Source organism: Pongo pygmaeus, chromosome 12, assembly GCF_028885625.2.
Source record: "Pongo pygmaeus isolate AG05252 chromosome 12, NHGRI_mPonPyg2-v2.0_pri, whole genome shotgun sequence".
NCBI classification, from domain to species: domain Eukaryota; kingdom Metazoa; phylum Chordata; class Mammalia; order Primates; family Hominidae; genus Pongo; species Pongo pygmaeus.
Window position 1 is genome coordinate 39,079,073 of NC_072385.2, and position 72,089 is coordinate 39,151,161.

General features: G+C 37.1%; 1 protein-coding gene across 1 annotated transcript; it reads left to right on the top strand.

Annotated features, from left to right (window-relative positions):
- Positions 1-22,953: 22,953 nt before the first annotated feature.
- SLC5A7 (solute carrier family 5 member 7) lies at positions 22,954-49,956 on the top strand. The gene is made up of 9 exons (XM_054475785.1): positions 22,954-23,194; positions 24,515-24,743; positions 28,454-28,567; positions 29,324-29,479; positions 34,205-34,353; positions 37,880-38,023; positions 42,029-42,182; positions 44,435-44,652; positions 46,199-49,956. Exons 2-9 carry the CDS (start codon positions 24,566-24,568, stop codon positions 46,826-46,828), a joined length of 1,743 nt encoding a protein of 580 aa, XP_054331760.1. The 5' UTR covers positions 22,954-23,194; positions 24,515-24,565; the 3' UTR covers positions 46,829-49,956.
- The last annotated feature ends 22,133 nt before the right edge of the window (positions 49,957-72,089 follow it).

Genomic DNA, 72,089 nt, shown 5'->3' on the forward strand with positions numbered 1-72,089 from the left:
ACAATGATAGCACTTGGACACAGGGAAGGGAGCAACACACATCAGGGACTGTCAGGGGAAGGGGAGTGGTGGGAGGGAAAGCATCAGGATAAATAACTAATGCATGTGGGGCCTAATACCCAGGTAATGGGTTGATCTGTGCGGCAATCCACCATTACACATGTGTACCTATGTAACAAACCCGCACATCCTGTATATGTATCCCAGAACATAAAATTAAATTAAATTAAATTAAAAACAAACAAACAAACAAACAAACCAAGAAAGACTCCACTAAAATTTAAACTCCACTAATTTTTTTTTTCTAAAACTGTTAGTACTGGTAAAAAAAAAATCAGTAAAGTTGCAGGACACAAAATTGAACATACAGAATTTCTATACACTGACAGCCAAGAATCTCAAAAAAATCAAGGAAGAAATTCCATTTCAATGGCTACAAAAAATATAAAATTCCAGGAATAAATTTAACCAAAGAAGCAGTGTATCTCTACAAGAAAAACTATACAACACTAATATAGGAAATCATAAAGAAAACACAAAAAATGGAAAGATGCCCCATGCTCATGAGTTGAAAGAATTAATATTGTGAAAATATCAAGACTACCAAAAGTTATCTGCAGATGATGCAAATTATATCAAAATATTAATGCCATTCTTTACAGAAATAGAAAAAAATGCTAAAAAATTTACGGAACAACAAAATATCCCAAATAGTCAAAGCAATCCTGAGCAAAAAGAGCAAAACTAAGGCATCACACTACCTGACTTCAAAATACATTACAGAACCAAAGTTATCAAAATAGCATGGTACTGGCATAGAAATGCACACATCAACCAATGGAACAAATCAGAGAACCCAGAAATAAATACATGCTTTTACAGATAAGTTATTTTTAACAATGGTAACAAGAATATACACTAGATAAAGAACAATATCTTCAATAAATAGTGCTAGTAAAACTGAATGATCATATGCGGAAGAATGACTCTGGACTCCTGCCTCTCATCATATACAAAAGTTAAATTAAAATGAAATAAAGACTTAAATCTAAGATCTGAAAGTGCAAAACATTTAGAATAAGACATTAGAGAAATAATTCAGGACATTGGTATGGGCAAAGACTTTATGGGTAAGATCTCAGGCAACAAAAGTAAAAGTAGAAAAATGAGATTTGAGGAAAGGAAAAAGCTTATGCAAAGCAAAGGAAACAGTCAACAAAGTAAAGAGAAACCTTGCCAAGTAAGGAAAAATACTTGCAAATTATGTGACCAAAGATTAATAACCAGAATATATAAGGAACTAAAACAACACAATGGCAAAAAACAAATAATCCAGTTATGAAGTGGGCAAAAGATCTGAATAGATATTTCTCAAAATAAGACAGATACATGGCCAATAGGTACATGAAAAAATGCTCAACATCTCTAATCATCAGGAGAATGCAAAACAAAACCATGATGACATATCATCTCACCCAAGTTAAAATGGCTTTTATCAAAAACACTAAAAATAAAAGACATTGGTGTGGATGTGAGGAAAGAGGGACCTTTGTACACCATTAGTGGGAATTAAATTAATACAGCCACCACAGAAAACAGTATGGAAGTTTCTCAAGAAACTAAAAATAGAGTTACCATATAATTCAGCAATACCATTGCTGGGTATAGATCCAAAGAAAGGAAATCAGTATATTGAAGACATATCTGCACTGCGTTGTTCATTGCAGCACTATTCACAGCGACTAAGATATGAAATCAACCTAGTATTGGAAGTTCTGGTCAGGGTGATCAGGAAAAAGAAAGAAATAAAGGGCATTCAAAAAAGAGAAAGGAAGTCAAACTATCCCTGGTTGCAGATGACATGATCCTATATCTAGAAAACCCCATAGTATCAGCTCAAACTTTTTAAGCTGAGAAGCAACTTCAGCAGTCTCAGGATACAGACTCAATGTGCAAAAATTACTAGGATTCCTATGCAGCAACAACAGCCAAGCCAATAGCCAAATCATGAACAAATGTGCATTCACAGTTGCCGGTTTCCAAGGAGAATGCTTCCCACATTTGCCTATTCAGTCTGATGTTGGCTGTGGTTTTGTCATATATGGATCTTATTATTTTGAGGTATGTTCCTTCAGTACCTACGTTATTGAGAGTTTTTAACATGAAGGGATATTGCATTTTATCAAAAGCCTTTTCTGCGTCTATTGAGATAATCGTGGTTTTTGTCTTTAGTTCTGATGAAACATACAACCCCATAAAAAAGTGGGCAAAGGACTTGAACAGATACTTCTCAAAAGAAGATATACATGTGGACAACAATCATATATATATATATATATATATATATATATATATAAAAGCTCAGCATCACTGATCATTAGAGACATGTAAATCAAAACCACAATGAGATAATATCTCACCCCAGTCAGAATGGCTACTATTAAAAAGTCAGAAAGGCTACTACTAAAAAGTCAGAAAATATTGCTCAAAGTAGTTTATAGATTCAATGCTAACCCCATCAAGCTACCATTGACTTTCTTTACAGAATTGGAAAAAACTACTTTAAATTTCATATAGAACCAAAAAGATCCTGCATAGCCAAGACAATCCTAAACAAAAATAACAAAGCTGGAGGCATCACACCACCTGACTTCAAACTATACTACAAGGCTACAGTAACCAAAACAGCATGGTACTGGTACCAAAACAGAGATATAGACCAATGGAACAGAACGGAGGCCTCAGAAATAACACCACACAACTACAATGATCCAATCTTTAACAAACCTGAACAAAACAAGCAATGGGGAAAAAATTCCCTATTTAACAAATGGTGTTGGGAAAACTGGCTAGCCATATGCAGAAAACTGAAACTTGACCAATTCCTCACACCTTATACAAAAATTAACTCAAGATGGATTAAAGACAAGTGTAAGATCTAAAAACCATAAAAACCCTAGAGGAAAACCTGGGCAATACCATTCAGGACATAGGCATGGGCAAAGACTTCATGACTAAAACACCAAAAGCAGTGGCAACAGAAGCCAAAATTGACAAATGGGATCTAATTAAACTAAAGAGCTTCTGCACAGCAAAAGAAACTATCATGAGATTGACCAGGCAACCTACAGAGTGGGAGAAAATTTTTGCAATCTATCCATCTGGCAAAGGGCTAATATCCAGAATCTACAAAGAACTTAAACAAATTTACAAGAAAAAAAAAAACCCTGTCAAAAAGTAGCCAAAGAATATGAACAGACACTTCTCAAAAGAAGACATTTATTCAGCCAACAAACATATGAAAAAAACCTCATCATCACTGGTCATTAGAGAAATGCAAATCAAAACCACAATGAGATACCATCTCACTCCAGTTAGAATGACGATCATTAAACAGTCAGGAAACAACAGATGCTGTAGAGGATGTGGAGAAATAGAAATGCTTTTACACTGTTGATGGGAGTGTAAATTAGTTCAACCATTGTGGAAGACAGTGTGGTGATTTCCTCAAAGATCTAGAACCAGAAACACGATTTGACCCAGCAATCCAATTACTGGGTATATACCCAAAGGAATATAAATTATTCTACTATAAAAACATATGCATACATATGTTTATTGCACTGTTCACAATAGGAAAGACTTGGAACCAACCCAAATGCCCATCAATGATAGACTGCATAAAGAAAATGTGGCACATATATACTATGGAGAACTATGCAGCCATAAAAAAGGATGAGTTCATGTCCTTTGCAGGGACATGGATGAAGCCTGAAACCCTCATTCTCAGCAAACTAACACAAGAACAGAAAACAAAACGCCACATGTTCTCACTCATAAGTGGGAGTTGTACAATGAGAACACATGGACACAGGGAGGGGAATATCACACACAGGGGCCTGTCAGGAGGTGGAGGGCTCGGGGAGGGATAGCATTAGGAGAAATACCTAATGTAGATGATGGGTTGATGGGTGCAGCAAACCACCATGACACGTGTATAGATATGTAACAAAACTGCTCATTCTGCACGTGTACCCCAGAAGTTAAAGTATAATTTAAAAAATAATAAATATATATTAAATTTGGGGAGATACTATACTAACTCTTTGGGTCTTTTAAAACACATAAATTAAATAATAAAATATTATTAAATGAAAAAAAGTCAAAAAGATAACAGGTGCTAGAGAGGTTGTGGAGAAAAATGAACACTTACACACTGTTGGTGAAGGTGGAAATTAGTTCAGCCATTGTGGAAGACAGAGTAATGATTCCTCAAAGACTTAAAGACTGAAATTCATTTAGGTCTCAAAGACCTAAAGACAGAAATACCATTTGACCTAGCAATCCCATTTCTGGATATATGCCCAAAAGAGTACAAATCATTCTGTTATAATAACACATACATGCATTATGCTCATTGCAGCACTATTCACAATAGCAAAAATATGGAATCAACATAAATGTCCATCAGTGATAGACTGGATAAAGAAAATGTGGTACATATACACCCTGGAATACTAGGCAGCCATAAAAAAGAATGAGATCATGTCCTTTTAGGGACACGGATAGAGCTGGAGGACATTATCCTTAGAAAACTAACACAGGAATGGAAAACCAAATACCACATGTTCTCACTTATAAGTGGGAGCTAAATGATGAGAACACATGGACACATGGAGGGGAACAATACACACTGGGGCCTTTCAGAGGGTAGAAGGTGGGAGGAAGGAGAGAAAGAGTAAAAATAACTCATGGGTACTAAGCTTAATACCTGGGTAAACTTGTGTCATGCGGGTTTGTTGTACAGATTATTTCATCACCCAGGTATTAACAAACCTGCAGTTGAAGAACAGTTTTTATCTATATGGAAGTCCTAAGTAATTATGTAACAAACCTGCACTTGTACCCCTGAATTTAAAAGTTAAATAAATCCAACATATTTTAAATAATAAAAGCAAGGAGAAGGAGGCTGAGGCGGGCGGATCACGACATCAGGAGATTGAGACCATCCTGGCTAACACGGTGAAACCCTGTCTCTACTGAAAATACAAAAAATTAGACGGGCATGGTGGCAGGCGCCTGTAGTCCCAGCTACTCTGGAGGCTGAGGCAGGAGAATCACTTGAACCCAGGAGGCAGAAGTTGCAGTGAGTCAATATCAGCGCCACTGCACTACAGCCTGGGCGACAGAGCGAGACTGTCTCAAAGAAAAAAAAAAAAGCAAGGAGAAAAATATATTCATAGGATCTTTTACATTCATCTACATACTTGTAATTTTTGGTACCCTTTTTTTTTATACTGTGGATTCAAGTTACTATCTGGTATCATCTCTTACTCCAAGATGCATTTCTTCTACTGACCTTTATGAGAATATATTCATATATTATTTCCTTATCTGTTGAAAGTTCAAAAATTCAATTTTACAACTTTTTGTACAGTTGACATTTAAATTAGTTATCACTACAATAAACAAAAATATAGTTATCATTGCATTTAGAATTACCTATATAATGTTCTTTACTACTGCTGTTAGCTTCTTCATGACAATTTGAATTACAGAATGCTGTCCCTTCCTTTCGGCCTGAGGAAATTCATTTAGTGTTTCTTTTAAGGCAAGCTGACAATGAATAAATTGTGTTAGTGTTTATCTTGAAATGGCATTTATTTTGTCTCTATTTTTGAAGAAAAGTTTTGCTCCATATAGAATTCCTAAGTAAAAGATTTTTTTCTCGCTCTGCACTTGGAATATATCATCTTATTCTCTTTTGAAATTCATTGTTTACCATGAGGGTTAACTATGAATCTTATTGTGGTTCCATTGCACAAAATGAATCATTTTTCTTCCCGCTACTCTCGAGATATTTTTTATTACTGTTTTTCAACAGCCTGATAAAAACGTTTCTAGGTGTTAAACTTTTTGTATTTATCCTATTTGGACTTCGTTACACTTCATGCGTGTGTAAATTAAAGTTTTCAATCTAATTTGAAGAAATTTTGGTCATTACATATTATTTTTTTTCTTTCATTTTCCTCCTCCCCTCTCCTTCTTGAAGTCCCTTTATGTGTTGGTATCTTAGTAGGGTCCTACAAGTTTCAGGGGCTGTTTTCATTTTTCTTCATTCTTTCCTATTTTTCAGATTATGTTGCTCCATTGACTTACCTTGAAATTCACTGATTCCTTTTTCTGTCTGCTCAAATTTGCTTTGAACACCTCTGCTGAATTTTTCATTTCAGGTACTATACCTTTCAACTGGAACATTTCCGGAAAGCTCTTTCTTGTATTTTCTCTTTATTGATTTTCTCTTTTTGGTTAGTCACTCATCTTATGTCCATTTCACTATTGAAACATGATTTTCTCAGTTCTTTGAACACGTTTGGAGTACGTGTTTCGAATTCTGTCTGATAAGTCTAACATGTAGGTTCCCTCTGACACAGACTCAATTGATTCCTGTGGTTTCCTACATCTAGGTTATACTAGATGTCTTTGCACATCTCATAAATTTTTGTTGACAACTGGATATTTTAAGATAATGTTATTTGAGCAACTCTGCTGATATCCCCAGTCATGGTGGTTGCTGCTATTTTTCTTTATGGTTGTTTAATGGCTTGGATGAACTAAGAAGGTAGAGTCTGTTTCCCCATAGTATGTGGCTGTAATGTCTCTGCTCCATGTTTTTAATATTATCCTTATTTTTATGTTTAAGCTGGACTTCCTAAATGTCAATTTGTAAAAGAAATTTAGATCTCTGATCATAAATTAAATCATGATAACAAATAATGCCTTGTGTAAAGGGAAACTTTTTCTGACTTCACAAATAATTTTGTGATCATGTCAGCAGCCAAGAGTCAAAGAAAACGTTGGTTGGTTGCTCCATACCACTGTTATAGGTTTTTCCTTTTTTTAAAAGTAAACAATCTTAAACATTGTTCTAAGTCAGCACTGTAGCATTTGTCTTGGCTTACATGACATGAGTGGTTTCTTTGATTTCAGTACACATATACAATTTTTATGTAAACATGGTATTTTATAATGTTTATAATTAAATTACTGATAATTATTAATATTCTGTGCTTCAATTCTGTCCACCAAATCTATGATGGCTTCTTAACATATATCGTATTCTGGCAAACATGTAAAAAGCCAAAAGTCACAGTTTTTTAAATCTCATATTTCAAAATTATGTTTCAAAAGTTATTGCTCTGTGATACACAATCGGTTTTTTTTAATCAGCTCAGGGTATATAGAGCTTATGGATTCACTCTAATTTTATGGGTAGATTCAAAAAGTAATTCAGCATGAGTTAAAGGCAGACATAATATTATGCATATGAATGTATTTTCATGTTTTTGCTATCCTTTTCCATATCTCTTTTCTTAATTGACAAATAACAATTGTACATATTCATGGGATACATGGTATTGCTTCAATATATATAGTGCATAGAATCAGATCAGGGTAATTAGCAAATCTATCATCTCAAACACTTATCATTTCTTTGTGCTAAAAGTGTTCAATATCCCCCTTCTAACTCTTTGAAATGTAACGTAATGTAATACTTTACTACTAACTATAGTCATCCAACAGTGGTAAAGAAGACTATAACTTATTTCTTCTGTCTAGTTATGAAGATATATTATCCCCCACATGACAAGAAGACAACAAGTATATAGCACATGTCAAAATCTGAGACACAACATTTTCACAAGATGCTCCACCATATAAAAGAATTGAGTGATTTTAAAAGTTTGGAAAACAGTACATATCATCCCTGTTTTGGTGATGTGTATGTTGGTTTTTTAAATGATCTGTGAATCCTCAGTATCAAAATAAAACAAAACAAAATCTTATTGGACTTAGCATCCCTCAGCATCCAGATATTTTGGAAAATATTAAATAACATTACTTGGAGTGAATGTTCTATGGTATGTGCTTTGAAAATGATTCTCTAATGGAATTAAAACAGATTTTCTTGCAATCTATTTTATCACAACAATCTGTCTGGGATTATTAAACATTCTCAATAGATTTTCTTATATAATTCTAAGGGTGTCAACTGGAGCTTTAGTATGCCCACTGAATGAGCCTTATCTATATTGCTGCCCAGTTTATACAGTAATAAACCCAGATGCTTTCAAGAATAACTAATGGCAGATAAATTTCCACTGTTTTATGATGAATTGCATATGAGACTATTGTATTCTTTTTGAATTTTGTTTACTTAGGTTTATCTATATCCATAAGTAATTTAACATTCATTTCCAATGGCAAAATATATAAAAAAAAGTGATGAGCTTTTACAATGCATCTATTGACCAGAAAATAAAAGGTATACATTAATTGTAATATACTTCTCATGGATATATAGGGGGAGAGATCAAAAAAGGTCTAAAATTACATTTTGGCATTATTATAATTGGAAGCTCAATAAGTAGTCATCAAAATGGAAGAGATATAAAAGATTGACAACATTGATTTCTGGGATTAACAGTAACCTAAACTTCTGCTTCTATAAAAAACCCACTCTCTCGTATACACTTTCATTTGGCAGCTTTCTCTTGGAAAATATTGTAGTCAATATTTCCTAAAGGAAAACAAACATGAAACTGGGAGTAAATTTTAATTTCTTGCTTGAAAATAAGCTCACAGAAAAGTCTCCTTACCACATAAAATTCTGTAAGAAATTTGATAGAAATGCAAAATGTCAAAACAAAATATAATAGCTATTTTCATGACTCAAACTAAATCTCAAATAGTGTTAAAATGATTTGAAAACAAAAGGTCTGTATGATGCATAATCCTATGTAATTAATGTATTATTTCTTTTTAAATATAGTTTACTAACATTCATCCTTTATACAAAAAGCAACTGAGTATATAGTATTGATGTTAATAATGGAGCAAAGAGAGGAGAAATGTGTGATTTGGCTTCTATTTTCCTGTGAAGCATACATTTCTATGTTGATCAGGTTACCCATGTCTAATATCTCATCTATTCTCAACAAAAAAATACAAAGAAACTTCTAGGACATTGAAATTAGACATTTTAGGGCACTTCCTGCATCTTTAAGTCAGGGTCACCCATTGTTTAGCTACCCAGATCATGCCTTTTTAACATTTCTGATCTGACCAAAATACATTTCAGTTTTATTTCACCTTGTTCCTCACGTGAGAGATAAACTTTATCCTGTTTTTTAGTCCTTCCCTTAGATTTGGCATTTATATTTTATTTTTTTGGATCATTCTTGACTTTTCTAAGAACTTTGGCCAGACATTTATTACTGAGTAATTCCTCACGTGGTGGCTCATGATAATATAACTCAAATTTCAGATCAGACCATTCAAAACGCATCGTGTCTCTTTGGTATGTGTCAAAGCCTAGGGAGTTGGAATATAACTCAGGAAATACGGTAGGTTTTGCTTCTGCTCAGAGCTCCCACAAACATATTGGACAGTCACACCATAATGCTAAAGGTTTCTTGTAGAATGAAGCCTCACTTAGATTTCACCATTTGCAAGGTGACTATGTTATATTCTGGGGGAAGAAAGAGCCAGAACTTGGCATCCTCTTCTTGACCCACGGTGGAAAAGTGAAAATAAGAACATGCAAGTGGTGGAAAGACCATGTGTATGGCAGAAGGTATCAGGATGGTGTCCAAAATACTTCTCAGGTTCTTCCTGTGTTTTAACCAAGTAAACTCGGATCAGACACATCCTCCCACAGATAACTATAAATTCTGGGCAAAAAAAAAAAAAAGTAAATGAAGGTACTGAAGAAAAATCAAACCTAGGCAGGTATGAAGAAAAGTTAATAATTAAAAGGAAAAAATGGCACAGGACAAGTGTTTCATTTATTATGGCTTTAAGATTGAAGGTAGGTTCCATTCTATACTATTCAAGGCAGTAAATACTACAGTAGAAAAACCTACCATCTTTATTTCTGCTTTTAAAAAATCAGAACACAAAGTTCAGACAACCACACCTGCTGGAAAGTGAGACAGAAAATCCTGGAAAAGAGGAAATGGGGAGCCTTACGTTTTGTGTACAAACTCTATCAACATCTGTAGATGATTACTTCTGAACCACACATGCATAAGGCAGACTCCAAAAAGACCATCAAAAGCTAAAAGAACTAAGCTAAGTTTAGAGTTGCCTCCCTCCACAGGGAAGACAGAGATTGCAGTGTGAATTCATCCACATTAATTGTCTGCTTGTGGCATCAGCAAAATGGTATAGTAGACAGCTCCAAAATCCTGTCACTCCAAAAAAAATTTCAAAAGCAAGCAGAAATAGAAAAAACAACCAGAAGTCTATAAAACAAAGTTTTATAGCAAACAGGTGGATGTTGTGTCAAGACAAAGTAACTTTGATTTGTTTGTAACTCCATCTTTTATTTTCTATAGGATTTAAAACACAAATTCATAAAAATGATTACACATCCATGTTACAATGTGTGAAGGTGAAATTTGTGACAATGACAATATATGGGGCAGGGAAAGCACTATATTGGAACAGAGTCTTTGCATGTTATTAAAGCTAAATTTTATCAATTTGAACTAGATCAAACTTGTTCAACCTGTCTTATTTTGTTGTTGTTTTTTGTTTTAGGCGTTTAACAGCCTAAAGCCATGATTTTTACTTTCTGTCTCTAGTGATAAGCAGATAAGAGAAATGAGGAAGGCGCTTTACTGGCCCAACCAGAAACAGAAACTAAGATCCCGTGACTGTATTCTCTCCCTTGGACACCCCTGAGCTAAATAATTAGAAATTTAGAATGTTAATTGTAATTCCCAGTGTAGCTACTAAGAAGAAAACTAAAAATAGGTACATAAAGGGAAATAAGAAAAAATAAACAAAATGAAGGGAGGAATGGAAACAATGAGGAGTAGACAAGACTTAAACAAATGGGAAACAAATAGCAAAACAGCAAAGGTAAGTATTCTTTATTACTGGTTAGTTTAAATATAAAGAGATTAAACCATATAAAATAAAGAGATTGGTAAATTTAAACATGAGCTGACAGTATGCTATTTACAACAGACTCAATTTAGATACAAAGACACAAATAAATCAGAAATGATGGAAGATATATCAACAAATTGTAACCAAAAGAGAGATGGAGAGTCTATAGTATCAGACAAAATAGACTTCAAGTCAGTAACTGCTATAAGAGTCAAAAAAGATTATTATATACTTAAAGACTCAATTCTCCAAGGATATACAGCAGTTGTAAGCCTACATGTGCCAAACAACAAAGCCCCAAAATATATAAAGGAAGCAAACACTGAAAATATTAAAAGGAGAAACAGACAGTTCTAAATAATAATTGGAGACTTCAATAAATCACTTTAGTAATAAATATAGTAGCCAGACTAACTAGGAAACAGGACTCCAACACCACTATTCAACAATTAAACCAAATGGACATATACAGAACTTTCATCCAACAAAAGCAGAATAGACATAGTTCTCAAGTGCACGTGGAACATTACCCAAAATAAGTCTTAAACTTTTAAATATTGAAATCACACAAAGTATATTTTAATCACAATGAAATAAAACTAGAAATCAATAACAAAACAAAACTTTTTAAAAACCCAAATATGTGAAAATTAAACACACTTATAAATAAACGTGTCAAAGAAGAAATCACGAGGTAAATTATAAAATATTTAGAGACAAAGATAAAATCACAGAGTCCCATAACTGATGAGACACTGACGAGTGACATTAGCAAAATTGTGAACTAGCAATCACTAAGTTCATATTTCCCCACAGAAACATCAAAGACAAAAACAGTCACGTTTTTATAAATGTCGTGCAAAGGCCTTACACTTTCACTTAGGGATAATTGCCAGGCTCAGAGAAGGTAAAGCTAAGTGGTGAAGGAGTACACCAGCACAGAGACAATCTGGTGAATATTCCCTACCTCGCTGTTATTTTGTCACTCAAATAAACCTCTGTCAAAGTACTGGCTGATGAGCTAAAGGCATGGAGACTTCAGTGATTACAAGGCAATAAGAAATAATCTTTGCAAAATAATTTGGAAAAGCCTTAGAAATTTGGCTACTACAAATTTTAATAATCAAAATAAGCAGCAAACCTTGGGTGGAGGGGGAAAATTTAATTTCTGGAGTTATCGCATTCTAATCATAAAATGCCTAATTTTCAACCAAAAGTCACAAGGCATGCAAAGAAACAAGATATCATGGTTCATTCAAAGGAGCAAAATAAATAGAAATTGTCCTTGAAGAAGTGAAAACATTGGACTTACTAGATAAAGGCTTTAGAACAATTGTTTTAAATATACACAAAGGGTTTAGGGGCAATATGGACAATAAACTAAAAGAAACTTTATATATATATATACACACACATATATATGACTATATATATACACATATATATGACTATATATACACACATATATATGACTATATACAGTCATATTTCTGTATATATGACAGAATGAGAATATCAATAGATACCAAAATTGTAAAAAGAAACTAAAAAAGAATTATAGATCTATAAATTGCAATAAGTGAAACAAAAAATTTACTACAGGGGTTCAACAACAGTTTAAAACAAGCAGAAGACAAATCAGTAAACTTGAAGATGAGAAACTGAACCTATTAAGTCTAAGGAATAAATATAGAAAAAAAATTAAGAAAATTAAATAGAGCCTAAGGGACATGGGAGACACCATCAAACATTTGAACCAACATGTGTATATGCTAATATCAGACAAAATAGACTTATAATAAGCTGTTAGAAGAGTCAAAGAAGGACCTTACATGACTTTAAGGGTTAATTCACCAAGAAAATATAACAACTATAAATATATATGCACCAAACAGGAAGCCCCAAACTATATGGAGCAAATGTGCATAATTAAGGGGAAATTAGCACTAAAATAATAGTTATATGAACAATCATAATAAAACAATACCTCACTTTCATTAATGGATAGAATAACCAGGAAAAAAAACAACAAAGAGAGGACTTGAATGACACTATAAACCAATCATACCTTACAGATACGTACAGAACACTGCATTCAACAACAGCAGAATACACATTTTTCTCAAGTGTACATGCAACATTTTCTGGCATAGGTCATATGTTAAGCACAAAACAACTATTAATAGATTTTAAAAATTTAAATCATATATAGTATCATTTGCAATCACAATGGAATGAAACTAATAATCAATATTAGAAAAAAACTGCAAAATTCATAAATATGTGAAAATTCAACATCACACTAATAAAATTCCAAAGGGCTACAGAATAAAGGATACTTTAAGATGAATGAAAATTTAAAAAATGCCATAAGCTGTAGGATAACTGCACAATCACTTCTTAAAGAGAAATTTATAGTTGTATATGCCTAAATTTAAAAAAAGGGAAAGTTTAAATTACAAAAGTTAGAAATGAACGGATGAATGCCACTAGCCCTATTGTCCCATCCTGTAGAATTTCAGAAATTAGGTAGCCTTCTTTTATTATGTCCTGTGTCTCTATCAACTCTTTAATGCCAGCTGACAATATATTTCTGCTGCTATAATCTGATCTCTATTTCTAGATTCAGCTAAGACAGCTGATTAAATACATGGATAATCACTCTAAAGAATGGTATTTCAGCTACACCCTTGGTGTTCTCTCCAGAACATACTTTCTTATTTTCACACTACAAACAAGTGGATAAAATTCATGTTTGAATTACGTTTTGCTTAATATTTCCTTCAATTTACTTTTCTTCTCTTGAATTATACTATAACCAGTAAGGAGAATCTTATCAGAATAAGTCCTGACCCTTATGCCTTCATTTAATTTTAATTAGCCCATTAAAGGCTCTCTATCCAAATACAGCCACATCAAATGTTGGATCTTTAATATATGAATTTGGGGGAGACAAAATTCAGACCATAATAGAAGGAGATAAAGCCACACACACATACACACACACACAACACAAATATTAAAGAAAAGAAGAAAGTAATGGAGGAAATAAGGTATAAAAAAGTTATAAAATCTACAGGAAACAAATAGCAAAATGTCCAAAATAAATCTTTTCTTATTAATGGTTACTTTAAAGATAATTGGATTAGACTATCCAAAAAATTGCAGAGATTGCAAGAATAAATTTTTTTTTAAATTTTTTTCTCTGTCTTCTGTGTACAAGAGACTCCCTTTAGACCCAAGGGAAATGAATAAAGCAGATATTTCATGCAAAGAGTACAACAAGAAAATGAGATGATGAGTGGATAAACAAACTGTAATATACACATACAATGAACTGTCATTTTGCAGTAAAATGAACTACTGACACATGCTACAGTATAGATGAACTTCCAAAATATTTTGCCATGTGAAAGAAGCCAGGCACAAAGTATCACAGTTTGTTTGAGTCCACTTGTATGAAATAGTCAAAGTAAATAAATCTATAGAGACGGAGTGCAGATTGGTTTTGCCAGGGGCTGAAAGGAGTCAGGAAGTGATGACAAACTGCTCAATGAGTAAGAGTTTTTACTTTGGAGTGTTTTTGAAGCAGATACAGGTGATGGTTGCACAACACTGTGAATGCATTAAATACCCCCTGAATTGTTCACTTTAAAATGTTGAAATTATGTTATGTAAACTTTACCTCAATAAATTACTTTTAAAAATGAGACAAAACCAGTATTTAGATGAAAATAAAATGGTAAATAAAGCAAAAGTGGTTAGAAGAATATGCTGGGATCCAAAATTTATGATTCATATTATCCAGTATATGAGCTAAATCACTCTACATGGAAGTAACAGAAAAAATGTGACCAAATCCTATTAGAAAAGATAATAACAGGGACAAACCCTAGATGGCACAGATGTTGCCATAAGCAGACTTGGCATTTATTTTAACTATGCTTGACTACGTAAGGAAAATATGTCATACTGAATGAGATGATAGGAAATTCGGCAAAAATAACAATTCCAAAGCAACAAGTAGAAATTTCAGAACAAAAAATATACCTGACTTCAAACTATACTACAAGCTTACAGTAACCAAAACAGCATGGTACTGGTACCAACGCAGATATACAGGCCAATGGAACAGAATGGAGGCCTCAGAAATAACACCACACATCTACTGCTATCTGATCCTTGACAAATCTGACACACACAAGCAATGGGGAAAAGATTCCTTATTTAATAAATGGGAAAACTGGCTAGCCATATGCAGAAAACTCAAACTGGACCCCTTCCTTACACCTTATACAAAAATTAGCTCAAGATAGATCAAAGACTTAAATGTAAGACCTAGCACCATAAAAATCCTGGGAAAAAACCTGGGCAATATCATTCAGTACATAAGCATGGGCAAAAACTTCATGTCTAAAACACCAAAAGCAATGGCAAAAAAAAAAGCCAAAATTGACAAATGGGATCTAACTAAACTAAAGAGCTTCTACACAGCAAAAGAAACTATCATCAGAGAGAACAGGCAACCTACAGAGCGGGAGAAAATTTTTGCAATCTATCCACCTGACAAAGGGCTAATATCCAGAATCTACAAAGAACTTACACAAATTTACAAGAAAAAAGCAAACAACCCCATCAAATAATGGGCAAAGGATATGAACAAACACTTCTCAAAAGAAGACGTTTATGCAGCCAACAAGCATATGAAAAAAACCTCATCATCACTGGTCATTAGAGAAATGCAAATCGAAACCACAATGAGATACCATCTCACACCAGTTAGAATGGTGATCATTAAAAAGTCAGGAAACAACAGACGCTGGAGAGGTTGTGAAAAAATTGGAAGGCTTTTACACTGTTGGTGGGAGTGTAAATTAGTTCAACCATTGTAGAAGACAGTGTGGAGATTCCTCAAGGATCTAGAACTAGAAATACCATTTGGCCCAGCAATCCCATTACTAGGCATATACCCAAAAGATTATAAATCATTCAACAATAAGGACACATGCACACGTATGTTTACTGTGACACTATTCACAATAGCAAAGACTTGGAACCAACCCAAATGTCCATCAATGATAGACTGGATTAAGAAAATGTGGCACATATACACCATAGAATACTATGCAACCATAAAAAAGGATGAGTTCATGTTCTTTGTAGGGACATGAATGAAGCTGGAAACCATCATTCTCAGCAAACTATCACAAGATCAGAGAACCAAGCGCCGCATATTCTCACTCATAAATGGGAGATGAATGTTGGGAACACATGGACACAGGGAGGGGAACATCACACGCCAGGGCCTGTGGGGGCTGGAGGGCTGGGGGAGGGATAGCATTGGGAGAAATACCAAATGTAGGTGACGGGTTGATAGATGCAGCAAACCACCATGACACATATATACCTATGTGACAAAACTGCACATTCTGCACATGTAACCCAGAACTTAAAGTATAATAATTTTAAAAAATTATTTAAATTTAAAAAATTATTTAAAATTTTTTAAAAACAAAAAAATTTTTAAATTTTTAAAAATTATTTTAAAAAATAATTTTAAAAAACCATAAATTTTGAAAAGAATTGGAGGAGGTAACAGCATAACGGAGATCACAAAAAAGTGTCAATGAATTTAAAGATATATCAATAAAAATTATCCAATCAGAAAAACATTTTTAAAAGATTAAATAAAATAACATTAAGATTCTGTAGACAATTTCATAGAGTCTTATATGTATATGCTCAAAGACATAGAAGTGGAGGAGAAAGAGAATGAGACAGAAAATATTTGGAAAAATAATGATGTAATATTTCCTTCTACCATACACAAATATTAATTTGAGATCGATCATAGAACAAAATGTTAACCCTAAAATTATATGTTTTTAAAAGAAAGCATTAAAAAACATTTTTTGACTTGAGATAAGCAAAGGTTTACAGAGAGGACACTGAAACTAAAGAAAATAATTAGAATTATTCAAAATTTAAAAATTCTGAGTCTCATTAAGAAAATGGACAGGCAAGCCACAGACTAGAAGAAAATATTCACAAAACATACGTAGGATGCAGATATCCCTGATGTATAAATGATGTTTGCAATTCAATAATAGAGACAAGCAACTCATCACAAATGGGAAAAATTTTTGAATATATTCCTCACAAAAGAAGGCCTAGAATTAATCATTAAACACATAAAACGTGCTTAACATTATTAGGCATAAGGAAAATGCAAATTAAGTTCACAATGACATATCTCTACATAACCACCAGAATGATGAAAATTAAAAGAAAATACATAAAAATATTTTAAAACAAGACTGATAACACCGAGTGCTGTCAAGGATATGAAGATATAAAAATCTGTGTTCACAGAAATACTTGTTCAGAGCAGCTTTATATATAATCATGAAAAACTGGACACACCCCAGGTGCGTATCAATTAGAACACAGATAATTAACTGTGGTGTAATCCTGCAATAGAATATGACAGGAAAAAATAAATAATTTTCCACTCGACACTATAAATGAGTCTCAAAAATATGCGAAGTACAGATATGCATTGTATGATTCACTTTATATAAAGTTCTAAAATAGACAAAATTAATCTATAGTGGAAGAAAAATCATAACATTCTTTGTCTCTTAGGTGCAATGGCAGGGACTCAGAAAATATATAAAAGAATTTCTGGGGCAAAAATAATGCTTTATATCTTGATCAGGGGGGTTTGATTTACAGTGACACTTGCATTTATCAAAACTTATTTAATATATCAAAACTCATTTCATACCCTCAAGAGTCCTGTACTTCATTCTATATAAATTTTACCTCAACAACTATATATATATATAAAATTATTAATGTCTGGTTAATAATACACTTGCTGAAGTATTTAGGGGAATTGTACCTGTGCCATTTACTTTGAAATGCATCAAATAAATGAGATGAATTGATGAATGGTTAAAAAGATAGACAGACTGATAAAGAAATGTTAATGGTAGAATTTAGGTGGTGACTATTAACTTTGATATATGTTTTAACCTTGATATTTGTTTGAATATTTTCATAATAAAATACTGAAATAATAACCAGAAGGAAAAATATGTTATCCTGATATGAAGAACTATAGGAATGTTGCACAGAGTGACTCTAATACTACCAATGGAGAGAAATTATTGACTCTGAAATACACTTTATCACCATCATACATTTTTATAACGATGAAGGTATACAACTGTATAATTCCTATATAACTGCTTGTTTTAAAAGTATGAAGCTTTAGTCACCATATGTCATTTATCATAAGGACACAAGAAAATAACTTGGCATTTGTTGGGCAATTGCATTTCAATTAAATTGACGTGTACTCAAGTGATTAATTCTAGTGTTATTGTTATAGTGAGGACATAGAGGTCTCTTCTAACATGATCAGATTGGTGTAATAGAATTTTTACCAAAAATGTCAGTCTTCCCCCTACCAGCTCGAATCCCTACGCTATTTTTTCTCCACCATTCTTATGACTGCATTTTTAAATTATAGTAATTGCAAAAATAAATATAGATATAAATTTTTAAATAAAGACTATGTACAATTTTGGGATAGTGTAATATCAAATTGAGTGTAAAAGCACTATTTACCCAAGGTTAAAAATCATTCATTTGGAAGGCATGAGAACTCCGTCTTATATCTGCCACTAACTGGTTGTGTGACCTTATACACATCAATGCAATTTAAACCCATGATGACATACATGTACTTAATAACTAAAATGGTCATGTTGCCTTTTCCAAATCTCAGTTTTCTACTTTAGATTTCAAGTAAATGATTTCTCAGATATTTACTTATTTTGAGTCTCTTCTTTTCCTTCTGTAAAACAAATACAGTTTAAGTTTTTGTCTAGTAGTATTCCAGGCACAGTACTAAGTGCTCTGTAGGTAAAGGTAAATGGAATAGGGTAGTCCCCTTTACAGAGTTCACAGACTAATCGAGAAACAGAATACAATGATTAGGTAAAGAAAGGTCAGATGCATTTGTCCACAGCACCAGCAATGTATTAATAACTGACTGCCACCAGAGGCCAGAACATCAGCAGGCTTCAATAATGAATCAAAGCAACAGTAACAGAAACTACAGCAGCAGCAATTGCTTACCATATATTGAGTACCAAAGGGAAAATATGCATTGCACTCAACGTTTCAAAATACAGTCATTCCTCCATACCTAGGATCACCCTCCAATTCCAAAGTCTTGCAGATGGTCATTCTTTGTTACAAAATGGCGTAGTATTTGCATATAACCTATGTACATCCTTACGTATACTTTAAATCACCTCTAGAATACTTATAATTCTTAATACAATGTAAATGCTATATAAATAGTTCTTACACTATATTATTTGGAAACTGATGAGGAAAAAAAAGTCTGTATGAGTTTAGTACAGACATGTTTTTGTTCCAAATATTTTCAATCCCCAATTGGTTGAATCCATGGATGCAGAACCCATGGGTGCAAAGGGCTCACTGTATGCCATTTCAATGAATCCTCACACTCCTATGAGATTGAAATGACCTTTTTTAATTTCCACTTTAAAACACAGTGAAGATAACTTAATTTGACAAAGATTCCATAATTAGTAAACCTGAGCTAAAGTTGTCTGTTTTGACTTTCAAAGTTATTTCCACTCTGAAACTCAACATAGTCTTCCAGTCCCACCTTGTCATCAAGATCATTGGGGAGGGGTTGAAAGAAAACTAGGTTCTCGAACCCTTGCCCAAGATTTACAAAGTCAGAATTCATGCTGTGGGGACTTAGTATCTGCAATTTTTAAAGAACTCTACAATTCTGATAGTCACTCTGGTTTGGAAATGACTGGCCAATTTTAATTTAAGCTAAATGTAATCCATTAAAAAGTATGAAAGATTTGAGTTAACATTGTATGGGGAAACTGGAGCATTAGGAAGGATAATAACTTCAGCAAAATGGGCCCCCACAGTCTCAATATGCATTTGGATCATATTTGAAACATGTTCAAAATGTATAGACCACGCGATGACATTCTCGAATTACCAAAGCTGTTATTAAAAAAAAAAAATGTAATGCTGACCCTGCTGTTCCGTGAAGTGTACTTTGAATGGCAAGGTCAGAGACTGTTAACCTATTAAAGACAGGGATCTTTTCATTTCAATCAATTGAGTGTATACCTAGCACAAAGCAGCAGGTGTTTTGTTGTTGTTGTTCTTTGAGACAGAGTCTTGCTCTGTCAGCCAGGCTGGAGTGCAGCGGCACGATCTCGGCTCACTGCAACCTCTGCCTCCCGGGCTCAAGCAATTCTCCTGCCTCAGCCTCCTGAGTAGCTGGGATTACAGACATGTGCCACCACGCCAGGCTAATTTTTGTATTTTTAGTAGAGATGGGGTTTCACCATATTGGCCAGGCTGGTCTCGAACTCCTGACCTCAGGTAAACCACCCGCCTCGGCCTCCCAAAGTGCTGGGATTACAGGCGTGAGCCACCATGCCCGGCCAGGTGTTTTTATATATTTATTGAATAAATGACTCTCCCCGCTGCTCCAAGAAGAATTCCTCCATCTGATTAAGACCTTTTGTTTGAACTTTCCCTAGAATCTGTGTGTACAGATACGCTACCTCCTTCTCAGCACTTACAATAGTATATAGAAGTGCAGCTTTTGCTTGTTTGTTCCTTCTTTCTTTTCATGGATAAGTTACTTGAGGGCAAGGTTTGTATAATTTTCTACATGTATTCTCAGTACTGAGGACACTGTCCAGAATGTAAAAGGCACTTAGAAAATGTGTTTTTAAAAAATAAATGATTTATATATGCAAAACCTGCTTTTTCTCCCCAAAAGCAGGAATTGATCTCCCACTGACATGTAGTTCCCTAAGTCCACGCATGATCACATATTCTCAGGAGAGTGGAGGAAGAGGTACATATTAAAGTACCAATATTAAAGACAAAAGAGAAATGGGTGTCTGGGAAATTACACCTTGGTACAGAAATTCACATGCAGCTTCCTCCTTAGATCAGACACGGAGTGCAAAGGACTCAGCAAATGAGGAAATGTCTCCCCAGAACTAGACTCAATACATCAGCAGTTGTCATTTTCAACTGGTGTTTCTTGTCATGGAGGACAGCTGCTCTGCCAGGCCAGAATTTGTTTGGCCACTGTCAAGGTCATTGTCCATTCTCAGATCTGGCACTGAGTCCAGAGTCTGGCAAGCCTGGCTTGTCAAAGTGGATTAGGTGGGCTCTGGGAGGTGTGCTTTGGCTGCACTCCCAATTCTCATACCGAAAGGCTGGTGATGTTCTCTGAGGACGGCTGCCTCTTCAGTCTCTCTTTGGATCTGAGTCAAGCTCCCTGACCTTAGGCCTGTGCACTATTTCAGACACTGCAATTGCCCATGCCTGCCCTGCTACAGCAATAAGCTGTGTGTCATCATCATCATTCGTATATTCTGGCAGGAAATACATCAGTTAACCTGAGGCTAAGGCCCAGAATCAGAAAATGAGTTATAGAAGACAAAAACAATGAATGAATGGATGGATGAATGAATGAATGAATCTCTTTTAAAACACATGGGTAATTATATGAAATCCCATCTCTGTTTCACTCTGTCAGTTCCTTAAAACTGCTTAAATTAATAAAATTTGTATGTAAAAACAGGGTTATATTAAAAGGCAACCTAAGTATTTTCCAGAAAATCAATGAACTAGTCATATAACCCGGGGGAAATAACTATCTTTGCAGGCCTTTTGGCCCGTCTTAATTTCTGTTTGAACTCCCTAGGCTTTCTCAACTCAAAAGAGGTAGTTGGATGCAGTTATTGTTTATACAGGTAAGAAAGAAAAGAGATAGTAATATAAATTTGAAAGTTAATTTCAAAATCCAGTGTAAGAAAAGGGGAGATGGTCTGATTGGCCTAGAGAGGTGAACAGTAGTTCAGAGGTACTCTTATTTATTCTATCCCTTATTAGACTTGTGTATTTCACTGTTAAATACACTCTCATGGTGGAATGCGGAAAGAAGTGAGAAAGTGGCCAGAGTGCTTGTGGCTTTGTGGCTTGTGGCTCTTCTATCTTATTCTCTCCCACCCTTCTCTCTTCCTCCATTCACATTCACACAGGTATCTGCATCTATCCATATATACGTAGATGTAGAAATACATCTATAGATACATATTTATATATGTATTATATAAATAATCTATAAAAATAGGTAGGTATATGGGTATATTGTAAACTAACACAGCAAATTTTTGTAAGCTGGAATAGGATATTCAGCAGGCCAGCTGCCCAAAGGGCTCTACCAGGAAAGCCATCTTGTCTGGCTTCTGTGATAACCTCATTGTTAAACTGAACCACGCCTAGTGTCCTTCATGGTAGCCCTACTTTTAAGTGGCAGGGGTATGAATGTAAAAAGGACTTTCTAAACCTTCCTGAAATGTCTCCTTCAGGGAGCCCATCACCAGGGACGCCAGGAACAGCTTCCAACAGGGCCCAGGAGAGGCCGCGGGAGAGGACCCCTTCCCTCTCAGAGAGACTCCTCAGAAAACAATTCCAGACTCTGACCTGGGAAGAAAAGAACAGGACACTTCTCTCCACCAGGCTTCCAGCTGCTGCTTCTGAAAATATAATCCTCTGAGACCCTCCCCACTCTCAGCTTCCAACCAGAGGGATGAGAAGTTAGATTGGGAATGACCCTAAGGGATCTCTGCCCAGTTTTCTGGAGGAGGAGATGGGAGTGGCAGGTACTTGCCTAGGGATGGGGATAATACGGCTGGCAGCGCGGACCAGAGCCCAGCCTGCCCCCCAGCTCCATGGGCCCCGTTTCCTTCGCATCCCGCACACCCACCCTCCTCGCGAGGGCAGCGTCCCCAGCACACGCCCCAGCACCACTCTCCTCTGACGTCCGCCTCCCGAGCTCTGACGATCGCCCCCGCCGGCCGCCCTTATAAAGGGGACTTTTCCCAATACTCGATCGATTGCCACCTCGCCCTGCGCCGCGCGCCCTCCGCCGGCGCCAACACCTGTCAACTCTGCGCGCTCCCAGGTTCTTGGAGACGCCGAGTGAGGAGCCGCCCTGACCGACCGGCCCCCGTCCGCACTGCACCCCCGACCCACCCCGCACCCTCCCTTTCTGCACCCTCGCACCCACACCCCTCGCGGTTCCAGGGGGCGGCGGCCCCGGGCGGAGCGCTTTCGCGTGCAGCTACCACTCCAGGTAGGAGCGCAGCGGGCATTCCTGCGCCTAGAGGCCCGCACCCTCGGAAACGCCTTGGGCACCGAGCCCGGGCGGTTTTAGAGGGGAGGGACGCGGCGTTTTTCCCTCTCGGTGGGATGCAAGGGCGGGTTTGCTGTCTGGTACCGTTGCTGTCAGGGTGCAAGAGGCTGCAAAGTCTGGGCGCAGGAGATGGGTAGAGGGGGCCGAGGAAGGGCCGCAGGGGGCCGGGAGAGCATCGGGCTGCTGCGGAGAGGAACTTGCCTGCTTGGTTGTTCACAAAGGCAGAGAAGACCCAGCCCGCGGGCGCTTCTTTTGCCTCCTTTAAATTCCAGAGAGGCTGATTCTTTCCCCCAGTCTCTTCACCCACCTGCATGCACAAATATCAGAGTTTCCCCCAGAAACTTGTGCTTGAGAGTTTGGGTTCATGGAACAGCCGTGGTCACAAAGGTAAAAAAATAAAAATAAAAGGGAACAAGAATTTCAAAAGGTGAATGCTTTCGAACTTGACATCTGTCTTCTAAGAGTCTTGATTTTAATATCTTTGACGCTTCTGTTGTGCTTTTAGGCAATTGTGTTTAAAACAACAGCAACAACAACAACAAAACCTTTTCCTGTATGTACCATTAATGGGGGTGATGAATTGAATGAAGGATATTGGGCGAAGAAGATCAAGAGAATGGACACTTTAAACAACAAAAAACATACTTAGTTGTTATAGTAACTTGAACTACAGAAACTTGTTGAAAATGTGGAGTTTGATGTGTTTTTGAATTGGATTTTTCTAAAGATTTTTTCAGATTTTTTTTATCAGATTACCACTGAAGCCATTCTCTGAAGTTGTTTGAAAGGACAGATAAAAGAATGAATAAATTAATGGATATTTTAAAATTTTCAGAATGGTCATTTATGAAACACTTAACACTTCTAGAATAAATAATTCTAGAAGAGTAACTTAATTCAAAACGCAAATACAGCCCTACTGTTTGTAAATGATTTGACAGTTACTGACTTAAGATATACACGACAGGTTAATTTTAAGTTTAAAGCATGTATGAAACACACAAGGATTATGATTCCATTTGTTAAACTACATTTCTATTTTTTTCTGTTTCTGGCAAACTCAATGTTAAATTGTTAAACAGAAGTAGGATAATGTAGTGGACACTTATTGGTAACTGCCTGTTTCACGTGTGGTTTCAGGGTTGTACTCTTTCTGTGAGTGGCACAGGATCTCGTATGAGCCAGCTGGTTTATTCCTGGCTGCCTACATGTGCATAGTGTGCTTGACTGATTTATAATGCATCCCTGTATTTTCTTCAGAAGTCTTAATGAAGTAGCCAGCTGCAGAAGAATCTGGATCATTAGATAAAAATGGCTTTCCATGTGGAAGGACTGATAGCTATCATCGTGTTCTACCTTCTAATTTTGCTGGTTGGAATATGGGCTGCCTGGAGAACCAAAAACAGTGGCAGCGCAGAAGAGCGCAGTGAAGCCATCATAGTTGGTGGCCGAGATATTGGTTTATTGGTTGGTGGATTTACCATGACAGGTACGTTCAGACGCCGCCGCCGGCTCCATGCCGTCCTCCCTTCCTTGGCATCTGTGAGTGTGCAGCGTGTGGCTTCAGAGTGACAAAGCAAATGTTGGTCTTTGTCCTTTGGGGATTCTTCATGTTCACTAGTTATATATATTTTAAAATAATTTTCTATTCATTTAAAACCTAAAAATAAATTGGTTTCAACTCAGTAGTACTTGAACAAAAATGATTTTATAATAAATCACTGGACTGAACAGCCATGAAACAAATCTTGGCTCTCTGGGCTGTTGAGCAGATGGAAACAGAGTAAAAACAAAGAGGTGGGGGAATGGGAAGCTGTCCTAGTATTACAAGCTATGTATCTGCTAATTAATGTGATAGGCAGCATCTCAATGTGTTCAGTAATACATGAATAAAGTTGTGACTTTGAGATTTAAATAAGTGCCAATGAATACCATCTAGTGATAGTTTTTAATCTGCATAAATAAATTTTGGGGTGATAATATTCCCAATTGAGTGATTCCCTGTTTTGAAACCTAATTCTTTCATTTAATAACTAATTCCTCACAGGAAGACAATCACATGTTATGACTCCACAGCACTAATAAAGAGATTTCATGAACCTTGTTATAAAAGGGAAAAGCTAGGGCGTGTCCTCATAGGAATCCCCAGGCCACCATCTGTAGTCATCTCTCATTCAAACCTTCTTTATGTTAGCAGGAGCTGATATTCTATCTTACTTTGCACTACGGTGGTTCTGTTTAAAGGGTGATTTGTTTCTTTTTTATATTCTTCTTGGTCGTTGAAAATAATTCTGAAAAACATCAACTTAAAATTATATGTTTAATATTTAATACAGTTGCACTAACAACACATATTTCATTATAGAGTCTTAGTAGAGTTTTTAAACATTTGCAACATAGCAAGAACTCTGAGTGTTCATTGGAAAAATATCCCATGGGAAATTATATCAAGTGATGCCCAATTTCAATCCCGAAGGGCAATTTTAAAATGATTCACCGTGTATATCAGATAGTTTACCAAACCAGTCTGGGGAGAGGTCATTCATGTTCTGAACCCCTTGAGTTTGGCAATCTGAAACTTACAGTGTTCTATGTGAGCCATCAGTTTTACCTTTCAGACATTGACATTTTATCTTTGTTTAACTCTTCACCCACTGTACGTGGATTCATTTGGTCTTTATAGCAGCATTATGATGAGCATCTGGGGTTAAGTGGAGATCCCGGGTTACAAGGTTAGCAAGGACTAGGGCTGGAGCCAGAACCAAACACAGGTCTCCGGTGGTCATGCTGGTGACCACCCCATGCTGTGCCACATGCAGCCCTGTAACTAGTTTCACTTTATTTCTTTCAAAAGGTGCACAGTTTGTAAACACTGTAGAAAGAATAAGAAAGTTGCTGTATACCAAAATATGTTGTTTATTGAAAATAATTATAGCTCTCTATTATTCTCATTTAATATTCTGTTTAATGTGGTCATAAAAGTAATATTTTATATTTTGTTTTTACCATTTAGAATGTTTTTTTTCAACTTAACAAGCTATTAAAAGGAACGGAAAATATTTGAATGATGCTATTTTTTATAAAGGGCCATGATCTTCCTCAGTTTGTAAAACTTTTTTTTCTTTCTCAGAACTCAAAATAACCTTGGTCAATATCATAATTCATTTAAAATCTGAACCATACTACCTAACCTTGCCAGATTGATTGACTTGGATATATTCTATAAAGAATAGAGATTAAAAAAATGTTGATTCTTTTAAAAATGTATATAGTTTAAGAGGTTGTGTTCTCACTCATGGATCTGACACAAAATATACAAACAAGGAGAGTAAATGCTGTTATAGAAGAGACTAAATTCATTTATAAAGGGGACTTTTAAATCTTAGTAAGTAGCCAAGCCCTCACTTCTATATCACAATAGTTGCAATGCTTCAGGCACCAATTTTCTTTTTGGACAAGGGACAGTAGACTTACACAATGACAAATGATCACTCATGATCTTTGTGCTTGTAAGACCATCAGACCATTTACTTTATGCAGTGAAACATTGACGTGTTAGCAGTTCCAGTTGCCTAGTAGAAAGATAAAGTCTCAAGTTTTCTGCCTGTAAGAATTCATTTCTTCAGGTCATGGTTACACACATAGTGAAAAAAAAATCATTTTTAAAATTTCAGCAGGGCTTAGAATAAGAAAACAAATGTCATTTGTTATTTGTGTTAACACTGGGTATAAAAGCTACTGCAAAGGTGGGAGTGATTGCTAAATATGTATTTGTTTCCAGGATTTTGTATATAAACTTTTCATTTAAATGTACTTAAAATTCCTATGTAGGAAAATCTTTTTATGTCAACCCTAAGATTCCCTCTTCTTTGCTTTGTATTAGATTAAAAGCCAGATAAATTTTGGCATAAACACAATAGAAACACATCCTAGGTAGTTTTGTATAGATATTATTTCATTTACTTCTAACTGTGAGATTTTGGAAAATTCATCAGAGTTAAATTTTATTCCTAATGGGATGATGCAATCTAGAATTCAGCCTCATATCTGATAAATTTTTATTACCGACCTGTGACCATCATAACTTTACACAAATTCTGTATAAGGATTGTTTATAACATTTTGACTGTACTGTAACCTCAAAAAGGTGTAAACTGCAAAGATTTAGTGTTCTCTTCAACATTAGTTTTTCAGCAAGGATTCAATATTATACTGTTTCCTCAGAGAAAACGGTGCTAGTATTACATTGTCTATTCAGAGAAAAATATTAATCTGTAGATCATTCTTGGCTCAAACATGTTAAGTCAAAACTTATTTTCTTTGGTTCTTTGACCTCCTTCCCTCAGCTATTGTGCTACATAAATTTTATTTATCTGAATAAGACATTTTTCATTACTTCTTGTCAAATAGTAAATATCTTACTAAAAATCCATATTAAAATATAGAATTGCAAGTATGTATGCAGTTCACATTTTACCTTCTTCTGAGTGCTAGGTAGTCTAGGCCTTAAGGTAACATTTAAACTCACTTTGGACACCTTGTAGTAGAAGTGTCATCTCGATCCTCTCTTCACTCCTAATAATTTAAGGTAGTAAGTACAACTTAGTGGTGATGGAGATAAGATTTGCAAGCTCTGATATCCCCAGAGTGTTCAAGAAAAGACTGTATTAGTGAAAAGCACATTTCCACAAACTCACCCCACACATGCGCGTACACACGCACGCCACTCCGTGAGGACAGTATAAAAACATTAATACAATTAAAATGGAAGGGCCTTGAAATAAAGAAATTTTACCCCATGACCTCAGACTATATTACATATAATATCATGAAAATGTTGCTGACTCCATGCATTTAGAAAACATCTAGGGCAGCACCATCCAATAGAAATATAATATGAACCACAAACATAACGTTAAATTTTCTACAAACCTCTAAAAACAAAAAGAAATAGGTAAATTAATGTTAATAATATAATTTATATAACTCAATTCATTCAACATGTTTTCATTTCAACATGTGATTAATGAAAGAAAAAACATTTGAAATCTGGTGTTTATTTTATATTCCTAAAACAACTCAATCTAGGCTAGTCACATTTCAGGTGCTCAGTAACTTCTAGTAGCCACTGGTTTGGCAGGCAGATGTGGGTATGACAGGTAAGACAGCATCACTCCCTCACTTTTCATTCTGTTTCAGCTACCTGGGTCGGAGGAGGGTATATCAATGGCACAGCTGAAGCAGTTTATGTACCAGGTTATGGCCTAGCTTGGGCTCAGGCACCAATTGGATATTCTCTTAGTCTGATTTTAGGTAAGTGAAAGTGCACATCTCAGTGACTCACTCGGTAAAGTATACAGAACAAGAGTATAAATAACAAGTGGAATAACAAGTCAAACACTCTGAATAACCATTGTAAAAAAAATGTTCCCAGAGATCTTTAAGGAGTCATTACCAGAAACTGGTAAGTAGCAGAACACTAATGCTTAGATTATTTGATCTCTTGGTTAGGAATATATTTTAAAAATCCTTTGGACCTGTGGCTATCAGCACAGTGAATTTGTTGACATAATCATGTTTTATTTCTTTCAAAATAAGTATGGATATATCATTAAAAATGAATCAACTTGAAATGTACCTGTATTTCTTTTAGCAAGTCAAATGAATAAGAGGTCAAAAGTATTATATAACAGAAGGTACCTCATTTTTTGGGCACTCAAAAGGCTTTTATTGAATCTGTGCTTATTCAAAACCTCTAAATGCTATATTGAGTGATAGAAATGCATTGAGGCATTTAAGTGAGCAATGTGCTGGTTCATGTTTTTCAATTCACATGCCTCAATATGATCCCACTTGTCCTTTGGACACATACAATGGTAAGTGTACTAAATAAATTACATTAGATTGCTAAACCTAATATTTATAGTAGGTTGGTACTGTGTGCAGACTTGTTCCTCAATCCATACAGGTGTTCTGGAAAATGCATTTTCCTTGATAAATGGCAGCATAGTAAAAGACTATTATATTACATTTTTTTTATTTTCTCCTAAACAGTTGCTTCATTTTTAGGTGGCCTGTTCTTTGCAAAACCTATGCGTTCAAAGGGGTATGTGACCATGTTAGACCCGTTTCAGCAAATCTATGGAAAACGCATGGGCGGACTCCTGTTTATCCCTGCACTGATGGGAGAAATGTTCTGGGCTGCAGCAATTTTCTCTGCTTTGGGTAAGGAGCAGCTAAATTGTTCTAGCTGCATCTTTGTAGTTAACTAAACATCAGATACACAACCTTACTTTCTTCAGCCTTGGCTTCTGAGGACATTTTTATTAAAACCATATACTGAACCATATTTATATGCATAAAAGCTTAATGGAAATTCTACGTTTACTTGCAATATGGTGGCAGAGGTTAAATAAAACCTCAACTACACTTTCCATACTTGAATTGCCTCATTAGACCAATAACTATGAATTATAATGACCAATTTGCTTTTATGAGTCATATATGATTTTGAACAAAGAATAATGAATTAAGCATAGCTAAAAAGTGCAGTTTACTTAACATAAATGTTTAAAACAAGGATTCATGAACCAGGGCTTAGTGAGAATACTAATATATATTTTTGGTGTTGAATAAATTTAAATAAATGATTTATATCTTAATTTCTTCCAATAAGTGTTCTTCCTGCAAACTGAGAACTTTTTACCTCCCATTGTTTTCCCTCTAATAACTGCCATGTTAATTGGCATAAACACAAATATAAAACTATCTAAACTCCTGAGACAACAGTGTTGCATGTTATTCTAAAAGCACTAATATTTTTAGAGATGTTGACTTTTTAAATAAAATGTCTAATTAAAAACATATATAAAACAGAGTCAGTTCCAGCAGTAAATAACATTCCTAGAGAAGTGAGATATCACCAACCCTCTGCTGACAGAATAGGTAAATAATGTAAGTCACACAGCAAAACTACAAACTTGAAATAGTTCCATAAATTGATATTATAAAGTTCAATGTTATGGTTTAGTAGTGGAAAAATTGAAGTACGGTAGAATGTAACAAGAATTTCCCCTTCAGTTTAAATGTCTTCTCAATAACTTACATGAGAAAGCTTGCCCATGCCTTAGCGTCTCCTCAGCTCCAATCTACCCTTAGAGACACAGGCTTAGATGTGTACCACATGGGACCAGTTGAGAATGTTGGACCTGACTGAGGCTGTTGAGGCAGCTGGGAGACAGAAGCTCCCCATAAAGGTGTGCACTGCCCCGCCTTCAGCACATCCAATTTCATCCCGCAGGTTAGTCAGGATTTTTTTGATTCCCAACTATAAAACAGAGTGACTGTTGCAGAAACAAGAGTATTTGATCGTTATAAAATACAGCAAGAACTAGGTGGGGGCTGGGCGCGGTGGCTCAAGCCTGTAATCCCAGCACTTTGGGAGGCCAAGACGGGCGGATCACGAGGTCATGAGATCGAGACCATCCTGGCCAACATAGTTAAACCCCGTCTCTACTAAAAATACAAAAAATTAGCCAGGCGTGGTGGCGGGCGCCTGTAGTCCCAGCAGCTAATCAGGAAGCTGAGGCAGGAGAATGGCGTGAACCCGGGAGGCGGAGCTTGCAGTGAGCTGAGATCGCGCCACTGCACTCCAGCCTGGGCTACAGAGCGAGACTCTGTCTCAAAAAAAAAAAAAAAAAAAAAAAAAAAAGAAACAACTAGGTGGAAAATGCTGCACTTCTCTGGTGCTGGATAATAATACTCCACACCCACTGCTGCTCTTATGTTCTAATGATATTACGTGTAAAACTACACCTCCCTTTCCACCTGACTCTCATTAGCTGAGTTGCACTGGGGGCTTGTTTGGCATTGTGTTCAACACCAAAAAATGTTAATTTTAAGAACAAATTACCTGCTGAGGTATCAAAAAAGGAGTGGGCTGAGTATATAACAAAATACAAAATGTTCACTCATTGAATAAAGATCAACTTATGTAACAGAGCCCTGAAGAAAGAATATAATTAATAAGCAAATGCTTCTAAAGTATTTTGGAAATATAAAATATAGTAACGAAACTGTGAACTTTGTTATAATTAGTTTTGTATATATGTGTGTCTGTGTTTGTGCCTGTATTACAATATACAGTCAGCTTAAGGATGTAGATGCATTCTGAGAGATGCATCAGCAGGCAATTTTGATGTTGTGTGAACACAGAGTGTCCTTACACAAACCGAGTTGGTAGCGCCTACTACACACACAGGCTATATAGTATAGTCTATTGCTCTTAGACTACAAACCTGTGCAACATGTTACTGCACTGAATACTATAGGCAATTGTAATACAATAGCTATAATGTCACTAAGCAATAGGACTTTTTCAGCTTCATTATGATTTTATGAGAATGTATGTATTTGTGGTTCATCATTGATGGTAACATTATTACCTAATCCATGACTACATATGTAAAATATGTTATTGTCTGTATCTTTCTAAACACTCACATGTATCAAACAACATATATAAAAACATTGCTGCTATTGCTTGAACTCTTTGGGAGAGAGAGAGAGAGAGTGCGTGTGTGTGTGTGTGTGTGTGTGTGAAGTTACTTACTGGGTACTATGTACATTCTTTGGGTAATGAAAGCACTAAAAGTCTAAACTTCACCACTATGCAGTATACCCAGGTAACATCATTGTACCTGTAATCTTTAAATTTACACAAATAAAAAGTAATAGTTGGACTTAATTAAAATTTAGGTTTATTACAAATAATTTGGTATATTCAAGAATATATAAGATCTATTACCACCTTACTGTGAATGTGTATAGTTCACCATTGAAACATAGGAGAATCTTAAACTATCTTCTTGGTAGAAATTGACATCTTACAACTTTTTGAAGAAATGTGTATTTATACTTCTAACAGCTCAAGTTCAGTGGATTTTCATAGCTTTGCAGTATACTTATTTTATAGCTTCATGAGTTGACTAATATTTCCTAGTATACCTCAAAGTATCACTTTGTTTTACTTACAATTGATTTAATTTTTCAGAAAATCTTTTAGAGAAAATTTTATCTCAATTTTAATAGTGGTATTGGAGAGGCGATTGACGTCTCTAATATCTCTGAGTTACAGTTAAGTGACAGCATCTACTAGGACCCCAAATCTTTGAGATTTTAGTCAGCTAATCTTTATTTTATAATTGAACTTTTCATAATTCATGGTATATAGCTTAGAAGTGTTATTAAAGTGGAGAACTACACACACAAAAAAGAACCACAAAGAGTTGCAAGTAAAGTTTCAATTAGAAGTAAATGATCTCAGGAAAAACTAACTTTTCAAATATCTATAAAACAATATCTCAGTCAGTTATCTAAAGTCACTCATCTATAATTATCTCTCATCCTTGTCTTCATTCTCCACCTTCTTACTAGATTTTTCTTTTTAATGGATCTTTACTCCGGAAAATAATTTTATTTTATCACCATAGCAAAAGCACTGAAAACTATTTCTTACTGGTATTTTGGATAAACACATCTTATATTGAGATAATGTAGTTTCATCTCCAGTGGGTTGCATATACTACTAGCATGCCAATTGAGGAATGGGGGTAGGGTGTAAGACAACTCAGTTGGCTGCAACTGATGATACATAAATTCACCAATCCATTACATGTATGCATTTAATAATGTGACATGTAAACTGTATAGTTTTGAGAACAATAGGGAAAAGGCTACTAAAGCAACAAGTGAATTATGAACTGTCAGTCCAAGAACCACAGCGGCCCAAACTGGTCATACTTCAATATGTTCAGTGGAAATATAGGGACCAATAAACACAATAAATAATGTTATAAAGAGAAACATAAATTTGATTTCCAAGAGAAGTTTAAAATGTTGATGATGAAAATTATTTAAAAATATGATATTCAAATCTTAGGCTCTTCAGTATACTGGTATCCTAGGAGCAGGACTGGTATGTTCTACCAATTAAATAAAAGAAGAGTGATCTGTCGCAAATTAAAGAGGGAGAGATTGATTAATAACATTTATCAATTTGATAATTTGTTCCTACAAATTTTTCTCAATTCTTTGCTGCCTTAACCATTTGTTAGCTATCAAAGGCCAGTAGGGGGCAGAGTAAATGCAAAGTGGCAAATGAATGTTAATTGTAAAATGTGGAAATGGGTGATCATGTTTCTCAGAAAGCCTTGTGTTTTTCATAGATGTGACTAATGTATTTCATATACAGTTATGTGCCATGTAATGACGTTTTGGTCAATGATGGACTGCATATATGACAGTGGTCCCATAAGATTATAATAGCATATTTTTACTGTTACTTTCTCTGTTTAGATATGATGTTTAGATATTCAAATAGTTACCATCATGTTACACTTGCCTACAGCGTTCAGTACAGTAACAATCTGCACGAGTTTGTAGCCCAGGAGCAATAGGCCATACCATGTAGCCTAGGTGTGTAGCAGGTTACACCATCAAGATTTGTGAGTGAGTACATACTGTGAAGTTGCACAACAGTGAAATCACCTAACAACACATTTCTCAGAGCACATCCCTATTGTTAAGCAACACATGGCTGTATTTGATTGAGTCAGAGTTCCAGATAGTGAAATTATTTTGAGTTCTTGTAATGTAATTAAATTTCTCAGTAATTCAGGGTCTTCCATAACCATACCATGGATCTGTGTGTCCTCCAAATAAATAAGTTAGCAAACCAGTAATTTCAGAAAGCAAAAGTATGTATCTCACTGAATTTATTAAGATATACAAATTTCAATATAAAAATTAACTTTAGGTGTTATCATCCACTGCATTTCATATGACAGAGAGAAAAATGTTGTTTATCACTGAACTTTCACTATGTCCTTATACAAGGTGCCCAGAACCTGTCTGGGCACCTTGACCACAGCACTCTCTTGTTTGTTTCAGGAGCCACCATCAGCGTGATCATCGATGTGGATGTGCACATTTCTGTCATCATCTCTGCGCTCATTGCCACTCTGTACACACTGGTGGGAGGGCTCTATTCTGTGGCCTACACTGATGTCGTTCAGCTCTTTTGCATTTTTGTGGGGCTGGTAAGTGGGAGCACCCAAGATTCTCCTCTTTTTTTTCTGTAAAAGGTAATGTATTTTATACCAACTCATTAAAAATGAGTAGAAATGTCACATATTATATGAAATTTCAAATTTCTCCATAAATTAATTAGATGAAAAACTCATCATTTTGATAAAATTTGACAGAAAGGTGTGCTCTCCATTGGATTGTTAGAAAGGTCTAGGTCTTCCTTTCCTTAATGCCTAGATTTGATGGAAACTTATGCATGATCTCCTTTTAGTATTTAAGGCAAACCATTTTCCTCGGCAGAGATAACAAAATTCAAACCTTAGTGGCAACCTGTATAAGTCTCCCTTTATGTTAGTTGGTGAATCCTAAGAATGCTCATAAGACATAGAAATGATCCCATTGGAAAACTGTGGATTTCAAATATTAATCATCACTATTTGTAGTCTAAAAATAAAAAAATTCTTAATTATATAAGGCACCAGAAAGATTTATTATCTGTTGTTTTTATTATAATTATGAGACAGTATTATTAGTATTATTAGCACTATATTAAAAGCACTTTTGTGTGTCTGAACATATTTTAGTCAATGTTGAAGAAATGTAAAGAGTATAGTTATGCATATAGTATTCAATACCTAAGATGTATCAAAAGAAGAAGAAAAACTCGAGTGTCCATGCTGGGCTAGGGTTATCATAGGTTCACGTACATTATCTCATCATACACATATATTATCCCAGTTGTAGATTCTGTAGGGGCAATGCCCTCCTGCAAAGGCCACGGACAGAGCAACCTAACACTAGAGATCATGATTCATTTTCCCAAGGATGGTTAAATACTCTTGATTCTCCTCATCTTTATTTATTTATCTTACAATGTAAAGCATTTCATTACATTTTACTTTTGACACTAGACACTTAGAAATTAAAAATGAAGAAGTAATCTCATGCCCTTCTCTCCTTTTTATAAACTTTCCAGTATCTCTAATAATATCTTAGAGGAAAAATTTTAAAAAACAGACTACAATTAGATGTGCAGTTTAACTATAAATTTACATATGCTAGCAAAGATTATAGTATTTTCTCTTTTTCTCCTTAGACATTTTATTTGCATTTCATGGGATTTCATCCATTCATATTGTAACTGAATATGAGAATATTTAGTTTGCTCAAGGACTCCCACTATTTTGTATTTAAATTACCAAAATTAAGTGGACCATGCTGAAATTCTGATTTTTCCTTAGCATCAACATAAACTTCCAGAAATAAAATAGGGAACATAGAAATAAATCCTTCTTCAGAATGTCAGGAGCCAGGTTGGTTTGGCAATGACCGCTCTCATAACTGATGCACTAGGTATTCCAAGAAACACAACCCCAGGGAATGAACCTATTATTGATGATGTATGTGATTTCTCATTGCTTTGTATGAAACTAGAACTTAAAACCCACGGGTGCATAAATCAAGTATACAAGTGTAGAGATGACAGTGCAAATATGTTAGAATATTTTTTATGCCACAAAATTTAGCCAAATTGATAAGGAATGAAGTTCTGTTGGTTACTAGATAAGGCCCTATTAAATTGGCTGAATAAAAGAATAAATAATGTTGTTTTCCAAACTTTAATTGCTGTATGAGCATACATAATTAATCAACTTACCCCTTAGACCATCTTCTTTTTTCAAATTCTCTAATGTTATTGATTTTATCATCACCCCTAGAGCTCCAAAACTGTAAACTTGAGGTTTTTCTTTTCATTTTCCCTCTCTCTGACCTCTCTCTCCTTCTTGTAAGGGTTGTTGACTTGCTCTTCATAATCCTTTTTAGTACCAATAATTTTTCATTCCCAATGTCACTGCTTTACTTCGGGCCTTCATCTAGGTGGAATTGAAATCACCTACCACTTTCCCTGACTCTTCCTTTTCGCTAAACTCACTATTCATATCTATGTTATTAAATTTCAGAATAAATTCCTCTGAAAACTTTTTAAGACGTAACAGAATTTTTTCTAGCTTCCAGTTGCCTGCAAAAACAAAATACAATTCCTTTAGCTTGCAATTTGAGTTTTCTCCACACATCCATCTTTATCTCTCCCATTTCCCCAAGCTACTCCGTGTCAGCAAAGCCTGTCACCAACAGATGTGGGTGCGAGTGTACACACACAGACACACCCCATATATTCTTCTACTCTTTGACTTGCTCCATCTAAACATCTCTTCCTTCTTTATTCTTCCACCTGTTAGTATTGGGCCCATCTTTGAAGGCTTATATGTCACCCATATATTTCTTAATCACATATTTTCTTGTTACTTTAATGAATGGATATCTTTTCCTTAAGGAATGGATATCTTTCCCTAATTCACAGAAAACATAAAAGTGTGTGTGTGTGTCTACACACACTTTTATATGGATATACATTTCAAATATAATTTTTAAAAAATTTCTATTTTATTTTGTTTATTATTATTATTTGTAGAGACCAGGTCTCACTGTATTTCCCAGGCTGGTCTTGAATTCCTGGACTCAAGCAATCCTCTAACATTGTCTACCCAAAGTGCTAGGATTATAGGCATGAGCCACTGTGCCTGGCAATTTTTTTTTCTTTTGAGACAGGATCTGGCTGTGTCACCCAGGCTGGAGTGCAGTCGCTCAATTACCACTTACTGCTGCCTCTGCCTCTCAGGTTCAAGCAATCCTCCCGTCTCAGCCTCCTGAGTAGCTGGGACTACAGGTGTATGTCACCACATCCGGCTGATTTTGCCCAAGTTGCCCAGTCTGGTCCAGAACTCCTGAGCTCAAGAAATCCACCCAGTTAGGCCTCCCAAAGTGCTGGGATTACAGGCCTGAGCCATAGTGCTCGGCACCCATTTATTTATTTATTTTTTAAATACAATTCTTTTTTTTTTTTTTTTTTTTTGAGATGGAGTCTTGCTCTGTTGCCCAGGCTGGAGTGCAATGTCCAATCTCGGCTCACTGCAACCTCTGCCTCCAAGGTTCAAGCAATTCTCCTGCCTCAGCCTCCCAAGCAGCTGAGAAATACAATTCATTATTAGAACTCAAGTTTGTGTTACCCAACATTTAACAGAAGAGGAAAACAAAAACAATCTACATCCCTCCCCTCCTCCCCCCACCCACACACAAGGGGATATATATCTCAATAGCTACCTATCTATTTACGTATGTGTGTGTGTGTAGATGGACAGAGATAGATAGATGATAGATAGGTAGGCAGATAGATACATAGATAGATTGACAGATATTTCAAATATAATATTTTCTTCCTGGAGATTTTATGTTGCTGCTGCTGTAGTTTGTATGACATGGTATAATCAAGCATAGAAATAGTCAATGTGTTATTTTAATTTATCTAAATCAGTATTTTATGGTGCCCAACAAAAAACAGAGAAGATGATTTCTGGTCCTTCTCTGTCTGAACTAGAGGAATTACTGAGCTGTGCAGTGTGTGAGGTGTATAAATCTTGCATATATCAGACAGTTGAAAACCATCGCCTAGGGCTCCAGTGTCACTTTTTGTTGCAGTGGATCAGCGTCCCCTTTGCATTGTCACATCCTGCAGTTGCAGACATCGGGTTCACTGCTGTGCATACCAAATACCAAAAGCCGTGGCTGGGAACTGTTGACTCATCTGAAGTCTACTCTTGGCTTGATAGTTTTCTGTTGTTGGTAAGTAATGCTCTTACCTGAGGAATGTGATCTAATTGTTCCTAAAATCAAATTTATTTTCACGATTTTCATATTCATAGTAAAAAATGTGCTTGTGGGCTCATGGCCATTTCTGAATTGAGGACTCTCTATTGGGAGGGTGGAGCCAGGGCCGGACTATCGTGGCTGGCAGTGTCAGGGTGGAGAACAAATGAGGCCCTAAGGGGACAGCATGAGGTGTCCTGTGTGGTGTGTCCTCATTTCCGTTGTGATGTAAGTCAAGGAATAACATGCTCTACCCCCAGGACTTTCCCCAACCTGAAGGCAAAACCTTGTAAAAGCTTTATTTTGTGTTTTGAATTAAGGCATGAAACCTAACTTATGAAATAAGTCTCTCATTCACTCTTGAATTACAGAGTAAGTGAATTAGTAGTGCTAGAGGCCCTAAGTGAGGCGGGTTGGAAAGGCACGTGTCACTCAGGAAAGATGCCAAGAGAGAGGCCCTCAGGAGCCAGAGGAAGCTTGAAAACAGGCAGAACTTCGGGGCAAAGGTGCAGGCACTTTGAGGAAGACACAGAAGAGATAATGGCCGATCCCATTGAGGCAAGAGGGAACAACCAGAAGAACTGACCAGATTTTACGACTGTGCTAATTAGAGGAGTTAGGCCTGAAAATAACACACTGTATTTGATTTCAATGTAAGAAATCGATTATGGCGGAGTGTGGTGGCTCACCCCGGTAATCTCCGCTCTTTGGGAGTCTGAGGTGGAAACCTCACTTTGAGGCCAGGAGTTTGAGAACAGCCTGGACAACATAGCAGGACCCTATTTCTACCAAAAAAAAAAATCTTCTCAAAAAAAGAAATGATTACTTTTTCTATTAAGCTTAAAGGGAAATTGGTTATTTTTGTTTTCTCTGTAGCAGGTTGGCAATATTGTATGACTTTGTGATCATGGCACATGGCTGAATTTTAGCATTACCTCAACACTCAAAGTGAATGTGTCTTTTCCAGTAAAAAATTTTCTAGTAAAGGGCGGGAAAATATGGCAAAAATATTTTTCCAGTACTGGACTGGAGGGCTTCTTTGCCTAAGGATTGTTGAGAAATCTGTTGGCTTTTTCCTGGAATGGCTTAAACTCATGAACTGGAGGAATAAGAGTAAATATGTATCTGTAACTATACCTGCAGAGTAGATGTGCTTATGGTTACATCATAGAGAGGATGAGACTTAGAACAATTAAGCAATTTGTCAATAATCACATCATTGTCTGAGTTAGAGATTGATATAGAATATTAAGACCTCAAAGTCCTTTCCCCTACACCACACTTTAGTCTTCAGACTATTCATCTTTAAAATAAGACATATAAAAGTGATGGCTAAATTTCTTCCAGCTCTAAAAAATCATATGACTTAGTCATATCATGATTCAAATTATAAGACAAGTTAAAATGAAATAGTACATGTTGAATAAATGAATGAACTATAGAAATCAGCCTTGAAATGTTGCATCAATGGTCTTGATCTTCCAGTTGTCTCTCCTACATCCCCTACATGAAGATGACTTGTCAAGTCCTGCTAATGATACTGTCAGTGTATCTCCCGGTCACACTTGGAACCTGCCCACTGTCCCCATGTTTGCTCTCTATTAGGTAGACTGTATTCCTTACCTGGTCTACTATGATAACCCCCACTCATCTCCCTGATGGCAGCCTGCCCACCTCTTACTCCCCCATGACCACTTTCCATATTAGTACCTACTTTAGTCAGTTTGGGCTGTTGTTACAATTTACCATAGACTGGGTGATGTATAAACAGCAGAATATAATTTTTATAATTCTGGAGGCTGGAAATCTGAGACCAGGATACCAGCATGATTAGGTTCTAAAAATGGCAGTATTCCGGGTTGCAGACTGTACACGTCTCGTTGTGCCCTCACATGGTGGAAAGAGGGTGAGAGAGGTCTCTGACCTCTTCTTAAAAGGGCCCTAATCCCATAATGAGGGCTCCACCTTCATGACCTGATTATTTGCCAAAGGCCCCACCTCTGAATATTATCATGTTGGGATTAGAGTTTCAACATAAGAATTTTAGGACAAATATTCAGTCCATTATATCATGAGAGCTTCTGTTTGTAGATGAAGTCAGACTTTACCCTACTTAAAAACTTCTGATGACCTAAATGTCCAAGGTGATGAGTATGTAATTTATGATGTATCAATCCATTCAAGTCGTTGACACGCAAGATGTTAATGATATATTGATAAAACAGGTCACAAAATGCAAGGAAAATGTTTTGGAAGAATATAGACTTGAGGAATGGGGTTATGAATTTTAGAATTTTTTCCTTTAATTACTTTTGAACATATATGACTTTTATAAGAAGGAGATTGTTATGGTATCTATGTAACAGACACTCTGCTTAGCCCAGGTGAGACCATGATAAGACAGATGTCCCCAGAACCCAGAGCCCAATGACAGAGACAGGCAGTTAATGAAACCTCAATACATTGTGCTATGGCAAGCTCATTTATCAATTCGTTCATTCGTTCATGTGACCAATATTTATTGAATATTGACTTTATGCCAGGAAGAGAAGTAGCAGTAATCTAACCAAAAGTATGTTTCCAGCTTCTCCTCCAACCACTGCCTCACTCACTGACCTCTCGTCATACCAAATACCCAGTGGTCTCAGCTGCCTGGTCACTGTCATTATTTGCTTTTTTCCTATTAGTTTCTCTCTCAGGTACTCTCTTCTCCCTCCATCTCCACCTGTGGAAATGCTCTCAAAGCCTATGGACAATCTGCACTTCATTTCTGAAGGTTTTCCTGTTAACATGCAGCTACCCTTTCTCTCTTCTTACCCCCTCTTTCTCATCGCAAATAATTAATGGTTTATCATTTTAATTCCCATGCAGACCTCTTTATATCATGCAACAAATTGCATTATAGTTTAAACATTTTTGATTGTATATGCTCAGTAAGAAATTTAAGCACATTCCAATATAGGTATGTATATCTATCATTTGCTTATATATTCTGTACTAATGTATGATGTAAATCATTTAATAAAAGCAACCATACAATATTTAGGTAGAAAGTAAAATGAACATACATAGAAGTTCTAGTATTTTATTTGATACCAGCTGTATTGCATTGAGCACTCTGCAATGCTCACAGTGGAAAACACCACATACATTGACTCTCCCAGTAGAAAGTAAGTTCCAGGGAAAGAACCATGCCTATGCATGTTTGTGCTCTTGCAGCCATTACATTGCCTGACACATGATTGGAGTGTATAAATATTTTGGGTTTGCATTGATTCAGGTTAAATATCATACTTTCAAAATCTTAATTATTTTTTGAGAATATTTTATGATGGCTAGAACCACCAGATGATAACAAATTGAAGGCCTCTAGAGTAGTTTAAATGCAGTTCAAAATAGGTAAATTAATGAAAAGAAATAATTGCTGTATGTAATTATAGACAAAAAGAACTTCAGGAAATTCTGCATAATTGAAAGTTGATGATACATTGTCTTAGTTCAGTTGGGTAACAAAGCATCATAAACAGAATGGCTTATAAACAACACAGATTTATTTTTCACAGTTTTCCACATGGCTGGGAAGATCATGGTGCCGGCAGATTCACTGCCTGGTGAGGATTCGCATCCTCATAGAAGGCACCTTCTTGCTGCCTCCTCATATGGTGGAAGGAAAAAAACTCCTTTGACTTCCTTTTATAAGGAATCCACCCTCATGGGCTAATCATCTCCCAAAGTTGCCAACTTGATACCTAATACCATCACCTTGGGGATCAAAATTTCAATGCATGAATTTAGGGGGAACATAAACACCAGATCATAGCAAACATAATGATACTAATTGATATTTGTGGCTACATGCCACTTTTTTAATACTTCTAAGTTGTACTTATGATTCTAAATGTGATTGCAATAATACTCTTTAAAAAAATAAAATAGTTGTTTGCCTCTAGTTCACTCTCCATCCTTGTGTTTCCCACACAGATGCTGGGTGGAATCCCATGGCAAGCGTACTTCCAGAGGGTTCTCTCTTCATCCTCAGCCACTTATGCTCAAGTGCTGTCCTTCCTGGCAGCTTTCGGGTGCCTGGTGATGGCTGTCCCAGCCATACTCATTGGGGCCATTGGAGCATCAACAGGTAAGTCTCTTGCAGCTTCACCACATGTGCCAGTTAGTTTACCAATCCCCACCCAGACACCCTTCTGTCCCACTTCCCTCTTACCTCCACATAGTGAATTCTTTCTCATCACATTCATGTCTATATATTTGTTACAGCATTCAGTAAATTGTATTTTTTTTTTTTTTAGTATAGACGGGGTTTCATCATGTTGATCAGGCTGGTCTCAAACTCCTGACCTCAGGTGATCCACCTGCCTCGGTCTCCCAAAGTGCTGGGATTATAGGTGTGAGCTACTGTGCCCAGTCTCCAATTTTTTTGATTGCTCACTCCACTATGAAATATTGATGAGCACATCCTCCTCCCAGTTTTGGTATATTTATCCATCTTTTATATGCACTCCTGTCAGCAGTGGATCTCAACCAAGGTGCATGCTGACATCAGCTGGGGAATGGTGGGGGGATCTTTGAAAAATACGGATATCTGGCCTACTTCACAGGAATTTTATTTTAATAACTGAAGATAGAGATGGGCACTAGTGTTCTTTTAAAACCCCTAGGTGAGTTGAGAGCCAGAGAGTCACAGTCAGAGAAGCTTACTGTCATCCTCATGACCTCCCTAAAGATCACTTTGAACTTGAGATTTCTGCTTTACATCTTTAGTAGTTTTTAATTAGGAGTTTTCTTTCTTGAAGAAAGCGATGAATAAGTGTTTAGGTCAAGACAAACTAAGAAACAAAGTCACTTAGAGAATAACTTATTAAAAAATGGTTTTGAAAAAAGAGCATTATGAAATGTTTATCTCCCTGTTAGACTCTATGTAGAACATGTTCAGAAGCTCATCTTTAATTTAATTAAATGTATTAATTACTCCTGACCATTATGTTCCTGTGCTGTAACTTTTAAGAGCACTCAATGAAAATACATCATGTTAATCCAAATTCGAAAGCATCTTCTGGGTAGAGGTAATAAAATGATTAAAGTTCACCTTTTGCCCTGTTGTATTTTGTAAAGGTGGTCCAGGGTGATGTTCCTATAGCAACTTTGACTTTCAATTAGTAGAGTCTTTTATTGGATTGTTTAACTTTTAGGAGAGCAGTCCTGGTTCATAGTGTACACTCTCCATTCCAGTTGTTCTTCCAGGAGACAAACACTTCAAAAGATGTAAAGATGACTGACAAAGGTGGTATGTAGTGTTTGTCTTTGAAAAAAAAGGATGGTATTTCTTTCACAAGCAGAAAACATATATGGACATGTGTGTGTTTGTGTGTGTGTGTGTCTCTGTGTGTGTGTGTGTGTTTGTCTCTGTGTGTGTGTGTGTGTGTGTTTATTGTAAGAACACAGGCTAACAGAAACAGCATTAAGTCTATTTTTTCTTGGATTAGATACACACTCTTGCTTGTTATTTCTGTTATCATAACATCTCAGTTAAGGCCACAAAGTTGCCTGCATGTAAGCAGGCTTTGATGACAATTGTAATAGAAAATCAGAGAAGAAAAAATGGTGGGATCCAAAGAGAACAATTCCTATTTGGTCCAATGATCATGATATTAAAAAAGTTCAGCAAATAAAAAGCCAACTATGCTAATGAACATTTAAGGATTCCATAGTTCTTCAACACATGCTACAACTAACCAGTACAGAAGCTATGTATTCAAAGATAAATCTGTGTTTCAAGTCTTCTTACCCTACCCACAACCAAAACTTCCTGAAAATTTCAGCCACATGACTGTACTTTTTATTCAATAAGAAGGGACTGTTCTTAATCTAGTGAAATTCTATGCAATGTGGAAATAGGAGAAAAGTAATGCTGAGGCAGCTTCAAAACCAAGTTTATGTACAAAGAGATGATGGTTGAGAATAGCCCTACTATTGTCTTTCTTCATTTACACATGAATAACTGAGCCTTAAAGAAGAAACAGTGAGTGTCCCACCACATTTCCAAGTGGTCGAAGGAATACTCTAGAATTCTGTTTATGAGAGTTTGTTTTCTATGATTCTAGGCAATGTGACACTGTCATTGCAGAAAGGAAATATATATCTTACCACCAGTGTCTGTTCAGGCATTGTGAATAACACTAATTATAACCAATACCTTTTAGAAGCCAGGAGATATAAGACATTTCCACTTGACCAGCACACGGACTTCACACCAGACTAATGTATATGATTCTGAGTTTATTTCAAAACAACCTAGTAAGTAGGATGACCCCAGATGGATAAAGAACATTTGGTTCTTTGGTGGTTGTAATGGTTGTTGATTCTGTTCAACAGACTGGAACCAGACTGCATATGGGCTTCCAGATCCCAAGACTACAGAAGAGGCAGACATGATTTTACCAATTGTTCTGCAGTATCTCTGCCCTGTGTATATTTCTTTCTTTGGTCTTGGTGCCGTTTCTGCTGCTGTTATGTCATCAGCAGATTCTTCCATCTTGTCAGCAAGTTCCATGTTTGCACGGAACATCTACCAGCTTTCCTTCAGACAAAATGTAAGAACAGTTTCTTTCAACCTGTCACTTACTAGCATTGCTCTTGCTGCTGCTGATGTTGTATTTGTTGTATATACAGTATTATATATTTATTAATATTCTACATTAAATCTGACTGTACTTTAAGCGTATGAGATTAAATAACAAATTATACCTATGCTGAATGGATGCTATCAATACATGTTCTTATTCATGTCAATACTAAAGGGAACAAATCAATATAATTATTTCCCAAGAGGTACAGTCACAGGGCTATCATTTAACCTTTTTGTCTTTCTGATGAAAGAGTAATGAAACCTAAACTATCCAGCAAGACTTTTAGTATAATTAAATTCTCTATGACACTGGAGAATCTTGGTGGAAGCAGGGCATAGTAAGTTGTTCGACACGTATTTTTGTAACTTCTGAACTGTTTAATACTTGCACTCCCAAGTCCCTTTTGCAGGAAGATATCCTCTCAATTTGATTTTCTTTATTGAATCAAAGTGGCTGCAAAACAGCATGCTTCTTGCTTGATTAAAGCTTTGCCTCTCTCTAGGTTTTAGTTAACAAAACAATCCCAGTGTTTTTGCTTTTGATTTGTTTTGTTTTGATTTTATTTGATTCTTTTTAATTAACCAAAGGAACTCCTTGGACAAGGCATTTCTGTTTTGTTTTTAATTTTACTTTAAGTTGTGGGATACTTGTGCAGAATGTGCAGGTTTGTTACATAAGTATGCGTGTGCCATGGTGGTTGGCTGCACCTATTGACCCGTCCTCTAAGTTCCTTCCTTGCACCGCCCCCACCCCCCAACAGGTCCCGGTATGTGTTGTTCCCTCCCTGTGTCCATGTGTTCTCATTGTTCAACTCCCACTTATGAGTGAGAACATGCGGTGTTTGGTTTTCTGTTCCTGTGCTGGTTTGCTGAGGATGATGGCTTCCACCTTCATCCATGTCTCTGCAAAGGAATGATCTTATTCCTTTTTATGGCCACATAGTATTCCATGGTGTACATGTGCCACATTTTCTTTATCCAGTCTATCACTGATGGGCATTTGGGTTGGTTCCATGACTTTGCTATTGTAAATAGTGCTGCAATAAACATACTTGTGCATGTGTCTTTTCAAGAGCACCAGAAGGTGGTTAGCTTTAAAGATGGTAGCACTTCTACAAAGAGATAAACTAGGGATGGCCTATGCTCTGTCAATGCCACATAAGAACTGTTCCCTAATATGTAAAGTGAGGAAATCCTCCCTTGCTTTATTATACCTCCCTGACACCATGTTAGCTCATCCTGCCTTTCCCCCTATGCATTCAGGAAAAGGCTCAGGTGGCCTGTGTGTCATGCATCTGGTATATAGAAACCCCTCCCAAAGGTCCACCCAGGAAGTCACCCTGATTGTTTGCTTTGGGTGCTGTAGCTGTAGTTGGTTTTTCCCATAGATTGAGCCATTTGAACCAGGAGAATTCTTTAGAGCAGTTTTGAAGCAAAAAATGTGTCTCATTCTTTGCCTAAATGAGCCAAGACACTGTGCAAAAAGCTGACACTGTGGCAATTTCTTACAGGCTTCGGACAAAGAAATCGTTTGGGTTATGCGAATCACAGTGTTTGTGTTTGGAGCATCTGCAACAGCCATGGCCTTGCTGACGAAGACTGTGTATGGGCTCTGGTACCTCAGTTCTGACCTTGTTTACATCGTTATCTTCCCCCAGCTGCTTTGTGTACTCTTTGTTAAGGGAACCAACACCTATGGGGCCGTGGCAGGTTATGTTTCTGGCCTCTTCCTGAGAATAACTGGAGGGGAGCCATATCTGTATCTTCAGCCCTTGATCTTCTACCCTGGCTATTACCCTGATGATAATGGTATATATAATCAGAAATTTCCATTTAAAACACTTGCCATGGTTATGTCATTCTTAACCAACATTTGCATCTCCTATCTAGCCAAATATCTATTTGAAAGTGGAACCTTGCCACCTAAATTAGATGTATTTGATGCTGTTGTTGCAAGACACAGTGAAGAAAACATGGATAAGACAATTCTTGTCAAAAATGAAAATATTAAATTAGATGAACTTGCACTTGTGAAGCCACGACAGAGCATGACCCTCAGCTCAACTTTCACCAATAAAGAGGCCTTCCTTGATGTTGATTCCAGTCCAGAAGGGTCTGGGACTGAAGATAACTTACAGTGACCCCATCTAAATAAAATACTGCTTTTGCAAACAGAACACTATAATAGGGTAGTTCTGGAGAGATGATATGCAGCATACAAAAATATATTAAAAATATAAACAATGTTCAGGAGGGTAAAAATTCATATAAAGTGCAATTGCACAAATACAAGCCAAGCTAGAAGGAAGCACCTATGAAAGCAACAACTTTGTTTCTCATCTATAGTAGTATTGATTTTGATGCTAGATAGTTTTGCTAGGTATAAAAAATAAATAAAGTTCCACTTAGAGAACAAAGGGCCAAATAGAGGTTTTATATTTGTTATGATAAAAGGAAGTAGATGTGAAAGAGCTTAAGAAAAAGGAAATTGGATAGTTTTGATACAAACTTTGTTTGCTAATGCACTGATGAGTCTAGTTTCATTATAGCACTGAAGCTATGAGAATAGCTTCAGTCACTCCCTTGAATGGTGCAATGAATTAACCAGCTGATTTTTTTCATAGTGTGATGATTAACCCCTTCTTCCATGTTCTGAACTATAACATTTGCTGAATATGCAATTTATTATTCTTTTATTAATGGCATGTAATATTCTGAGCACGGGCAAAGAAAACACAAAAAATTATGTATTGGCATTTATTCATGTGCAAGGTGATAGGAAAACAGAATCCATCTTTATAGAAGAGCACTGGGCTAATTTGTATGTTTCCATAGCTACTATATGCATAAACAAGAGTACCTGAAGGATTATTAAGCAACCTTAAAGCAATAAGTTCATTAAACAGAAAGTAATAGGAAGAACAGTACATTTTTATCTTTATCTCAAGTATATAAAGTTTTGCCCCATGATAAAATAAATAATATCTAAATTAATACATAAGTTAGTATTGGAAGTGAAATTGGGCCTTATGTAAGGAGAGGTAGCTACACAGCATCTTTTATGGTTAATGAGAGGCACACTGCTAAATTTACATATATTTCATTGAATACTTATTATGGGAAGCCCCCACAACACCTCCTGATAGTAGTAAAATGAGAAAAAAACAAACTCTACTAATTTTTAGTTATTCATTAATAGGAAAGATTTAGTGTTACAGGATCTCCTCTTTGGCACTTTTTCACATAAGCCAGTCTTAGAGACTAGACAAATAACTACTACAAAAAGTACATAGTGAATTTTAAAATGTAGAAGAAAGCAGAAAATAAAATACGGCCTAAAGTGAAGAAGCCATCAATTTTAACATTTGATGTCTAGGTAACATTCATGAGATTGGTCATTAAATACTATTTTGCTCCTTTTCTGGTATTACACATACACACTCCTACACGCGTGTGTGTCTGTGTGTATGTGTAATGATTTGTGTCCATTTCAAGTGTTTTCACACCAGTCACACATTATAGAAATAACTGGAGCCATGTCTACAAAAGCAAAGTGAAGTGATGAGCTGAAAAGCAATCAGGGAATCTGATCCCATAAAGAAAGTCAGTCTGAATTGTTGAAACTAAATTACTTCTTTTTCAAAAACACTTCTTTTCTGCAACTCATGAACAAAATGAAGTTAACTTAGTGTCTAGCATTAAGAATAAAAGTTGTATCTTGACTCTAGAATTCCTTTTGTAAGATTTAATTGTAATTGTCTCAAAGCATCAAATAATACATCTTTATCATTAAACATGAATTTAATGTTTAGGATAATTTTTAAAAGAGGAAATTAAATAATTTTACATGTCTCATATTTTCAGTGCTTTATCAAAATTTGATGGTGAATATTACATTGCATTCAAAATCTTCACTGAATATCATATATATCTAAATGAAAAGAGAATTACTTTTATTCATCTATTTTCTCAGAATCTATTCAGTACCCTATGGAGTACATGGAAGGAGTATATTTTTGGAGCCAGTAAGTATGGGAGTCCACGATTCTCAGGTATTGACTGAAAAAAGAAAGGGGCAAGAAATTCATTGAAGAAAAACTGCAGATACTAAAACATTTGACACATAAAAGTAATTAATTGCTGGAGACTACAATTCCTGGCAAACACCATTATCCCAGATGCACCATGCTCCCAGCATGCTACCTGAATGGTGGTTTTTATCCATCCTGTCACCCTGAGCATCTGTCTCAACCTGCTGAGGCACAGACTTCCACCATGTGCATCAGGAAACACCTCACTCATACTGCCATATAATGCAACAGGGAGGCATAGTCTCTCTACAGGTCTCTTTACATTGTACCATTCTGTTGGGCAACAGTTGTCCCAACAACCACACTTAAATCCAGTGCGGAAAAGAAGGTTAACAGTAAAAATTTCTTCCATGTAATTCAATGTCTCACAATAGACGGAAACGGGGAAAATGTTTGCCCTGTTCAAAGTACTAAAACTAGATAACTTAAATAATTTAAGCCAAGAAATAATATTATATTGTATTTAACCCATTATTCCTCACCCACCCTCAAAGTAGGTATATAAAAGACTAGTTTGTTATTAATCCACAAATGTGCTAAATGTTAGCAAGATGATTTTTAAGTACAAAAAAGTTTAAGTTTGCAAGGAAGGAAACAACGGTCACAAGGTCTTTACTTATGCACATTTGTGCATAAATTTCCACCCAATTTCCAAGACAGTTGTATCACAAAGCTGTGAAATGTGCAAGAGTATATTTTGTACCCATCATGTGCTCTGTTTTGACATAATGAGTAATGCAGACATTTACGTGTTCTTCCAGCTTCAATCAGTAGACCTGATTTTCAAAACCTGCCCTCAAATGAAAATAAAATAAATGAAACATTTAGACAATGGCTATATTAACCTTGGAAGGCAATACCTGTGGATAAAACATTAGAAGAAAACATATATTTTATTTTCATACTTTTGATATGATTGTAACATATTTATTGAGTAATTTAAATGCTTTGTTTTCCCACACATATTCAAATCAGCAAGCTTGTAGCTGGACTGCAATATCAACAACAAGTTGTTTCAAACACTCAGCATCAAAATACAACTTCATTGCTACACTCACAAGTAATGAATTTTATGTGAATATGAAATGAATATAAACTTAAAATAAGTGAATCTAATAAAATGGCTATTCCTCTTTTTACTTGGAAATAATAAATTAACATTATACTTTAAACATAAATTATGATTTCTTTTTCTGTTTTAGCCTTCATGTAAATTTACACTGGTATGATGTATAATTTATTGTAAGTTTGCTACTTCACAGACAGATGCATTTAATGGTTCTAGAACATATATTTTTATCTGTCAAATTATTATATAAAATTATGCTTAAAATAAGTATATTTGCAACTGTGTAAGTGCTTTAAGTGTAATGGCAATGTATTAAATTGTGCTGGTCAATTTAGGGTATCATTGTCTAAATTTGGCTTTTGGGGGCCCTCTCTTAAACTAAATGTATATGGTGCTTCAAGACAATTATGCAATGAAATCAAAATAAACCATCTCATTACTGGAGGACAGGCAAATGCCAAGTGGAAACGCTGCACCTCACGTAAGTCTTGGAGCAATATATGTCATAGCTCAAAAACAAATGTAAATTGTTTTTCTTGGAAAAGACATTCTACCATTGTACACAGGTCTTTTATAAATCAAAGAAATCAATAGAATAATATCCATTAAGAGTCTCATGCTTACTGACTGAGTCAGCCAGGCGATTCCAATTATATTCATTCCAATCACATAAAGAAGATCTGCATTTTCCAAACCAAACAGCTGACCAACAGTTGTTGTATGAAGTCAATCTCTAAGTGACAAGTGGCTGTCATTGTGCTCCAACTATGTGCTCTGTATCTCTCCTCTTACTCTCCTAAGATGTCTTTAGACATGTAGTTATATACATTCTCAGAAGAACTTTGGCCTTTCATGCCTTAATTATAATAAGCATTAGTGCCTTTGGATGTATATGGGGCAGAAGGGCCTATAATGAGTGTAGGGACGAATGAAGGAAAGAATAAGTAGGTATGCCAGGGCAACGTCACATCTTGTTGTCGTCTTGTGGACACACTTCTGGAGATTATACATTTTTGCTTTATCACAAATCTATAGTGTGGGGGGAATTATTAACAGCCAGAAAAGAGACTGTATCAGAATATAATATTAGGGCCCATGGACATTATCTTCATTTTAACCATTGTATCTAGAGAGCTTAAATTTGATCATTAACATTCTCCTAGAACAGACATTCTTGAGAGAGATCCAGGAAGCTATGGGATAATGATAATTATTGTTTCTACAATTTTTATACTGTCACCTCAAGAAAAGTTCCAAAACAGTAAAAAACAGTCATTGTATCTTATTTAAATTCTCTAAAGTCAGAGAATATGTGGTGATTCTGCTTTTATTTTTGGTTGGAAAACTACAGTTATCTATTTAAAAGAGGTACTGCATTATGTATTTTGGAGCCAAACTGCTGTGTTGATTTATCAGTTTGTCATACAGAGGCAGTTAAAAGCATAAACCAGGTAAGACTAAAAGCCCAGTGATAGAATTTAGAGCAGTAGGTATTACTGAAAGAAGTAATTGAAAACAGCTTCTGATAGTGCAGTGCCACACGTGGAGCTGAAGATAATACAGTAGAAGGATGGTGCCAGGAATCAAACTCTTTTGGGGCCTGAAAATGGACAGAGCTGGGAGAATTATTGAAACTCTCTAGATCTCTTTTATCTTTGTAAGGTTTCTTATTTAGATAGCCTTTAAGATCTTTTATATCTCTAGATTTTTCATTACGCCCTTATTAGGAAACTTTTTCGGAGAATTGTAGCATAGCATGGTAGACAGTAGTTGAGAGTGGAACTATAGAACAAGGCACACATGGCTTTGAATAGCAGCTCAGCATCAGATTGAGGGCCACAAGAGTTGCATGGTCTTAGCCAAGTCACTTAACCTCTGTGGGCCTCAGTTTCCCAGATGTAGATGGTATTTACTTGCTATTAGTACATTATATGATGCATACAAGCTTTTCTGAAACTGTCTTTCCAACTGGGAAAACTGTGACAAAATTTATCTAGCTTTTGGGAAATCATTTTGACTTTGAATCTTGTATTCAACTAGTTATCAGCATGGATTCTATGATAAGGACGAAGAAAAAGGGATAGGTTTTAAAATATATTGACCTATAGGTCATATTTGCTTTATTTGGCTCTTCAATGACCTCATTCAACACAAATTGTATGCTGTGCTGCATGCACCCAAATTGTGCTCCATACATTACCATTGGTTTAACTAGGCGTGGCTAAGTCCATGGTACAGTTTACCTCAGCATTTATATTGGAATTTTTGGGCAATACCACTTATCAAGAGTACTTTGTGCCCAGAGTAAAGAACAGAAAGAGAAAAGCCCATGGCAGTTTTGCAGGCTTGGGAAAGTCTGAAAAATTTCTTTAGCTTAGTTGCCATGTGTTTTTCTGATCATTTCATTAGAAGATACCACATGATTGAAATAATTTTTAAAGAAGTAATAACTATGATAGAATATTCGAAATTATTTTTTTAATGTGTAAATCATCCAAAATTGGCCTTCAAAGTTCATAAATATGTATGTTGAGGGTGAATTGGGGGTGGGAAATACGTGCTAATGGGTTCCAGTAAAAATTAACATGAAATTTGAAAACATCAAGGTCAAGAAAGTATTGCAAGGCCACATTACTCTATGTAGGTTAAAATGTCCCAGGCATAGATGATAGCCATGGGCACAAAATGTAAGCTAGGACTTAAGTGCAAGGAACAATTTGGGTTGAACCCATGCAGAGCAATTGCTGTCTCAAACCCATTTGTTTGTGTTCACAGTGTTTGAACATACACAATGAATGCCACATATTCTGGTTTCTGTTCATCAACATTAAGTCCAAATTTATCCTTAAGAAAAAAACTAACCTACATAGTGTTCTATTTTATAATAACTTCCTTTTTACATTTTCATTTGTATAGCAAAATTTCCATTAAATAACAACATACATAGTAAATATTTCCCACATTTCATTTTCCAGAGAGAACTACAAAGTCCCAGAAAAATAAATTTTTAAAACTGCAGATTTTAAAACATAATATAAAATAAAAAGACCTGATTATGACTTTGTACACATTTGGTGCAGTCTCCTATATCACAGTTATTTAGATGGGCTAAAAAAAATCCTCAAAAGTAATTTTAGTTCACTCCATATCCTAATTAATAAAAGACTTTTTAAACAAACTCTGAAGTAGAAGCAAGTTTTCAGCATTCATATTGGTGGCCTGTTAGAGTCTACTTTGGAGATTCTTCTTTCTTATTTTCATCACCTGCTGACCCTACGTGTTAGGAGATGTTGCCTTCAGTCCTGGCTTTCCTCCTAACTGTTTGGTCTTGAATGACTTAATTGACCTTTCATCATCTCAAATCATGTTCTATAAATGATATAAATTTCTATAAAGGCTCTTTAAGGCCTCTTTCTGACTTGAAATTTAATCCTGTGTTGGTCTACACCTCCCCTCCATGTCAGATCAGACATAATTTATTACTTACACTAAAGCTATTCGAATTACCGCAAGATCTCATGTCCTATCCTCTTCCTCATTGCCACTGCCAGCTGGTTAGTGATACCATGTTACCATCTTCTCTAGTGAATTATGCATTTTCTCCTTCTAGGAAATAGAAAGTGGAGACACAATATTTTTATCAAGGAAAATAACATGCATTTGCCCCCTCCAAGTCCTATTTTCTTACCATCAGAAATGCTCTATTTGTGAATTCAGCCCATCTTGTGATGTTAACAACAGACAATCGAGTCTCGCTATAAATATACCCTTCACTTTATCCAGGTAGTTGGTAAAAGCTTAAGGTATTGAACAACTCCAAGTTACCCAGTAGGCAGCCCCTTGGAATCACTGGCCTGTCCGAGTAGCCTCTGAAATATCTGCCTCCTACTCTATGTTGAGCCTTCTAAGACCCATAAACCGCCCCCCAAAACTGGGTTACTTTTTATATGAGTTTCATCCACTTATTTGTGTGTTATTTAACAAATGTTTATTGAACACAGTCTACTCAGGAGGCTTGGACAGAAGAACTGTGTGAGCCCAGCGAGCTATGGTCATGCCACTGCACTCTAGCCTGGGCAACAAAGACCCAAGAAAACCCCCCAAAAAACAAAATGGACTTGAGAGATTAACGAAAGTTGATTCTCCAGTAGATTCAGAAGGTTGATTCCAAGGATTTAAACCTATTATATTGTGAGCCCACTCACAGGCATGAGAGAGCTGGGGGGAGCTGACTTGGGGAGAAGTTATTAATTTGCTTTTTTATATACTCAGTTGAGCTTTTTACACAGTTTCTAGGAGGGGGAATATAGTATGCATTAGAAAATGTATTTCACATGCTTGGAGCTATTCTAGATTAAGTTTTTATTCAGGAATGAGTCTTTAATCTAGATCATTGGTTCTCAGTCCTGGATATACACTAGAAACAACTGAGAAGCTTTTGAAAAGTATTGGGTCCATCTTAGACCAATTGACTCGGAATCTCTGGAATTAGGGACTAGCATCAGTACTTTTCAAAAAGTTTCTCAAATTATTCTAATATGTAGCCGAGGTTAAGAAAAATTGATTTAGAATCTGTATCTCTGGGATATAAAGAACTCATAATCACTAATCGGATGCCTAGACAGGAAATGAAAGCATAGCTTCCCCTTTCTTTACTTGTCTGACAGATGACTTCTGAGCATTGCAGATTTCATCTAACAAGAAGAATAAACATTGAACAATGAAGCCTAAGGGTTGAAAGTGTTGTGAAAGGGAGTGTATGGGGCATGTATGAGTGCCTAAAAAGGGGAACAAATCTAATCTGTGCATTTGGGCAAGTACATCCTCAGTTGTTTAATACGTGAAATGATGAAGTGCCATTCATATAATAAGTAAACATTAAATCTCTGCTCAGATTGTTTCCAAATACCATTTCCCATTAAAGAAAATCAGGACTCCCTATAGGGAATGGCTGATTCCAGTCTGTGGCAAGGAATGTTAGGAGGAGCCTGGAATATCTTTGCATAATAGACAACAAAGAAACTACCAATGACCACTGAGATCACGTAAAAAGGCAACTGAGCCAGAGAGTGGGCCATCGGCCCTATGAGAGTCTCTCTCATCCCCCTACCACTGCTCTTTTCCCTAAGCAACCAGGGAAGTGCAACTGTACCCTACCCATGGGCCACACTCGCAGGGCAGCCAAGGAAAAGCTTTCCTCCCCCACCTAGCAGCACCAGGTGTAGAACACACACCTGAGACGCACAGGTGGCACTTACAGTGATGCAGCAGAAGATCCAGCTGCACCAATTAAGTATAGCCAAACAGAACAGTGCTGCAACAACTAAAAACTGAATTGCCATTGGATCCACAGCTCATAGAAGTAGGCCAGGACCTAAACTCTAAACCCAAACAAGGTGACTACATGCTAAAATATAAATTTATTTAAAAATAAAACTCAGAGACTGCAAACATACTATTCAAATTATCCAGAATATCATAAAAAATATCAGTCATACCAAAAGCCAGGAAAATCACAACTTGAACGAGAAAAGGTAAATCAACAAAGACCAATAGGCTGACGAGTAAGATGTAGAAATTGTATGACAAGGGTTTTAAAGCAGTCATCCTAAAATGGTTCCCACAAGCAAACCCAAATGTTCTGGAAACAAACAAAAAGCGTGAGAACATGAAATGCCTGCAAAGAAATAAAAGGTACTAAAACAACCAAATGGGCAACATAGAACTAAAATAAAAATAATGAAAACAAAAACTCACTGGTTGAGCTCAATAGCAGAATGAATATGACAGAGAAAAGAATCAGCAAACTTGAAGACAGAACAATAGAAATTACTGAAACTGCATAACAGAGAAAAATGGACAGAAAAAGGATTAAACAGAGTATCAGAGACACATTTGACGATAACAACAGATCTGGCGCTTATATCACTGGAGCATAGAAGGAGAGAAGAATAAGAGTGAGTTGAAAATGTATTCACATAAATATTACATTGGTGCAAAAGTAATTGCAGTTTTTCACATTACTTTTAACCTAATAATAACTGAAATTTTCCTAAATGTGACAAAAGATATAAACCTAAAGTTTCAAAAGTCGAACAAATTCCCAACAGGATAAACTATTCCCTACCTACATGGGAACTCCAATCCAAATAGCAGTTGATTTCTCACCTGGAGGCATGGAGGCCAGAAGAAAATGACACTACATGTTTCAAGTGCTGGAAAAAAAAATAGGTGTCAACCTTGAACTATATATCTGGAGAATATTCTTTACTAATGATGAGGAAATAAAAACATTCTCAAATGAAGCATTGTTCATTTGATTGTTTAAAGCAAAAATTGTAAGTCATCTAATAAAGTGCCCATCACGTGTAGAGGGAATACTTAAGAAAATTACATATTTAAAACGTGGAGGGTAAGGGGTTCTAAATAGAGGTAAGTTTTCTACCTATTTCACTCTATGTCATAAAATGTCAACACCTGTGTACTGATGAAATGCATATGTATATTGTTTGTTGTTTTGCTTTTTGGGTTTTTTTTTTTTTTTTTGAGACAAGGTTTCACTCGGTTGCCCATGCTGGGGTGCAGTGGTTTCATTACTTTTCATTGTAGCCTCAACCTCCAGGGCTCAAGCAATTCTCCTACCTCAGCCTCCTGAGTATCTGTGACCACAGGTTTGTGCCACCATGCCTGGATAACTTTTTTTTTTTTTTGTAGAGACAAATCGCTGTGTTGCCCAGTCAGGTCTCAAACTCCCGGGCTCAAGCCATCCTCCTGCCTTGGCCTCCCAAAGCTCTGGAATCACACTCATGAGGTATATGTATATTATAACACCTAGAACACCACTTAGAAAACTGTAGAAATTGGTGTACTCAAGAACACCATAAGCAAGTCAAAAAATAACTCTAAAAATGTTCAAGTGACCCACAAGTGAACACAGGCACCGAAACAGTTAAAACAGTCTTGACGAAGAATACCCTGGAGGGAAACGCTGGTGAGAAACTTCTGATGAATCTGTTCTGTATCTTGACTGTTACTGGTGGTTACAGAAATTTATATATGTGATCTAATTGCATAGAACTCTGGGGAAACAGCTTCCCTGGAAAAAGTTCTTATAAGAGACCTAGTGTTCTAAGATGCCACACAGCATGATAATTAGCTCTGTAACCACGTTGCCAGTTATTTGATCTGATCTTAAAGTATAATAAAGCTTATCTCATTCCCCTGAGAATGTCAAATGACCACAGCCCAGCAAGGGCTCTAACGTACACTCGAGCGCATCAGGGAGACTGGAGTGTTACCTTCCTACACACTTATATTTTGGGAGATATAAAGTTCCAGAAATCTGAGGCACCTCTAGGTCATAAAAGCCAAGGCACACCAGTATATCTGAATTTTAGAGAGATTTTATTTAAATACTAAAGGGTTGAAATTAGGACCTATACCCATTACGTTTCCAAGGAGACTCAAGAGGTGAGGAGCGCAGCTTCCTCCTTCTCCTCTATAAACAAAGCAAGATCATTTTTTTTTCTCATCCATCATCCATGGAGCATCCAGCACACAGGAACACTGTGTTCCAGAAACCACCTCCATGCCTTTCTTCAAGTGAAACAGCCATTGACTGCCACTGATACAGCTGCTTATTGCAATAATTGTGTCTCGTGCCTTCTGATAGTTGAGTATCTCCACCTGGACTCTACTGTTTTGGTGTCCTATCATCCTTACTGCTTACTAGTGGGCTCTTGCAACCACCCTCCTTGTCAAACAAAGGAAATCATCACTGAATTTCTTAATGGTGCTGGTAACTCTCTCACCAGCACACTCTTTATAGTTGTGATCCTCTGAACCTTCCATGAAACACCATATAGTGCTCTTCCAGCACGATTTGGCATGTCCACTCCATCAAGCCTGCTTCTCTGAGTGTTTTGGCCCCTTCCTTCATTGTCTGACATGACAATTCTGGTGTCTTCAACTTCACTGAGCTGGGCCAAAACATTTTCATGTTTCTAGGAGCTGTCCTAGCAGTGAGTGTACATCATCTTCAGGAGTCTTTGCCAAGGTGTAACACCTTGTATCCCAGGAGAGTGCCTCCATCACTGGAGAGGCTGCTGCCACACTGCACCATAAGGATGGAGTGGACAAGATCCCAGCCACTTCCATCATCAGCCTCTTCAGTGCTGACATGGTGTGGGGCTACTAATTTTCCAAAATTTTCCACTCTACTTCCCAAGAGTTTCATCAGACGAATAGCCACACTGCCACTTGGACACTTTGAGCTCCCATTATCCAAGTCATCCCAGGCAGGAAGAGGAGTCACCATCCTAACTGGGGTTTCTGACCCTGGTCATCAGAAGGAGGTGGGTTTGCTGTTACTCAGTGGGAACAGAGATAAATACATTTGGAACCAAAGTGATTTCTTTAATGTCTTTGATACTTGCTTGCTTACTTGTGAAAACACATAGGCAGATGCAACACACCAGCCTGAAAAGGACGTGGCAGCCCATCCTTAGACCCCCTCAGGGATGAGAGTCTGGGTACCTCACAAAGTTTTCCACCAAAGCCAGCAGAGTTGCTAGCTGAGGATGAAGGGAATTTATAATGGACAGCAGAGAAGGAAAACAATGAGTATTAGTTTTGACCCCAATACTGGGTTCAGTGATGGGGACTTTCCTCTTCTAAGTCTACCCCCAGGAAGAGGTCCACTGGGACCCTGAAGGAGGTCACTTAAAGCTATGACCGTTTAGACTCCTAAGTAATTCTTGCCTAGTCTCTCTTTCCAAGTGTCCTCCAGTTCACATTGGAGCATACCAGTCGAGGATACACACCACCTTGAGTCAGCTTACTCAAATATTAAACAGTTCCTACTATTCAACATAGTTCCTGCATATTGACTTTATTGAATAAAATCTGCATTTCCCATAAACTTTAAATAAAAATTTTATTTACATACAGAGTGCAAATTATACCTTCCTTTTCCATAATTCTGGTTAAAAAAAATAATGGAAGTTCCGGCAATTGCATTTTTACTATTTACCCAAAGAGACAATTATATTCCAGTCCACATATTCCTTTCAAATTATCTGACCAGGATTTCTCTGCAAACCTGTCTTGCCTATTTTCCCTTAGGTTGAAAGGATTCCGTAATCTCAAGTCTGCCTCAACTCTGTATCTTTATCCAGTACCCTGGATCAGTAGGATGAAAGTGGCAAACCTACAAAAAAGCCCACTTCCATTTGTGTCAAAACCTACTTTCCCAATACTTGGGCATGTCAATTCTGCTAATGTTCTAGAGTACAACTTTCTCACATTTTCTAAAACAATATTTTAGAAATGGTTACAAAATCCAAACAATTAACAAAATAAATTAGAATGATGAAAACAAATGAGAGGAATGCTTTTAACTTTCCAGGTAAAAGGCATTGCTTATCCAAGACTGACTACTGTCCTCACCCATACAGTTATAGAATTCCATATTCTGTACATGAATCCTCCGTCCTCGCCAAGGGAACAGCCTCAATAAGCACATGAAATCATCCATCATTTATTTGGAGGTTACTTATCTTGTCTGGCCCCTCGCTCTTAGTAAAAGGCTGTTGATTTCAGACAGATTGTACAGAAACCTTCAAATAATTCAGGGGAAGTGTCCTAATTTGTGATCCTTATAAACGCATCAAAAATGTAATAAGAAGATGGAGGCAATGCATAGGATTCCCTGCCTTTGTCTTTATAGTTGTTTACCAGAGATGTTTCAGCCAATTGGAACTAAGAAGAAATGAATATAGTTGCTTACTAGAGATGTTTCAGCCAATTAGAAGTAAGAAGAAATGAAACTGAACATGTTTTCTCCACTGGTTCTTGATCATACAGAGACAAATGTGAACAGAAGTCAGCCCCTGTACCTTTGCTCGTATTAACGCAGTCATTAGAAAACGTTGAGATGTGTAGAGATTCAAGGACCTCAGATAGCTTTCCTCAATGAGATATTAGTAAGTTCATAGGCTGGCAGCATACGTCCAGGTACTTTCCAACAAACACACGCTATACTTGGTTAACCAAGCAAAAAAGCCCCTAAGGCTGGCAGGAGTATTTCTGGGATTGTAAGAGAATCATTTATTAAGTTTTATGAATCTGAAAAACAACTTTATTAGGTACTGGTGGAAATCAAAGATCAAGCAATAGTAATACTTCCAACCGCATTTGTTGTGAAAGAGTTCTTATTTTTTGGGAAACATTCTGATTTTATTTAATAAAACATATTACAAAAAACATTCCAAACAAAATGACTAATTTTACCATTTACTCCCTGCATTGCCTCAAGCACTTTATCAATTAAGGTTTTATAATGTATTTCCTTCTTCAGTGACTTTTAATATATATACATTTATGCTTGTTTAAATATTATTCATTCGGAAACAATGACAGGTACAATTTCACCAACAGATTAGTTTACATCATTAGAAAAAAAAAAGAGCTGCTTAATTGAGGAAAATAATTTTATTAAAATATAGTTTTAAAATAAGACTATGTAATTTAGCTTTTCTCTCGCTCTCTCTCTTTTTTTTTTTTTTTTAAATTAGAGACATGATCCCACTATGTTGCCAAGGCTGGTCTTGACTCCTGTGTTCAGGCGATCCACAGGCCTTGGCCTCCCAAAGTGCTGGAATTATAAGTGTGAGCCACACTTCTGGGGAGCTTTTTTCTTTAAATAGTTTTGTGATGCATACAAAGGCTAAAGCTGTTGAGAAACTATTGTGACTTGGATGTTCATTACAGTGACTGCTAAAATTTCTGACCTAGGCTGGGCGCAGTGGCTCAAGCCTGTAATCCCAGCATTTTGGGAGGCCGAGGCGGGCTGATGACGAGGTCAGGAGATTGAGACCACCCTGGCTAACACGGTGAAACCCCATCTCTACTGAAAATACAAAAAAAATTAGCCGGGCGTGGTGGCACATGCCTGTAATCCCAGCTACTCAGGAGGCTGAGGCAGGAGAGTCCTAGAACCCAAGAGGCGGAGGTTGCAGTGAGCCAAGATCACACCATTGCACTACAGCGTGGTGACAGAGCAAGACTCCATCTCAAAAAAACAAAAAAATCTCACCTATTGCTAAGTAAGAGGATTATAAGCAATTATTGTGTTTATAAATAGAGCATATTATACCATTCAAGGAGATGTGAGTTAGAAGTTTTAAAAATGTCCTTTCTTGAAAACTTTTTGTTAATCTGCTACTCATTCAGAGAATTTATTGTTACCATTTTCAAATTAGTTTCTTTGCTATAATAATTTCAAAATTTTCCTTCATTCAATTGTTAATTGAGGCTGATTTCCATCATCAGCCTCTCCAGTGCTGACATGGTGTTGGACTACTAATTTTCCCAGTCTTTCCACTCTGCTTCCTGAGAGTGTTGTTTTGAATTGTACATTGAATTGTACAATTCAATGATTTTTATTTTAATTATATATTTTTGGCTATTTAGAGATGATTGCATAGGTTATATGCAGATACTACATCATTTTAGATCAGGGACTTGGATTTTACTATCTGATCCCCCATGGATACCAAGGGACAGCTGTATTGAATATTAGGGTTACTTCTCCAGTGGTATTTAGTTAAGTCCATTTACTTTCGATAGTGAATTTAGGGAGTTTTATACTAAAAAGGGCTGACTATCCAGGAGGTGCTCTCAAAGCACCACCTTCCCTGGAGGATGCAACAGCTGTGAGCCATCCCCAGCACCTCTGCAAAACCATGATCTGTCCTTTGCAAGATACCCAGGCCTCAGACTATGCAGTGACTCCCAAGTGGAGCCTGTCTCCTCACTCAACTGAGCAGCAGCCTTGGGCCCCATCAATGAGGAAAGGATTGGAGATGCCTCAAAAACCGCAGAACATTTGCAACAGAAACAAGCTTATATTTCTGTTCTTCTGACAAGTAATAATTGTCAACTCCAAAGGCACTACCAAATCTGGCTCAATCTAACATAGTTACATTCTCTGGTCTGTGACCTTTCTGCTGTACATACAATCCAATTACGTCTATACCACAAGCAAACTGTCATTTTAATAATCAAATAAATGCAGATCTCACTGTGTCTTTGCCAAGTATCTACCTTCATAACTTTGAGGAGGCTGGCAGAGAGAGTCAATAGTATCCACCTTTGTTAAATAGCTGAGGGAGTGAAGGCACCATTCCCAACCACACAAAAGTTTTAAGCAGCAGACTCAGCATTTTCTTTGAGATAGTTTACAAATACCTGTGTTTCCTTTTTACTGCAATATAATGCTTTGACTCTTGGAATGATTCATAGAGTGCTGTTTTGTGTTTTTTTCCCAGTCAGCAAATTCACCTTACAAATACGACTTAGGCATCATGTCCCAAGGATATTTGTTACATACCCTTATTCCCAGGTCTCCATGAGCAAGGCTTGAACAGTCAGCAAATGAGTGATTATTTTCTGTTAATTAGATTCATGAAAGGAAAGATAAAAACATGACCCCGAAATGTAATGTCAGTTTCAGGGCTCAATTTAATTAGGTAAAATACCTCCTGTGTCTCTTCATTCAAATGTAGAGTAACAGTGTTTTGTAGGGTAGAGCCTGACCGGAGTCTTTGATCACCTGTTTGTTTTTTAGCCTCCTGAGTTATAATTCTTTTAAAAGAGATGGATACTCTTCTATGATTAGTTCCTGGTTTCCACATCTCTCTTAATCATGTTATTCCAACTTTCTAGTTTGAAAATTGGCCTTGTTGATGAAAAAATATAGAAGCAATACAACGGCCTTGTCATAATGATTCTTTACTGTTTGCAATGTCCTTTGTACATAGCACTATTTTTATTAATCTTCACAGCATCCCATTTTACAGACAAAACTAAGAGGTTTTGAGTTGCTTTGTGCATAGTGCATTCATTACCAATAGGAATTATTGAAGCAAATTTGAAAAAAATTATTAAAAATAATTAACAATTAAAAATTTCAACTCATAAACACATGACTGTTTTATTTTTATGGTTTTTTAATTTATTTACTAAGAGCTGTATCACATATAAAAACATGTAATATACATCCACGATAATTATAATCTATCATCCATATTAAAAAATAAAGCACTGTGTACTTCGATTTATATGAATTGTAAGCAGAAAGTCAAATGTACATTGGAAAGTAGACTGGTGATTGTCTGAGACTGGGAACGGCAGTGAGGGCCTACTGTAGCTGAGCACAGTTGTCTTTTTGAGGTGATAAAAATGTTCTAAAATTATATTGTGATGACAGGCAAGTCTGTAGATATATCATGGTTTTGCAGAGGTGCTGGGGATGGCTCACAGCTGTTGCATCCTCCAGGGAAGGTGGTGCTTTGAAACACCTCCTGGGTAGTCAGCCCTTTTTAGTATAAAGCTCCCTAAATTCACTATCGAAAGTAAATGGACTTAACTAAATACCACTGGAGAAGTAACCTTAAGATTAAATACAGCTGTCCCTTGGTATCCATGTGGGATCAGCTTCTAGGACCCCCATGATAGTAAAATCCAAGTCCCTGATCTAAAATGATGTAGTATCTGCATATAACCTATGTAATCATCTCTAAATAGCCCACAATATCTAATACAACATAAATACTATGTAAATAGTTGTAATACTGTATTGTTTTTAATCTGTATTGTTTTTTCTCGTATTATTATTTTTTATTGTTTTCATTAGTATGTGGAATCCACAGATATGAAACAGGAGGTTCCAGTACTAAAGATACAGAGGGCCGGCTCTATCTAGGTAATTTAATTCAGTTAATAGTTAAATATATTTTTAAATGATTCAGGAAGGAAATTATTTTTGAGTCCTGGAAGACAAACCTGCCCTAAGTCCTTCCCCCAGCCTCCTGCTGCTGGTTCCATTCACCAACAGGTTATGAAACTCCCTTTTAAACGAGCCTATCAATCAGGCTTGCTCACCTCCAGTTAATGCTGGATAGACGTATAGCTCATAATTTTGTGCAAAATTAAAAAAAAAAATTTGACTCTTCAGTTAAATCTTCAGAAAATACTGTAGCTTCCTGCTGGCTAGTTCTTCAAATTTAATAATCTACTCTACTAAAATAGAACCCTGAAGTAGATACCAGCGCTTTGGGCTTACAAACACGCTTTAATTCAGATGTTATTTCTTGCTGGAACATTTTTGTTCCATTTACAGAAAGGATGAGATTGTAAGGCCAATTATCATTTGACAAATAGAAGTTGCAAGTTTCTTTTTAATTCTATCAGCCACTTTGGTCCTGAATAATCTTAATTTTTAGTCCTCTATTAATTTTCTACTGTATTAAAATCTCCCTCTCTTGTTATGTAATACTTGTTACAAAAATTGCACACATACACTTCTGCTAGTATAATTGCAGCCTAAAACCACAGAAATATAATTTATATAAATATAAAATTGTGGTTATTTCAATATATGTGTATAGAAAACTGTTATAGTTTCATATTTTCTCAGTAATGCAAAAAGATAAAGATAAAGAGGTACACCTGTAATTATTTGTCTATCTCGGGCTGTTAGCTTATTGACAATGAATCAAAATGGAGACACTGGCAATATATTTTCTTCCACAAGGGTAATTTATTGAGAAACTGAAACTTTAGCCTAAAGGAGAAAATGTTAAGGATCTACCTGCTTCTGTGGCCAATTTTGCATTATGTTAATATGGTATGTATTTTTTGACACTCGATACATTTCAGAAAATCTGAAGTAATACTGTTGCTGAAACTCATAGCATATGGCTTTCTGGGGTTCCAACAGCAGTGTACCTCCTATAACTCCTGGAACTCTGCCACGGCATTAAACACCAAAACAGCAAGGAGGCAGGAAATATTAACAGCAAATTAAAATCCATAAATAGCCCCAGGCCCTAACTTGAGGCTCTGGAGTCGATGTCTTCCACCTCCAAGTATTTTCTGAACTAGGGAGCTTTGCAGTTTCTTGAATTTATTTTTTTTCTCGGTTTACCCTGAAGTAAGTCAGCCCAAGGACCCAAGTGCCTGTGTGAATCACTCACTAAACCAACAGGCTCCAGTAATGCACTAATGACTGTACTTACTAAAGGGCACCTTCACCAACGTGAGCTGGTGTGTAGGCTTAAAGAAAAATAAAAGGACACCACTGAACACACAACTAGAAGCTTGGCTAAATATGAGTTGTTTAACCCTTATATACTTAACAGAGAATGGCAAAGAGATAGAAACATGTTTCCTGGGGGACATTGAAAGAGTATATTCTTAATAGGCTCATCTCTTACAGAGGCTGAACACCGGCCTAGGGACAGACAAATAAATGGCAGAACTGTCACATGGACACATTTCTTTTCTTGTATAACTTCCCAGGATGAAGGCCAAAATCATGGGTGACTGCTACCCAGGAGGTAGGGGCAACAGAGCAGAGCTGAGTGAGGCTAAGGCTGCATTTGCCCAAAACAGCATCAAATACTAAGGGAGCTTAGCATAGAGATGGCAAATGGCTCAAGGGAAGAAGTCACCCTTCTTTATCTGGATACATTTTGAACCCTGATCCTCCAGGGTAATGAAAAGAATGGTTCTCTTCAAAATGTAATTTCTACTGCAGAATATATTTTTTATAAGACTGTCTACACACATGCATACATGCGCACACACACACACACACGCACTCCAGGGAGAATCTTTTGTTAGGCATGAAGATGTAGGCGTGTGCAAACACATTCAAATTGCTCTCACGCTCTGCAGGTGCTGTTATCTTTCAGTATGTATATTAATCCCAAAGGTAAGAGGCAGAAAGAAAGAAAAAAACAGATGTGTTATTGTTTTATTTTCTACACTACAGGCTATAATATCAGTATATAGAATAGAAAGCAAAATTATGATACATAAATATTGGCAGAAAGCCTTAAAGTATGACTTTCTTTGGAAACTAGCTGTAAAAATAAGCCCACTTTGTTTATGAAAAACATATTACTTTTATTTTTAAATAAAACATTGAGGCTAATTATATTTTGGAGATGTTATCTTAGTTCATGTAAGTTTGCACAATGATTGTAGACAAATAGTTCCCAGACAGATGGCCAAAAATGTTGACATTTAGAAAAAAAAATACGGTCATGCAACATTTCAGTGTAAATGTCTAGGCTAAAAAGTTGTGCCGAAGTTCTGGGCCATTATAAATCCCGAATGTAGCCATGAAAGCAGGAAGCTAAAATTGAGTAAAGTTAAAATGAAGTTACACATTGGTTCATTGGAGAAAGATTGAAAGACTATTGCCAAAGTCCTTAATGAATGAGAGCGAGTCAGAGGAAGTTTTTGTCAGTTTTTGCAACAAGAAAGACGATAAGAGGAAGGTTTTGATCTTCAAAGAAAAAGAATGCTTTGAAGAGGAAGAATAATGTTTTAAAGTGGAGATGCAGAGTGGGATAATCCTAATGGATTCTCTAGGCCTTACAACATGAGGTGTGGGTGAACAGGGAGCTTCCAATCTAGAAAACTAAGAAGAATATAGGGTCTTTAAAGAACAACCAGGGTTAATTTTCTGAAAATTTAAAGGATTACAACAGATTACAAGATAAATGAAATATACTTAAACTGCATAGAATAGAAGAACGAATTTGGTGGTGGAAGCACAAAACCCCAGGAGAATGATATTTTAGGTATGAGAAGCCTAAGGGGCTCAAGGGTCCCCTGATCCCAGTTCCAAGAGGCCTGTCAGGCTTTGTGTCGGCACCCCTGGAAGAAGGAAATGGGAAATACTCCATGTGTGTAAAGAAGGCAAGCCCCTGATTCTCCCAGGAAAGTCTAAAAGGGGGTGTGTGCTAACAAGAAGGCAAGAGAACATAATATACTTTCTGTATTATGGGTTGGATTTCCATAGGGTGAGGTGGAGAGACTATCAAATGGACAGGCAATTTCCAAAAGATGTGGGGCAGCCACAAAGGTCTGACTGATGTCCTCTCCATTACCCACTTTCTCACACAATGCCTGGTACAAAGTAGATGATTTCTAACTACTGAATTGAGTATTAACATGCACAACATCAACAAGAAACCCCTTCATGCCAATGTCTGCCACCCAGGGAACATGAGCTACCACCCACACACCTGTGTGTCACAGCCAACGGTCCAGGAAGAAAGTGAATCTGGACAATAGCCTAAATCTAGATTAAAATGGTACATATTTTTGGAATACTGAATTTAATTCTCATCACTAGACTGAACTTGTAAATGTCAATGAAAATATACATTACAACCATATTTTCTCAGTGAATATTTAAGCAAATTAAAGAAAGTCATTTGGCTCCTGTGACAAAACTTGGTTATAATGTATACACAATTCTGATTGTGGAGCCACTATGCCTTTGCTGTGGTGCTCTTGAGAAGTGACAACATGCTGGCAGTCCTGGCTCACTCTCGGCACCTCCTCTGCCTCTGCGTCCACTCTTGCCATGCTTGAGGAGCCCTTCAGCCCACCGCTGCACTGTGGGAGCCCCTCCCTGGGCTGGCCGAGGCCAGAGCCGGCTTCCTCTGCTTGCAGGGAGGTGTGGAGGGAGAGGCACGGGTGGGAACCGGGGCTGCGCACGGGCGCTTGCGGGCCAGCGTGAGTTCCAGGTGGGCACGGGCTAGGCAGACCCTGCACTCGGAGCGGCTGGCTGGCACCGCTGGCCCCAGGCAGTGAGAGGCTTAGCAGCCGGACCCAGCAGCTGTGGAGTGGGGGCATCGGTCCCCCAGCACTGCCGGCCCATCCGCGCTGCGCCACACTAGAATTCTCACTGGGCCTCAGCCGCCTCCTCGTGGGGCTGGGCTTGGGACCTGCAACCCGCCATGCCTGAGCCCCCACCCCGTGGTGGGCTCCCACATGGCCCAAGCCTCCCCAACGGGCAACTAGTCCCATCCACTGCCCAAGGGTTGAGGAGTGCAGCTGCATGGCGCGGGACTGGTGGGCAGCTCCGCCCATGGCCTTGGTGCAAGATCCAGTAGGCTAAGCCAGCTGGGCTCCTGACTCCGGTGGGGACTTGGAGAACTTTTGTCTAGCTAGAGGATTGTAAATACACCAATCAGCACTCTGTGTCTAGCTAAGGGATTGTAAATGCAACAATCAGCACCCTGTCAAGATGGACCAATCAGCTCTCTGTAAAACGGACCAATCAGTTCTCTGTAAAATGGACCAATCAGCTCTCTGTAAAATGGGCCAATCAGCAGGATGTGGGTGGGGTCAGATAAGGGAATAAAAGCAGGCTGCCCAGCCCGCAGTGGCAAGCTGCTGGAGTTCCTTTCCACAATGTGGAAGCTTTGTTGTTTTGCTGTTTGCAATAAGTCTTGCTGTTGAACACTCTTTGGGTGTGCGCTGCCTTTATGAGCTGTAATATTCACCACAAAGGTCTGTAGTTTCACTCCTAAAGCCAGCGAGACCACGAACCTATTGAGAGGAATGAACAACTCCAGGTGTGCCTCATTAAGAGCTGTAACACTCACCATGAAGGTCTGCAGCTTCACTCCTGAAGTCAGTGAGACCACAAACCCACCAGGAGGAGGAAACTCCGAACACATCCGAAAATCAGAAGGAACAAACTCCAGATACACCATCTTTAAGAGCTGTAACACTCACTCTGAGGGTCTGTGGTTTCATTCTTGAAGTCAGACCAAGAACTCACCAGTTCCAGACGCATTCTGACAGTTATTTTGGAGTGCACCGTAGAACGCCCTCATTATATTGTAGTAGAGGTCACTTGCACGAAAAATAGCTCAGAATAAAAAGGAGGAAATCAGGAGACAAGGCTGTAGGTAGAGCACTTCCTAGAGTTACCTTCAAAGGGATTTTTGAAAGATGAGCAGTCAAGAAGGCATTGGAAGCAGGGCAGCCATAAGGAGTAGGCGCAAAGATTTCTGTTCTGAGATCTCACTAAACATGGTGGAGACTTCACTCAAAATGGAGACACGTAAGTTCCAGAAAACTATATACTTTTAAGATATTTGGGTTTTTTTACATTCATAATCTATCTCCCCTTTGTTATCCTATAGGCGAAGTTTCATAGAGTCTACTGTTTCTGCTGAAAGATCGGAGAACTTTTGGATCCACTCTTGTCTCAGAGGTAGATGGTACAGTCTACATCTGCCTGAGACCTAAGTGATAGAAGAGGTAAGCTCAGGGGGAAGAGATGTTGGGGACAGTTCTATCATCCAACTGCCCCTTCCTGCCAGGAGGAAGTGTACCACTTCCACTGGTACACTGAGGGGTATGGGAGTTTATTTTATGAAGCAAGATAATAATTCACTATTTTAGCCAATCATAGCTATTATCTTGTGTAAGGAATAACAACTCACAATAATAAAAACAAGTAGTATCTATTAAGCAATCACTATGCTGGACACTGCTCCAACCTTCACATATCCCTAACTTCTTAAACACTCCCCTGTAGCGCATGTTCCAGATGAGACACTGGAGGGCAGTGAGCTTAAAGGAATTTCCCGAGGCCACACAGCTGAGAAATGAGGGCACCAGGATGGAGCCTCAGCAGTAGGCACCCAGTGCATGGTGAGGTCGCTGTACAAGTGGGCCATGGGCAGCAGCCCATGAGATTCCTGTAGTTTCCAAACTATGACCTCTCAGGAGGTACATCCCCACCTCTTTCCATGACCCCAAGAAATCCCCCCATTCTTCTGCAGGCTCATGCCCCATCTCATTTTTCTTGGGTCCACCCTGGCACTTGGATAAACTCCCTGAGGTGTCATACTTGGGCCCTTTAGAGCTGCAGCTGGGCAAGTCTCAGACAGACTTCGGATCCCTTTTTCTCCTTAGCACACAGACCAGGACTACCTCTGACTGTTCTCACCCATGGCTGTGACTCCAAGAACGTCCACAGCCACATTGCTGAGTTCCTGGCGGCATTAGTTAGAGTCCTCTCTGAAATTTTAAGTGCCTACTCACTACCTTACTAGCATACAGGCAGTAGAAAATTCTGTGAGTCAAAAATCTCACCATCCTGATACGTTCCAACTTGGCTAAAACTCATCTCAACCAGTACACAGGTAATCAATAATACGGTTTCTCTCTCCTACTCTTGGTTAACAATTGATAGTATGAACTAGGGCCCTGGGGGTCTATAAGGCAGGTTACATGGATCTTTACCATCCTGCCTGGAGGTGCCAAACAGCTTCAATTCCAGCCCATGCAGAGCCAACCCTCAGGAATCCCAGTCCTCAAGGGGCACATGTGGTATATATGCATTGTGTGACTAAAAGGTCTCAGTGAGCTGGATGCTACATGTTTTCTAGGAACAAAAACAGGAAAATTAAAACTTGCATGCCTCCAGAGTCTTTGCTTTGGACTCCAGAAGCGCAGGACAGCAGCTTCCCTACCCTGAATATCATGTACATCAAAGTTCAAGCGCAGACTCTCTGCAACGAAGTGCAAAACATAAAGTTTGCTGCTTTTAGCTCCTTGAGGCAGGCTTTGCCAGTGTGTGCCTATACCCTGACTTAAGCCATGGACAGTTAATGGGAAAGGTGGTTTTGGTTTTTCTTCTGTTTTTATTTTTTTGTTGTTTTGTTTTGTTTTGTTTTGTTTTTGATAGTACCATAGATAGAGGTGGGTGAGAGTCAGATGAAGACAGGTCTTGGATCCAGTTAGATGTGCTGTACAAGGATGCCCCCTGGCAGCAGGGCTCAATTCTGCATTTTGTCCAAGGCAGAGACAAAACTCATTTTTGGTTATTGTCTAGAACCAGAGGAAAGAAGACCAAAGTAGCTTTACCTGCAGAAGAAAATTGTATCATGACCTTCATGCCTGTAGTACTTAGGGCAAAAGGACTGGTAATGGGGAAGAAACTCAATCATAGAAAAAATAAAAGGATATTCCAGAACTTTTTCTCCCATTGGCATCTCAAGAATAAGTTCATCTTTATGGGCAGTGTTTCTGAGAACCAGAGAAGCCTGATGCCTAGGCTAGAGACCAAATGAGGGCAGCATGTAGGGACAAGGCATAACCTTGTTTTGAGGCCACATCAGGAGATGCTAGGTCCTGGTGACAAGTCACACCCATCTACTGGGATAGGTACCAAGGAAGACATTCTTTAAGGTAGATAAAATACCACAACCTAAGGGTATGGTGGAGAAGACTTTACATGATTGTCTAGTAAACTCTTGTGTTTCAAAATGTGGCCCTTGAACGAGGAGCTTTACAGAACTTGGTCCAAGTGAAGAATCTTGAGCCTTTCTTAGACCTAATGAAACACAACCTGCATTTTATGCAGATCCCTGGATCATCCTCACAAACACCAAAGTTTGAGCTCTACCATCTTAGTCCAGTGGTTCTCAAATGTAACTGCATATTAGACTCTCTAGAGGAGCTTTTAAAATGAAACTGACCTTAAACTCCATCTTCCAGGTTTTCTGAACACCCCATACTCTGTGCTGTTGGCACCATTTTTGCTAGAGTCCCTTCCTCTCACTACCTGTTAATCACAAGATTTTGCCATTGGCCCTTTTTCTCGTAAATATCCTCACTGTGTGATTTCATCCACCTTTTGGGAGTTTACAATGACCTACACTACCATATTCTTCAAATCCTTTTGTTAACATTTATTCTAAGTTCAAGGGTAAGTGAGCAGGATGTGCAGGTTTGTTACACAGATAAACATGTGTCATGGGAATTTGCTGTACAGATTATTTCATCACCCAGGTATTAAGCCTAGTATCCATTAGTTACCATTCTTGATTCTCTCCCTCCTCCCACTCTTGGCCCTCTGGTAGGGCCAGTATGTGTTGTTGCCCCGAAACTGTCCACGCGTTATCATCATTCAGGTCCCACTTATAAGTGAGAACATGCAGTATTTAGTTTCCTGTTCCTGTGTTAGTCTGCTAAGGATAATGGCCTCAAGCTCCATCCGTGTACCTGCAAAGGACACGATCTCATTCTTTTTTGTAACTGCATAGTATTTCGTTCTGTTTATGTACCACATTTTCTTTATCCAATCTATCATTGATGGGCATTTAGGTTGATTCCATGTCTTTGCTATTGTGAATAGTGCTTCAATGAATGTAAACGTGCATGTGTCTTTATAATAGAATGATTTATATTCCTTTGGGTATATACCAAGTAATAGGATTGCTGGGTTGAATGGTATTTTTGTCTTCAGGTCTCTGAGAAACCACCACACTGTCTTCCACAGTGGTTGAAATAATTTGCATTCCCACCAACAGTATAAATGTGTTCCTTTTTCTCCACAGCATCACCAGCAGGTTA

What these genes read in the sequence shown, in the direction of transcription:
- SLC5A7 (XM_054475785.1), top strand. Translation starts at nt 24,566, where the DNA reads ATGGCTTTCCATGTGGAAGGACTGATAGCTATCATCGTGTTCTACCTT. An exon ending in TTCTCTTAGTCTGATTTTAG is followed by an intron (nt 28,568 to 29,323) that starts GTAAGTGAAAGT and finishes CTTCATTTTTAG; the next exon opens with GTGGCCTGTTCTTTGCAAAA. An exon ending in TTGATAGTTTTCTGTTGTTG is followed by an intron (nt 38,024 to 42,028) that starts GTAAGTAATGCT and finishes TTTCCCACACAG; the next exon opens with ATGCTGGGTGGAATCCCATG.